The 72,089-nt window shown below is 35.0% G+C and overlaps 2 protein-coding genes and 5 long non-coding RNA genes across 8 annotated transcripts; 5 read left to right on the forward strand and 2 right to left on the reverse strand.

Annotated features, from left to right (window-relative positions):
• Nucleotides 1-4,058: 4,058 nt before the first annotated feature.
• LOC112703060 (S-adenosyl-L-methionine-dependent uroporphyrinogen III methyltransferase, chloroplastic) lies at nt 4,059-9,566 on the reverse strand. The gene is made up of 6 exons (XM_025754367.3): nt 9,237-9,566; nt 7,864-8,820; nt 7,196-7,273; nt 7,008-7,077; nt 6,228-6,505; nt 4,059-4,718 (listed from the first exon to the last, which is right to left on the reverse strand). The coding sequence occupies exons 2-6, from the start codon at nt 8,419-8,421 to the stop codon at nt 4,572-4,574; spliced, it is 1,131 nt and encodes a 376-aa protein (XP_025610152.1). The 5' UTR covers nt 8,422-8,820; nt 9,237-9,566; the 3' UTR covers nt 4,059-4,571.
• Nucleotides 9,567-11,198: 1,632 nt separating this feature from the next.
• Nucleotides 11,199-13,345, forward strand: LOC140174231 (uncharacterized). 2 transcript variants are annotated; one of them, XR_011863486.1, is made up of 3 exons: nt 11,199-11,367; nt 11,459-11,513; nt 13,070-13,345. It is a non-coding gene; the product is annotated as an uncharacterized lncRNA (long non-coding RNA). The 2 variants fall into 2 exon arrangements; XR_011863487.1 differs by lacking the exon at nt 13,070-13,345 and adding an exon at nt 11,602-12,637 and having other exon boundaries at nt 11,217-11,367.
• Nucleotides 13,346-18,578: 5,233 nt separating this feature from the next.
• Nucleotides 18,579-20,780, forward strand: LOC140174232 (uncharacterized). The gene is made up of 2 exons (XR_011863488.1): nt 18,579-18,740; nt 20,511-20,780. It is a non-coding gene; the product is annotated as an uncharacterized lncRNA (long non-coding RNA).
• Nucleotides 20,781-21,462: 682 nt separating this feature from the next.
• Nucleotides 21,463-22,366, forward strand: LOC112701464 (1-aminocyclopropane-1-carboxylate oxidase homolog 12-like). The gene is made up of 2 exons (XM_025752214.2): nt 21,463-22,001; nt 22,354-22,366. The coding sequence occupies exons 1-2, from the start codon at nt 21,463-21,465 to the stop codon at nt 22,364-22,366; spliced, it is 552 nt and encodes a 183-aa protein (XP_025607999.2).
• A 5,361-nt stretch (nt 22,367-27,727) lies between these two features.
• LOC112703061 (uncharacterized) lies at nt 27,728-30,512 on the forward strand. Its single transcript, XR_003154456.3, has 3 exons — nt 27,728-28,345; nt 28,428-28,564; nt 30,315-30,512. It is a non-coding gene; the product is annotated as an uncharacterized lncRNA (long non-coding RNA).
• Nucleotides 30,513-31,019: 507 nt separating this feature from the next.
• Nucleotides 31,020-33,066, reverse strand: LOC140174488 (uncharacterized). The gene is made up of 2 exons (XR_011864010.1): nt 32,756-33,066; nt 31,020-31,198 (listed from the first exon to the last, which is right to left on the reverse strand). It is a non-coding gene; the product is annotated as an uncharacterized lncRNA (long non-coding RNA).
• A 2,099-nt stretch (nt 33,067-35,165) lies between these two features.
• Nucleotides 35,166-41,519, forward strand: LOC140174489 (uncharacterized). Its single transcript, XR_011864011.1, has 3 exons — nt 35,166-35,457; nt 35,542-35,599; nt 40,907-41,519. It is a non-coding gene; the product is annotated as an uncharacterized lncRNA (long non-coding RNA).
• Nucleotides 41,520-72,089: the final 30,570 nt, after the last annotated feature.

A 72,089-nucleotide genomic window follows, 5' to 3' on the forward strand; every position in this document is an offset into this window, starting at 1 on the left:
GTTCAATACTAAGCGGGTAGTAAATTAGTCGTACTAAATTTACTAATCAAGGTTGGCGTCTAGCAACACTGCTCAACGACTCGATAGTATAAAGTAATATATTTTTACTAAGAACCTTAGAAGAACAAAGTATAATTCCTTCCATCTTTCTTACTCTTGGTTAACCCTTAGAGTATGGTTTAATTGTCAAACTCTAACTTGTTACCATTATTATAATGAACTGTGAATGACCTAAGAAACTCATTTCTTCATTTATTCAATCTCCTCAGCCAAGGTTTTATTCATCTCAGTCATTATAATCAAAGAACTCAAACTCTTTACCGAGAGTTGACGGATTCCTTATTGGCTAATCATTAATTCTACAAGTATTTAAATCTTACCCAATATTCATTCAACTAGCATCCTAGGGTATTAGGTGTCCGGAATCAAAGTATAATAAATACATTGTTAATTACTATGACAGTCCCAGATCAAAGGAAATTCTATTACTATGTTCATCTTGAGAATATCCTATTGACAAATATACGATAATTATAACCATTAGGAATTCTCAAAGTGAGTCAGTTCAATGGTCATAATATCTCTATATGCGTCATCTATATATATAATTTAATAAATAAGATCTATTAATCTTCATCCAATGAAGACCATTATATATATATATATATTGATCTTTCCGGATTATTAATGTCCTTTTTAATAATCCTATGACCAAGAACAATTTAGATTAAATTATAAAAGATTTATCTCTCAATATTATGATCACTATCACAATGATAAATCTCTAAATTTAATCAAGGACCTTATTATATTAATATTTTAATATAATAATAATAACAAATTATTTGACACATGATTGATTGGATTGTGGTTATACTCCTTATTCCCAACAATCTCCCACTTGCCCGAGAGCCAATCATGATAGATTGAATCTTGAGCATACTATTATCTCAATAATCTCCCACTTGTACTAGAGCCAATCAATCATGTGTATAATTTTTAATACACATTTGTATTTATCAAAACTCTTTTGTCTTTAAACACCTTTGCTTTTGAGCATATTTGCTTGACCTTTTGTAAAATACACCTAGTGCATAATAAATAACACGTTTTCTCAAAACATGAAATCTCCCACTATAATAGTGCATAATTTTATTTTAAGTACAATCCTTATTGAACATGATTATAAAGAACCTAAGTAACCATTAGATCTATCTTTATAGAATTGTATCATTATACAAATAGGCTACTTTTGAAAAAGTTAGTTTGACGATCAAACCTTTTATACTCTCAAGAGAAAGTATATCCTCTATTGAGTGGTATACAATTTTAATAAAAGTAATTGTACTTCCATTCTTTCTTTAAGAGGAATCTCTTTTCTAAAAAATAGTTTAACCTCTTATCACAGACACTTTGTCATAAGAAGAGTGATAAAAATAATCTCATTATTTCTTTAGGATAACCAATAAATCTCATTTATCGAACCTGATATCAATTCTATTGTTGTGCAATCTCTTAATACATATAAGACATCTCCAAACTCTAATGTTCTTGAGTTTCACCTTATGCCTTTTCCATATCTCATATGGGTAAAAAATTGATTTAGTGAGAAATTTGTTAATTTAATATTTCTAAAATATAGTCCAAATATTTAACAAACAGTGATACTCAACTAAATCAAATTTCATGTCTCTTAAGAACAATTTTGATGCGCATCCTCAATACTCATATTGAGCTTTTCCAAAAAGATCACAAACCTTAATCATATTAGGGCCAATTGTAAATTGTTTGTAACAAAATAAATCTCTAAAAATACTTGCAAGAATAATTCTCGCTAAAGCCATTTGGCTAATGGCATTCCAACTTCTAAAGTTGTTTAATTCAAAATATATTGCCCAATACTCCCACTAGTTTAAATAAAATCTTTGATAGTCATACTATCTTACTTTGGACACTATACATCTTTTCAAGATGTTCAGTAATAAATAGTAGGTATATGCTTTTAAAATTAGAACTCATGATTGTCAAAACAACCCATATTGTAGTAAAATAATATTTTAGATACTTTATAAGTATTGACTATTTCATCACCAATTTTATTGGACAATATTATTTCAATAGGATTATCATGTCCATGAAACTCTTTTATACATAAGAATAATTCTCAATGTATAGCCAATTTATCACTTTCAAGTATGCCATACGAAAAATGGACATGTTTAAAAATTTAAAATATGAAAGTAAATCAAGAAATCTATATTTCTAGCAAAATTATTTAGAATCGTGAATGAGTACATTGGTTGTCAAGTTGTTACTCATACCTATTCCAAATAAACATGATTAAATTGTATCCCATACAATTATAATTCTTAATAATTATCTGGTTGTCAGACAGTTATTTAACTGAATTATATTTTATACTTCTAGGTAGTCTAGGTTCAAGTATAAAATTAATTCTCCTTATACATCGTCATATGCATAAATAAATTCTATCTTTGAGTACAAGTCTCCTGGTTGTCAGGTTGCTCCTTGTAAACAAGAGATAAATTTATTTTTTTGGCAAACTCCTAACTTTTAGGATTATCTCTATTGTTAGAGAATTTTTTTTATCAGTATTCATGGATTAAATTTTATACTCCCACGTTATCTAGGTAAAATATAAAATTAAATCCTTAATATATCAAATGTATATACTGATTATTATTTTCAAAATAAAACTCCTAGTTGTCAGGCCGCTCTTTATAATCAAGAACATTAGAAACCCTAATTTCTAAAATTAACTCTTGGTTAACCCTTAGAGTATGATTTAATTGTCAAACTCTAACTTGTTACCATTATTATAATGAACTGTGAATGACCTAAGAAACTCATTTCTTCATTCATTCAATCTCCTTGGCCAAGGTTTTATTCATCTCAGTCATTATAATCATAGAACTCAAACTCTTTACTGAGAGTTGACGGATTCCTTATTGACTAATAATTAATTTTACAAGTATTTAAATCATACCAAATATCCATTCAACTAGCACCCTAGGGTATTAGGTGTCTAGAATCAAAATATAATAAATACATTGTTAATTACTATCACAGTCCTAGGTCAAAGAAAACTCTATTACTATGTTCATCTTGAGAATATCCTATTGACAAATATACGATAATTATAACCATTAGGAATTCTCAAAGTGAGTCAGTTCAATGGTCATAATATCTCTATATGCACCATCTATATATATAATTTAATAAATGAGATCTATTAATCTTCATCCAATAAAGACCATTATATATATATATATATATATTGATCTTTCCGGATTATTAATGTCCTTTTTAATAATCCTATGATCAAGAACAATTTAGATTAAATTATAAAAGATTTATCTCTCAATATTATGATCACTATCACAATGATAAATCTTTAGATTTAATCAAGGACCTTATTACATTAATATTTTAATATAATAATAATAACAAATTATTTGACACATGATTAATTGGATTGTGGTCATACTCCTAATTCCCAACAGAGATTAAAAAGGAAAGATGAAAGAAAAGGATTAGTGAGGTAAAGATAAAATGATCAAAAATTTGATTTTGAAAATAATTTTAACCTTGAGAACTATTTTAAATAATAAAAAAAAGTAAAAATAATTTCTATTTTAACTTCAAACTTTAAGAATTAAAACAGTAGTTGTCTCTACTTTTAAACTAATCCGTACAAATTTTACGCTTGAATTTAGTAGGTTCTTTTTTTGTTTTTTTTTTTAAATCCACTTGATACTCAATATTGTCTTCATGTAACAACTAGTAGTTAAAGACTTACAAGTAGTTATTTTCATGTAAAGTTAATCACTGAAAATCGTTAGATCATTTAACAAATTTAATTAAATTAAAATATAACAACTTTTAACTATCAATGCTATATGAATACTAGTACGTATAAACTTTCACCACCAAATTAATCCATGCAGAAACTTCTGATCATGGAAGTGTGTCATAATGTTAACTGCTTTGTAATTGTACTCCCAATACAAATATCTACGTTAATTGTGACAATATAATAACAAAACCAAATCAATGATCTCATAGAAGCTTCAAGTTACATAATGAAGGCAAATATGGCTAACTAGTAAGTTAAAATTTACAACAAAAAATGTTCTGATTGGCAATAACAAAATTGAACAATCAAATTACAGTTTTATGTTTACATGATTCTCCATGTTCCTCCTTCAAAGAATGAAGCTTAATAGCTTATCATACAAAATTTTACCTAGCAAACATTAAAAAAAATCTTGATAGAAATAAATGACACTGCAGAAAACCTGCATTCTTATTCTCCACAAAAATTGGGTGAAATGCGTGCATTTTTCGTTGTTTCAATCCCTGTCCAGATTCTGAAATATGTATAACCCAAACTTGTTCTGAAACAGTTCTTCCCAACTAAATCAGGCAAGAGCATCTGCATCGCCAAAAATATCGCTTTGCTTACTTCATGGCTGATCATCAAGCCGATCCTTGCGAAAGCAATGCTGCATCTCGCCGAGCTTTTTCAGCATCATTCCCAACACCATCCATCATGCCTGCATTAAACATGATTCTTCTTTTGTAGACATTGGCCAAAACGGAGATAGCTCCACCACTTTTCCTATTATAATCAGTGTTGGTGACACCAAACCAGCGGATGTAATATTCTCGGAAAGTTCCTTCAGTTTTGCGAACACCTACACGATTTCAAATAATATGCATGATCAGAAGAACCTAGTAGCTTTGATTATGCAAAAACAAATAACAATGGTGACTTCGTAGATAAGTTGGATGCAACATCTAAACAAAAAACAAACACAAAAACAAAAACAATTATAATGACTTGGCCTGTAGACTGTAGTCCCAGATGCAACTTCTTAAGAACTTTCAAATTGGTTCTTTTATCGAGTACTTTGTAACAATTATTTTTTCAAGATTGATAACAATGAAAGGCATCGTTTCTTACAAAAACAAGAAGGTCAAATTTAGAGAGGGACAGACACAAGTAACTCCAATACTGCACTAGGAAGAATAGTGGATCCTGTGCAGGAGCCTTATATACACATTCAGTAAAACTAATAGCTTCAATTTTTTATGTAAAAAGATGAAATGAATCATAACAATAAATAAGCGGAACAAGGGACACAAAGTTGTGTTGCAAGAGTATAAGCCTTATCATGAATTGCAAAGTTATTCTTGGGGAAAGCATGACTAAACAACCAAGTGTTTTGGCTGTGTACATGCGAATTATGAGGAGAGTGAATGATAAAGGAAATGATCAATAAAAAGACTTCAAATATAACAAGAAAAATAAACTTTTGAAGAAGGATTTTGAAAGAGGCAAGTTTGAGAGGCATTCAGGATATGCTAACAAATTGTAGGACTAGATGGCTAAACGGATTAAGTGGATAATAAATGTTGAGACATGGGAAATAAATGCAGACATAAAGCATAGGATTCAACCTAGATGGACAAATTGAAGAAGAGTCATTCAAGTATTAATTTTTTATGATAATAACATTGTTTTATTTATTTATTTATTTTGTATTCACAACTATAAGATCAGAATGTTGTATAGAACTGAAAATTTGGCAATAAGATTGAACTAGTAATGAACGCATCGAAAAGAAAGTTGGGATAGAAAGAAACAATTTGTGATAAAGATGATAAATATCCTCTAGAGAAGGCCTTTAGTAGCTCTCTCAAGTAGAATACGTAAACTGATGGTAGTTTAATAGCTAGCTAGAGATAAAGGGAGAATTATTGGTAAGACAATCAAGAGGATTAGATTTTAATGGTTTGAGTTAAAAGGTGATTGATGACAAGACACTATGGTTTAATACATGTAATTACCACCATCCAGTGGGGCAAGACTTAACTATTACTATCACTATATAGATGTGTACATATTTTCCAACTAAGGCTCAATATCATAGGTTTGTTGCATAATAAGAATTTCACGAGTTTTAAGATAGCGCATTAATAATTTATTAATTTTCAATATGATACTAAAGCAACTCCAACAGCAAAAATGTTACTAGTGAGGTAAAAGAGAGATGGTTAATTCCATGGTAAGTCATAGCCCTCTTAATTTAATAGTGTCATTGTCAATGATGACTATAAATGAATGCAATGAGACAAACAAATAACTAGTTAATCAATTTGATATATTGAGAACGTGAAAAGGAAGATATAGTTATGCTTACTGTGCGCTGTTGAGGTGTTGTCCCTCGCTCAATGGCTGCAGCTGGAGTCTCGGGGGACAAACCATGACACATTAATTTCTGTGCAAGTGAAGGGAGGGTTGACAAGCCCATATAAACCACCAATGTAGAATCAGGATCGGCTGCATTTTCTGCTACAAATAGAGGATCAGTTCCACCTTTCCTTGAATGCCCCGTGAGGAACCTCACGCTATTTGCAATACCACGATGAGTTAACGGAATCCCCAGCTCTGCTGCTATTCCAGATGCTGCAGTTATGCCTGCAAGGAATGAGAATAACTGATTATGGTAAAATCACAAACCAAACATGATCAACTAAAAAGGGGAAAAAAACCTAAAAGAATAAGTGGTAACATGAACACCAATCATCTTCCCTGTCAAATTGCCAATTCAACAAGGCACTTTGTGCTTTGCGATGTAGAGTAACCAGTGAGTGTATCTAATTCTAATGAAAAGTGCCACTTTAAGTTGGATTAACCATAAACTTGCTTAGAAAGCAATGAATACACAAGGAAAATACTCGGTCACTATTATATAAAGTATAAGACATGCCTGATTGATCCACAGATACCTGTTTCAAGATTAAATAACAAACTATTTTCCGTAATGACTATTGACTCAATTTGGCAAAAACCGATTTTTATCCGTGGCAACTATATAACACAATGGAGCATTGGTGCCATCAACATTATGATTTATTAGGATCCAAAATCTTTGTAGTGTCAAATTCGTCTTAGTAAGATAAAGACACCAGAAGCATACCTGGAATAACTTTCACTTGGATACCTTGTTGCTGCAAAAAATCCATTTCCTCTCCACCCCTCCCAAACACCTACATATACCAAATGAAGAAGTGAAAAAAAAACATAAAATAGCATACAGTCCATCATCCATGACAATGCAATGCATCAAATTGCTTCACCAACGGACAACCCCAAATGGAAACTTACCAATGGATCACCCCCTTTAAGTCTCACAACAGTGGCCCCGGCTTCTGCAAAACTCAGAAGAAGCTCATGTATTTCCTCCTGCCACAATCCAACCCAAAAAAAAAAAAAATCCATTTTTATCAATATAAAAGGGGGTCTAAAACACCAAATCCTAACTAACTCAAGCAAGAACTCTTCATAAAGGGATCAAAACATAGTCACAACAAAACCCGATATGGGTATAGGAAACCCGGTATGTCTCACCACGCAATTCGCTACATTTTGTTATAAAATTACTAGTATTCCTTTAGAGAGATCTCGGTCATTCAGTACACGATACACAAGTGAAAGAGAGAATTCATTAGGGAAAACAAACACAAACTACAAAAAAAAAAAAAAAAAAAACAGTACACATATAAAATCAGAAAAAAATTTGAAAAGTTCAAATTGAGCCATAACCCATCATAAAAAAATTTAAAAGAAACCAAAACCAACGTGTAAACAACAAACATCAATGCATATTATCAACACAAACAGTCAATACTTTAATTTCAGCAATAACCATTCAGAAAAGGATAAAAAAAAAACTCTACTACAACAAAACATAGTCCAGATATATAAAATGGGAAAAATTCCCAATTCAGCAATAAAGACCGATCAGAAAAATTGAAAAGAAACCGAAACAGTACCTGAGTTCTGCTATGGTAGCCAGCAGTTTTTCCCACATAGAGAAGCCTAGCATGAGGAGCAACCAAATCTAAGACATCATTAGAGACCAACCTATCATACAGCAACAAATCAGCACCTTTGATAACTCTCACAGCCTTCAATGTCAACAACTCAGGGTCCCCCGGACCAGTTCCAACCAAGAATACATTCCCCAGTACACATTTTCCTTCACTGCTACACTTCCCTTCACTCTCCCTCTTCTCCCTCAGCACCTGAAGCAACTTCTTTAGTTCTGGAAGCTGGAGAGCTATGTCATCTTCCCTTATGGAGCCCAAATTGGAAGACACTATAGGCTTATTGTTGGTGGCGGTGTTGGTGTAGAGCCATTGGTCTCTTTGGAACCTCTCTATGGAGTGCTTCTCTGTGAAGGGTGAAGAAGAAGAAGGAGAAGAAGATGAAGAAGAAGAAGAAGTAGAAGAAGTGGTGCAGCAGTTGATGGAAAAAACTCGGTGGTAGTGGGTTGTGGTGAAAGCGGAATAATGAAGAGAGGAGAAAGATGCAAATTTGTGAAGAGCCATCTGGGGTTGTTAGTACAGAGAAAGATTCGGGATGGATTGAAGTAGAGGTGTTCACAGTGAAGTTTGGATCAGTTTGAGCCAAAACCTAAGGATCCAAACACTAATATTCCTTACGGTTTGGTTAAGATTGGATAAATTTTCTACAGATAACGATCAAATTTCCAGCTGTTTGGGTTGGATTGGATGCACAGCTTTTGAATAACAATAACAAAATGAAAAGTATCTTGTCAACACCAACAATCCAATGTTACTTAAAATCATTCCTCAAAAGCACAAGGTTCATAATATGTCATAAGATTCTTTAAGAAGCTAAGAATGCTTGGAAATGAAGCTGTGATAAACATCAGTTCAAATCTTCACCAGAATCTTCTTCATCCAATTCGGGAATTCGAGCAAGATCTAAGACAAATAAAGAAATAAATAAATATTAATAAGTTGTGCGAAATATTGGTAGTGACATTCTGGTTGAATGTTGAAACCGGAATCAAAACTTCTGCTTTTAGGTTCTAAGGACAATAAAATAAATTTATCATGGAAAACAAACATAATTCAAAACAATCATTAGCTAAAAAAATTAAACAGCATCAGCAACAAGAATGTAAGAATCAAGCAACAACAGCAGCAACACTACCAACTACCAACTAAGAATAATAAATTTTAGCTCTTAGATTCTAAGGATACTGAAATAAATTTATCATCGACAACAAAGACAATTCAAAATTATCAGAGGCTACCGAAATGAAACAGCATGAGTAGTAATAAGGGTTTAAACAGAAAAAACAACAATGTAATTAAGCAGAAGTAGAAAACAGTACCAAGAGAAGCGACGAAGCTCAACGAGATGGCAATGCTCACTCTGTGCCACTGTGAGTAGAAGCGGAGGAAAAGTTGGAGACGCTAGGGCTCTGTGTCTCTGAGACGAAGAAGAAGAAGAAGAAGAGAAGGGGATACGGCAGCAAGGAGGGACTCGAAGGTAATATATAAGAACGAGAGAGAGTGTTTGAATTGGAGTTGAGTTGTGTTAATGCGTTGTGATGTGTGAGAATGATGGACTTTGGGGAGATTGAGGAGACAGCGTACTTTGCCTTTGGGCTTTGGGAGGGGCAGGGCGTCCTTGGCTCACACTCATGGTTCAGGTTATTTATTCCTCTATTATTTTCATCCGGTCCTAAATAAATTTTTATTTTTAAAATTATATATTTTTATTAGCAAAAAATGTATTTTAAAAAATTAAATATTTTTATCAAATTTTAAATATGTATAGATATTTTTTTAAAAAAATAAATTTTTTTTCTAAAAGTTAAGAATATTTTGTCTTTCTTAAATAAATAAAAGTAAAAAAGTTTTAACTATTTTCTTTACTAAAATATCATTTATAATAATTATTAATTACAATTTATACTTTTTATCCTAATTCTCCATCCATATTTATAGTTATATATATTTTATCAAGATTTTATACGCTCTCATCATTTTTTTTTTTTGGTTTTCTACGGTATCTCCCAGTCTAGCAGGAAAAGAATTAATCTGTTGCGGTACTGAGTTCCATTTAAAGGTTTGTCGTTGGCCAATACCCAATAGGTTACTGCATGCACAAGGCAGAATTTGAACTCCCGACAGCAGACTAGTAAGCTAACTATTAGACCAATCTAACTTGGTTCTCTCATCATTTCTATTTAGGGCAAAAACACTCTTTAAAATTGCCCTCCACTAGTAATACATCTCCAACATCCAGCATACTTCAAATTTATGGACTTGTTTGCTCTCTACAAGTAGAGGTGGCAATGAGTAGGGTAGGGTAGGATTTGAACCCAACCCTAATCCTACCCGCGGGTTGAGTTTTTAACTAACATTCAATCCTACCCTACCCGCGCTCAACCTGCGGATATCCGATCCTAACTGCGGGTTGACAAAAAGAAACATTATAATGACACAGGTATCTCATAAATAATACAAGTATCTCATACACAACAAATGATCAAATAAATGAATGAAATTTATAAGTTTATAAGTTTATTTCAGTGGCTAGAAACTTTTTGCACATGCTTAAAGTCCTTGGTTCAACTCCTATATATAACATTTTTAAACATATATAACACATATTATGGAGGGTGCAGGTAGGGTTGAGACTCTACCCGCTCCGCGCCTAACTCTACCCGCAGCGGGTCGGGTTGGCAACCCTATCCGACCAGATTGAGTCGAGTTGGATACCCGCAGATAGGGTCCATGCTGTCAGGCCTATCTACAAGAAGAATAGACTTAAATAAAATTAATATATCCTTGAGCAATTTGAAAATATTTTAGAGGCAAAAAACATTGAAAGAGATGATAATGATGATAAAAAAATTATAGATCAATTATCATCACTAATGTATTATTAATTACACACGCTCACTAAAAAAACTTTTGTAAGTAAAATATAGTTAAGAAAATTTTCCTCAAGTAAAATGGACTAAAAATTTTTCTTAAAGATTAGTTATATAACGTCTGCTCTAATATAAAATATACTAAAACACTTTTTCTTAAGCAATATTGTAAACCCCGGTTAAATTAGTAGATAATTAGTCAATAAATTAATTTTTAATAAAGAGGATTAGAAATGTGAATATTATATCAAAATAGGGTAGAGCTCATCGAAACGAGAATTTTGACACTAATTTCGAAAAAATCGGTTCAAAATTGGACCGAACGGACCGAACCGGTTGAACCGGGTCCAAACCGGGCCGTGGACCCAACCGGACCAGCCCTTTAAGTGAACCCACGTTCTTCTTCTCCCCATTTTTGGCAGCGTCGAAGAGCATCAGGGAGAGGAAAGAAAGAACGTCAAATTGTTACGGTAAACTTCCGATCCCCGTAACTTCTCCGTCCGAACTCCAATCGCCGTACCATTTGCGGCCACGCATTTACCGCGTCGAGCTTTACATTTCTACCGGAACAATTTTATAGGTGACTCATTATTTTACACTCAGCCTTCATTTCCCCCAATTTTCGAATTTTAAGTAGGAATGTTAAATTTCTTTGATTTCTGATGTTTTAGGATCCAATTAGCTTGAGAGAAACGTTTACTCTTGCTTATGTGAAGCTTGGGTAAGGTGAGGATACGATAATTCTATTTTATTTTCTTTGAATTTGAGCTTTGAGTATTAAATTGGATATATATGTGTTATAAATGTGTATTAGGTTGTGAATAAATAATTGGAACTTGAAATTGTGAATATTGGAACTTGGAGGAAGCTGATTAGTTGAATTTTTAAGGGGCTGCCTTGGTTTTAAATAATTTGCTTTGGTCGTTACGTGGAAATCGGTCAAGGTATGGTTTAGGTTTCTTGCATTTAATATATAATGTTCCGTGAAAACTTAGGTTAGATGCCATAGGATAAGTTGGAATGCAGGTGTATGTTTAATGTTTAGTAATTTATCAATGAATATATTTGGTTGAAGTTTATTGAATAATTAGTTATTAATTGGTTGGTTTGGTGCTTGTTGATTAACTAATAATTTGGTGAATTATTGATTTGAGGTATTTTGTGTTAGAAGCCTAGGATTAGTGAACTATGATCCTTAGTTGAATTTTGGTTGTTGGATTTGAATATTATATGAGTATAATGGTTGATCTGAGGTAGATTTATTGTGGTGACTGTTATGATGATGAGAAAGGGTGTGTTGAATTGAAAAGAAAGCAGGTTTGGACCCGAAAAGGGTGGCAAAGTCTGAGTTTTAGAGAAGATGCTGCCGAAATTTTATAAAAAAAATTAGAGATTTTGTTTATATGATTATTTAAAAAGATTTAGATTCAAGGGTTATATGATTTGATTTAGAGTTATTAAGAAAATGAGCATGTTTTAAGTTTGATTTATTTAGAAAAGAATGAATTATGTTTTGAATTGGAACTATTGATGGACGGAATGGGAGGCGCGATAATGAAGGATAAGGATTGAATATGATTGACGTATAATGATGAATGAAATGCGATTGAGAATGATGTGGATGTTGATGAATTATAATTGAATTATTTATATGGCTTATGAATTTGAATAATCTGAGATACGAGATTCCCTGGATCAAATATCGTGGCTTGCCACCACGTGTACCAGGTTAAAAACTCAATACTCTGTTGACCCTACGACGTAAGTGTGACCGGGCACTATATAAATTCCCAGGAATGTACCCCCATTGAGCAATATTTATTATTTGAGAAAAAGCTATGCATAGGACAGATGAGCCTCATCAGCCATAGGACAGGCATGCATCATATGCATATTACTTGAATTACTTGCTTGTGTATTAATTGGGTGTGCCTAAATGTACTTGCCATGTTAAATGTATATTTGTTATTTACAGTACTTATAACATTCTTGTGCTTGCCTTTGTCTGTTTAGTTGTCTGTGAAAATGCTTGATGGAGTTGGAGGTAAGGAGGAATGGCAGAATGTGATTTAGATTTAAGGTTAAGTTAAGTAAGTAGGTTTAAATATCCTTAGTAAACAACCCTTTATGGCTTCTGTTTAATACTTTAAGCTCTATAATCTGAGTGTCGGCGTTCTAGGATTGCCTTTGGCATTCCCAGGACCTTATATATTATGTGTGTGGTACCTTTATCATACTGAGAACCTCCGGTTCTCATTCCATACTATGTTGTTGTTTTTCAGATGCAGGTCGAGAGGCATCTCATTAGGCGTCTGGACCCTTGAAGCGGAGTGGTTACAGGGTTATTTTGTTATGCTATGATGTGTATATATGTACTTCGTTTTCTCTCCGTATAAGTTGTTCTTTTGATCCTCCTAGAGGTTTATAGAGAGGCAGGATTGTGTATATGTACTTTTGGGTTTTGGATATGTATGTATATATATATGTAAATATTCTCCGGCCAGTCTTGACTTCGCAGGCTGAGTTAGGAGCTTGTTATTTTGTATCTTTGGCACTATATTCCTACTTCTGTTATCATATGTTTAACAGTTACGGTTTCCTTAGCACGCAGGTTAACCCGTTCCTTGAGCGTTGCGCTTTTATTTTGCGTTTTTGTTTTCTCTTTTCTTTAAGGCTCCTAGCATATTATAATTCTTCTGCTATTATATGTACTCATTTTATTTTAGAGGTCGTAATATCACACCACCTCTGTTTTACAGCTTAAGCGTAAAGCTTAGTGTGGTAGGGTGTTACATTATGGTATCAGAGCAGTTCGTTCCTATTGAGCCTGAAAGACGGACTGATTGTACTTCTGTGCATTCTCTGTATATGTGTTTATGTGCTATTAGGATATCTGATTGATATATATGGCATAAACGTTTGTGAGCATGCATTTGGAACTTAAAGCATTAGACCTGCGATATTGAGACTGATCAACTTAATATCACTTGTTTGGTGTTTATAGGGACCAGATGTCGACTCGCAGACGCGGTCGTTGGCGAGGTAGAGGTAGGACAGGCACCGTTACTCCTGCCCCCATAGGGACTGATCCAGTAGACTTTATGGCTGCTCTAGGAAATATGGTCGCAGCTATGCAGGCAACAGCTGAGGCACTGGGTAATCAGAAAAATCAGGGTAATCATGGGAACAATAATGATGAAAATGGTCCTATGACACTTGCAACGTTTCTGAAAGTTCACCCTCCGACTTTTAGGGGATCCTCAAATCCCACTGATGCAGATAATTGGATCCAGGCTATGGAATGGGCATTACAGGCCCAACAGGTTCCTGAGGAGCAATGGGTTGAATTTGAAACTTATCAGTTGCAAGGTGAGGCTCAGTATTGGTGGCAGGGAACACGACGTATCCTGCAGCCTAATGGTGCTGCGATTCCTTGAGAAATTTTCCGGACAGAATTATATAAGAAATACTTTCCTAATTCAGCCAGAAATGCCAAGCAACTTGAATTAATGCAGTTAAAACAGGGATAGATGACTGTTGCTGAGTATACTAGTAAGTTTGAGGAGTTGTGTCGCTTTTCTCGTATCTGTCAAGGGGCACCAGAAGATTTTGCCGAATAGAAGTGTATTAAGTATGAGGGAGGCCTTCAGATTGATATTCTGAGTTTTGTTGCCCCAATGGAGATCAGGGTGTTTTTTGAATTGGTGAATAAGAGTAGAGTGGCTGAAGATTGTGTGAGGAAGGCAGCAGCAGAGAAAGAAAGTTTGAGGGTGCCTTTTCAGAGACCTTCAGGAAGGAACTTTGCTCCGAGAGGTAGGAATTTCAAGCGTAGAGGCTTTGTTCCACAGCAGACTCAGGGTCAAGGTAATTACAGAAGGCTGAATACCAATGTTAATCAGGGAAGAAGGTTTGGGAAGCAGCCACAGCAGGATCTGAATTGTCAGAAGTGCGAAAAGTATCATCCTAGAGTTTCGTGCAGATTAGGACTTGGAGTATGTTATTCCTGTGGACAGCCCGGGCATATAGCCAGTAATTGCCCGGAGAAGAAGAAGTATGAGACTGGTAGGGTGCAGCAGCCAGGGAGAGTATACACCACTTCTACCATAGGTGCTGAGGGATCTGAGACACTGATTAGAGGTAATTGTGAAATGGCTGGTAAAATCTTAAATGCTTTATTTGATTCAGGAGCAAGTCATTCATTTATTGCATTTGAAAAGGCCCATGAATTAGGATTGAGAATGATGGTTTTAGGTTATGATTTGAAAGTATATAATGCTACTCATGAAGCTATGGTGACTAGGATAGGATGTCCACGAGTTCCCTTTCGAGTACGGCAACGTGAATTTGTGCATGATTTGATTTCTTTGCCTATGACTGGTCTTGATCTCATTTTAGGATTGGATTGGTTATCCAAGAATCATGTTTTGCTTGATTGTTCTGAGAAGTCAGTACAGTTTATGCCGGAAGGGTCAGAAGCACCGGTTGTGGTGAATAGTTACTATTTGAATTCTATGATAGTAAACTGTTCAGGAACTGAATGTCAGGGTATTATGTTATTAACTGCGGGAGTATCAGGTGATGATCAGAGTTTAGAGCAGATTTCGGTTGTATGTGAATTTCCAGATGTGTTTCCGGATGATATTAATGAATTCCCACCTAATCGAGAGGTTGAATTTGCAATCGAGTTGGTGCCTGGAGCCGGTCCGATTTTGATTACTCCTTATAGGATGTCACCTTTAGAAATGGCTGAACTGAAGGCTCAACTGGAAGATCTGTTGGGTAAGAATTTCATCCGACCAAGTGTTTCTCCGGGGGGGAGCGCCAGTGTTACTGGTAAAGAAGAAGGATTGGAGTATGCGGCTGTGTGTCGATTATCGGCAATTGAATAAAATCACTGTGAAGAATAAATATCCGTTGCCTAGAATCGATGATCTAATGGATCAGTTATAGGGTGCCGGTGTGTTTTCTAAGATTGATCTGCGATCCGATTATCATCAGATAAGGGTTAGAGACGAGGATATTCCGAAAACCGCTTTCAGGACCCGTTATGGTCATTATGAGTATACAGTGATGTCTTTCGGGTTAACTAATGCCCCTACAGTATTTATGGATTATATGAACAGGATTTTCCGACCGTATCTGGACAAGTTTGTTATTGTCTTTATTGATGACATTCTTGTTTATTCTAAGTCTGAAGAGGAACATGCTGAACACTTGCGAACTGTGCTGCAAACTCTGAGAGACAGGAAGTTGTACGCTAAGTTATCTAAATGCGAGTTCTGGAAGAGTGAGGTGAAGTTTCTCGGCCACATGGTGAGTAAGCAGGGAATAGCTGTGGATCCTGCTAAGGTGGAAGCAATGATGAATTGGGAGCGACCAACTTCTGTAACAGAGATCAGGAGTTTCCTAGGTTTGGCGGGGTATTATCGCAGATTCATTAAGAAATTTTCACAGCTCGCCTTACTTTTAACTAAGTTGACTAGGAAGGATACGCCTTTTATCTGGACTCCGGAGTGTGAAGAGAGCTTCCAAGCATTGAAGCACAGATTGACTACTGCACCCGTGTTAGTATTGCCTGAACCAAGTGAACCGTTTGAAGTGTACTGTGATGCATCTCTGAAGGGTTTGGGGTGCGTTCTGATGCAATACCAGAATGTTGTAGCATATGCCTCACGGCAGTTAAAGCCGCATGAGATGAACTACCCGACACATGATTTGGAACTTGCTGCTGTTGTGTTTGCTTTAAAGATTTGGAGGCACTATCTCTATGGCGTTAAGTTTCATATCTTCTCAAACCATAAGAGTTTGAAGTATCTTTTTGAGCAGAAAGAGTTAAATATGCGTCAAAGGAGGTGGATGAAGCTTCTGAAAGATTATGATTTTGAATTGAATTATCATCCAGGAAAAGCGAACATTGTGGCGGATGCCTTGAGTCAGAAATCTTTATATGCAACTTGGATGATGCTACAGGAGGAAGAGTTACTGAAGGCATTTCAAGGTTTGAATTTGGGAATTAGAGAAGAATCTGGAATTTTGTGTTTGAGTCAGTTGCAGATTTCAAGTGATTTTAAATCAGAAGTTCTGAAGGCTCATTGAGACAGTGAAGCGTTACGTAAGGTATTACCAGCAGTTGAACAGGGAAAACAGTGGAGAGTGTCAGAAGGTCAGGATGGTTTATGGAGGTTCAAGAATCGGATTATTGTGCCTAATGTTGGAGACCTGCGACAAAGTATCTTGAAGGAAGCTCATAAGAGTGGGTTCTCAATTCATCCAGGGAGTATTAAAATGTATTAGGATCTGAAAACGATGTTCTGGTGGCCAGGTATGAAGAATGATGTGACATTGCATATATCTAAATGTTTAACGTGTCAGAAGGTTAAGATTGAGCGTCAGAGACCATCAGGGACCCTTCAGCCTTTAGAGATTCCACAATAGAAATGGAAAGTATCGCAATGGATTTTGTGATAGGTTTGTTTAGAACCCGATCTGGTTATGACGCTATCTGGGTGGTTGTGGATCGACTGACGAAATCAGCTCATTTTCTTCCTATCCGAATAAGTTCCACAATGGAGGAATTGGCTCGAATGTATATCAAAGAGATTGTCAGGTTACATGGTGTGCCCTCTACTATTATATCTGACAGGGATCCTCGCTTTACATCAAGATTCTGGGGAGCTTTTCAGCGTGCATTTGGGACTCAATTAAGTTTGAGTACTGCGTATCACCCTTAGACAAATGGTCAGTCAGAGAGAACTATTCAGACCTTGGAGGATATGCTAAGGGCTTGTGTTTTGGACCAGCCAGCGAGCTGGGATCGGTATATGCCATTAATAGAATTTGCTTATAATAATAGCTATCATGCGAGCATTGGAATGGCTCCATATGAGGCTCAGTATGGCAGGAAATGTCAATCTCTATTGTGTTGGTATGAAACTGGAGAAAAAAGTTTGTTAGGGCCTGAGATGATAGCTGAAACTACTGAACAGATAAAGAAGATTCGTAGTCGAATGCTTATAGCCCAAAGCCGCCAGAAGAGGTATGCTGATCAAAGGCGAAAGCCTTTGGAATTCGAAGAAGGAGAACATGTCTTTCTGAAAGTTACACCAACCACTGGAGTGGGAAGATCTATTAAGACTAAGAAACTAAATCCCCGTTATATTGGACCCTTTGAGATTCTGAAGAGGATTGGGCCAGTGGCTTATAGAATTGCCTTACCGTCATATCTCTCGAATTTGCATGATGTGTTTCATGTATCACAGCTTTGGAAGTATACTCCTGACGCAAGTCATGTTCTAGAACCAGAACCAATGCAAGTAAGAGAAGATCTAACACTTCCAGTAATTCCAGTGAGAATTGATGATACTAATATTAAACGATTACAAGGAAAGAAAGTATCATTGGTAAAAGTAGTTTGGAGTCGAGCTGGTATCGAGGAACATACCTGGGAGCTCGAATCAGATATGCGAAAGGACTATCTACATCTCTTTTCAAGTAACTAGATTTGAATTTTGAGGGCAAAATTCTTTGTTAGGTGGATAGGATGTAAACCCTGGTTAAATTAGTAGATAATTAGTCAATAAATTAGTTTTTAATAAGGAGGATTATAAATGTGAATATTATATCAAAATAGGGTAGAGCTTATCGAAACGAGAATTTTGACACTAATTTCGAAGAAATCGGTCCAAAATTAGACCAAACGGGCCGAACCGGTTGAACCGGGCCCAAACCGGGCCGTGGGCCCGACCGGACCAGCCCTTTAAGTGAACCCACGTTCTTCTTCTCCCCATTTTTGGCAGCGTCGAAGAGCATCAGGGAGAGGAAAGAAAGAACGTCAAATTGTTACGGTAAACTCCGATCCCCGTAACTTTTCCGTCCGAGCTCCAATCGCCGCACCGTTTGCGGCCACGCGTTCACCGCGTCGAGCTCTACATTTTTAATGGAACAATTTTATAGGTAAATCATTATTTTACACTCAGCCTTCATTTCCCCCAATTTTCGAATTTTAAGTGGGAATGTTGAATTTCTTTGATTTCTGATGTTTTATGATCCAATTAGCTTGAGAGAAACGTTTATTCTTGCTTATGTGAAGCTTGGGTAAGATGAGGATACGATAATTCTATTTTATTTTCTTTGAATTTGAGCTTTGAGTATTAAATTGGATATATATGTGTTATAAATGTGTATTAGGTTCTGAATAAATAATTGGAACTTGAAATTGTGAATATTGGAACTTGGAGGAAGCTGATTAGTTGAATTTTGAAGGGGCTGCCTTGGTTTTAAATAATTTGCTTTGGTCGTTCCGTTGAAATCGGCCAAGGTATGGTTTATGTTTCTTGCATTTAATATATAATGTTCTGTGAAAACTTAGACTAGATGACCATATGATAAGTTAGAATGCAGATGTATGTTTAATGTTTAGTAATTTGTTGATGAATATATTTGGTTGAAGTTTATTGAATAATTAGTTATTAATTGGTTGGTTTGGTGCTTGTTGATTAACTAATAATTTGGTGAATTATTGATTTGAGGTATTTTGTGTTAGAAGCCTAGGATTAGTGAACTATGATCCTTAGTTGAATTTTGGTTGTTGGATTTGAATATTATATGAGTATAATTGTTGATCTGAGGTAGATTTATTGTGGTGACTGTTATGATGATGAGGAAGGGTGTGTTGAATTGAAAAGAAAGCAGGTTTGGATCCGAAAAGGGTGGCAAAGTCCAAGTTTTAGAGGAGATGCTGGCGAAATTTTATAAAAAAAAATTAGAGATTTTGTTTATATGATTATTTAAAAAGATTTAGATTCAAGGGTTATATGATTTGATTTAGAGTTATTAAGAAAATCAGCATGTTCTAAGTTTGATTTATTTAGAAAAGAATGAATTATGTTTTGAATTGGAACTATTGATGGACAGAATGGGAGGCGCAATAATGAAGGATAAGGATTGAATATGATTGACGTATAATGATGAATGAAATGCAATTGAGAATGATGTGGATGTTGATGAATTATAATTGAATTATTTATATGGCTTATGAATTTGAATAATCTGAGATACGAGATTCTCTGGATCAAATGTCGTGGCTTGCCACCACGTGTACCAGGTTGAAAACTCGATACTCTGTTGACCCTACGACGTAAGTGTGACCGAGCACTATATAAATTCCCGAGAATGTTAACCCCATTGAGCAATATTGATTATTTGAGAAAAAGCTATGCATAGACTCTTGGAGATGCACGTCGGGAGACAGTCTAAGGACAATTCAGACTTGTCGGGTTGGCTGGATAACCGACAGATGAGTCTCATCAGCCATAGGACAGGCATGCATCATATGCATATTACTTGAATTACTTGCTTGTGTATTAACTGGGTGTGCCTAAATGTACTTGCCATGTTAAATGTATATTTGTTATCTGCAGTACTTGTAACCGTCTTGTGCTTGCCTTTGTCTGTTTAGTTGTCTGTGAAAATGCATGATGGAGTTGGAGGTAAGGAGGAATGGCAGAATGGGATTTAGATTTAAGGTTAAGTTAAGTTAGGTTTAAATATCCTTAGTAAACCACCCTTTATGGCTTCTGTTTAATACTTTAAGCTCTATAATCTGAGTGTCGGCGTTCTAGGATTGCTTTTGGCATTCCCAGGACCTTATATATTATGTGTGTGGTACCTTTACCATATTGAGAACCTCCAGTTCTCATTCCATACTATGTTGTTGTTTTTCAGATGCAGGTCGAGAGGCATCTCGTTAGGCGTCTGGACCCTTGAAGCAGAGTGGCTACAGGGTTATTTTGTTATGCTATGATGTGTATATATGTACTTGGTTTCTCTCCGCATAACTTGTTCTTTTGATCCTCCTAGAGGTTTATGGAGAGGCAGGATTGTGTATATGTACTTTTGGGTTTTGGATATGTATGTATATATATATATATATGTAAATATTCTCCGGCTAGTCTTGACTTCGCAGGCTGAGTTAGGAGTTTGTTATTTTGTATTTTTGGCACTCTATTCCTACTTCTGTTATCATATGTTTAACAGTTACAGTTTCCTTAGCACGCAGGTTAACCCGTTCCTTGAGCGTTGCGCTTTTATTTTGTGATTTTGTTTTCTCTTTTCTTGAAGGCTCCTAGCATATTGTAATTCTTCTGCTATTATATGTACTCATTTTATTTTAGAGGTCATAATACCACACCACCTCTATTTTACGGCTTAAGCGTAAAGCTTAGTGTGGTAGGGTGTTACAAATATAAATAAGTATGTGTCTTCTGAATTTGAAAAAAATTAAAATATTAAGAAATATAACATTAGAAGTTTTGTTGAGTAAATAACACCATCTCAGGTATACTTTAATAACCTCCGAGACACAGCAAACCTCAGCAATATGATTATCTCATTCTCAGCTGCAAAACTGCCGAAGATGTGAAATTGTTCATCTTAAAAAGCCATTAATAAATGATGTATTTTGACCCCCCAGTATTTAAATTTGAGTATCATCAACATGTCAAACCGCTTGAACAAACTTTCTATAGCCATTACACTCGGTTGTTGAAAGCCTCTAAGCGCCAGGTCCATCACACAGTATATACTGCTCATTCTTCTCTTAATTTCTTTTGTAGGATATTATAGTTTATAGTTTATACTCTATAAGGAGAGTAAGGAAACACTAATTAGAGTATCCATGGAGGTTTCTTGCACTGATCAAGAAGTTGAAGTAGAAACAGTGAAACTCAGTTCTAACAGACTCAACGACCTCAAAGCATTCGATGAAACAAAAACCGGCGGCAAGGGTCTTGTTGACAAAGGCCTTACAAAGATTCCATTGCTGTTCCATCACCAACCCGATAATAATAAGAAATCTCACTCAGAACACACAATTCCAGTTATAGATCTTGAAGATGTTGTTAGCAAGGATCGAAGCAAACGCCAAGGAGTTGTTTCAAGAATAAGGGAAGCATGTGAGACATGGGGTTTCTTCCAAGTGGTGAATCATGGGATCCATGAGTGTGTTCTTGAGGAGATGAAAGATGGAGTTAGAAGGTTCTTCGAGCAAGATGATGAGGTGAAGAAAGAGTTTTATACATGTGACCAAAATAGGACGTTCATTTATAACAGTAATTTTGATATGTATAGTTCACCAGCACTTAATTGGAGAGATACATTTGTGTGCTATCTTGCTCCTAATCCTCCTAAGCCAGAAGAATTACCAGTCGTATGCAGGTATCTTCTTATTACACTAACTAACTTTCAATTAAATTACTAAATTAATCACCACTTCCTTAATTTGTTCTATTTGGCTTAGTTTCAAGAAGTTGTTCTAATTACACTAACTCTGTCTCATCATATCTTCTTTTTTTTTTCCTTTATCTTTATTTCAGTGTTATCAAACATTTTTTTTTTCATATTTTTGTATTTTTGTATTGAAAAACAAAAATATAATGTGTACATTAAAATTAATTAGAGTAAAGTATCGCTCAACGTTTAAGCTAAATTCTAAAGTTGTCCCTAATGCTTAAATTGTCCTATTTAAGTTTTACCGTTTTAAAATTGGCTAAATGTTATCTGTTAACAGAATTGACGGCTGAACAAACTGAGACGATTTTAAAACATTATTAGGAATTTAAATAGGATGAAAATATTGAGGACAAAAACGAAGATAGAAATAAATTTTAATTTTATCCTTCAATAATATCAATTTTTTACCGTACATAGTTATTCAATTATTTTTTAATCACATCCAAGTAAATTATACCTAGTCACATTACTTTCATTCGAAATAAATTTATTTTTTTATAATTTTACTCTTAAAAATTTTTACTCATCATAAAATATTTGTAGAATGATAAGTAAAATTAAAAAAAATAAATATTTGTAGAATGACTAATAAAAAATAAATATTATTTTTTAGTAAAAATTAAAAAATATTTATTTTTTATTAGTCATTCTACAAATATTTTATGATGACTAAAAATCTTTAAGAGTAAAATTATAAAAAAAATAAATTTATTTAGAATGAAAGTAATGTGATTAAGCGTAATTTACTTAGATGTAATTAAAAAATAATTGAGTAACTATATACCGTAAAAAATGATATTATTGAAGGATAAAATTAAAATTTATTTATATGTATCGTTTTTCTCCCAACGTTTTCGTCTTATTTAAGTCTCTAACGTTTCAAAATCGTCTCAATTTCGTCTTCCGTCAATTCTGTTAATAGATCCCTAATAGCAGGATAACATTGAGCTAATTTTAAAACGTTAGGGAATTAAATAAGACAATTTAAACATTAAGAATAACTTTGAGACTTACCGTAAATATGAGAGATAAAAATAATATTTTACTCAATTAATTATTATATATTTGTGTATAAATAAATATGTTCTTTAACTTATTTTTAATATATATTTTATACTAATAAATAATTTTAGTGTATATCTAATATGGCTGATTAAAAAATATTATGTATGTAAATAAAAAAAATAGTTATCAAATCAATTACAATGTACTACATATAAATATATGTGACATTTAATTCATTTTTAATGAATATTTTACAATGTACTACATATAAATATATGTGACATTTAATTCATTTTTAATGAATATTTTATATTTTAATATGTATTTTAAATAAATAATTAATTTTTAACAAAATTTTTATTTACACATAATATGTTTATTATGTATTTATGCTTTTAAAACACTCTTAACGAGACAGTCTTTATTTTGGTGGTAAGTCTTCTTTTTGAAGAAGTTAGAATCTGTTTGGTTCATTTATTTATGTTTTTTATTTTTAGTTTTTTAAATTTTTATTTTAAAAATTTTGTAAATAAAAAATAATTGAAATAATAAAATTTTATTTTTTATTGTCACCTTCTTTTACAAAATTTTTAAAATAAAAAATTCTAAAAATAAAAATATAAATCAAACATAATCTTAATGTTTTAATTTTGTTTGTTGGGAGTGTTTGACTATTTATTAGCCTTATATTTTACAAGGTGATTACTCAGATAAAGACGCATATTTCATCTTTTTTTAAAAATATTTTCATGTTATGTTTTAATTTGTTTTTGTATAATTTATTCGGTGTTTCTCATCACATATTATTAAATTCCTCAAAAGATTTTCTTTTCAAAAAAAATAAAAAACATTTAATTTAGACTAAAATAAAAAAGGTAACAGATTAACTATTAGATTTTTTTAATTCTTTATATAAAAAAATATATCACATTCATCAAAATATATATATAACAAGCTCTTAAAATTTTTATAAATAAAAAAATAATTAATTTATATTCGTACAATATATAAAATAATTACTATATTATTATATTATAGATTAAAATTCACTAATTTAAATTTTGTTTTTATTTTTAATATAAGTATTAGAAATAAATATTTTTTTTATAACAAGATGTAGTGTAATAAAATATATATAATATTAATTAATTTTTAAAAAATTCTAAAAATATGATTTTTCTAATAAAGTGTTATTAGAAAATTAACATTATAAAAGGTAATTTCAACCAATATAATATAGTAAGTTATTAAATATACAAAACACATGGAATATAAATTTTTATTGAATTTAAATTTTAAATAATTTTTAATTAAATTTCGAATATTTTTATTTTAAAGAGTTAGAATATTTTAACATCATCTTTTTCGTATTTTTTTAATTGAGTCTTTAATTTTTTAAATTATAAACTTTATTTATAATTAAGAGTAATATTTTAACACCACTAATTAGTCACACATATAAAAATACCAGAACAATTCTATTGTCATAATTATAATCTAACTTTATAAGTAATACAACGCAATGAAACTATATATAAGTAATATAACCAAATTTAATCTACATTTATAGTCACATTTCATAAATAATATAATCAAATTATATTTATGTTTATAGTTAAAATATGAATAAAAATACAAAAAATTATCATGATAGTTTATTTTTTTTCGTTCATAATTTTTTTATTATTTTTAAAAGAAGATAATTTAATAACACAAAAAAGTCTTATTAAAAGTAATTTATTTATATATGATTAAAAAATAATTAAATAATTATATATGATAAAAAATTAATATTATTAAAAATAAAAATAAAATTTATTTTAAAATTAAAAATAAAATTTATTTAAAAATAAAATTAAAAATTATACTTTTTTTCTAAAATTTATCTACAAGTAATTCTATAAATATTTTATAATAAATAAAAATATTAAATTCGTACTAATTAAACTTTATACGAATTTTCGCCACAAAAGACTTGTTCTAGTTTTCTCCTTTTGTAATTTTACTTCATTCCGATCCATTAAAAATATGCAAAAGACTCTATGAATTTTTCTTTGAACAAGTTCTTATGCAAATTAGAATGTGGTTATTTGGAAAGAGAAATTCTATTGTGTAGATTGGTATAAAATATTTAGACCAATAAATCGTAGCTGTGTGAGTTATTTGTGTAACACGTGGGTCAAAATAGTGCATGATAGGGATAGATTCAGAATTTCAGATGATGGAACAAGTGGATTGACAGTATTAGTAGTTCAATAGTAAGTTTGTCTCATGCAATTATGATTAAAATGTTAATGAGTCATGCTTAATAGCCTAATACAATTGTTAGTTTAATTTATTTTTGGCAAATGGACTTGCGGGTAAAATAGATTATTTTGGCTTGATAGGTTTTAGCAATTTTAGTTTGATAGTGTGGGTTTTGTTTTAATTCATATTGTTTTATTGAATTACAAATTAAAAATTATAAATTAGTATTTTGTAGGTATTTTAATTTCTATAGAAACTCAACTTTTGAAATTTTGTAATATTATTGTAAAACTCAACTATAAGTTTTTCATGTGTTATTGTATTGTTCTGTGTTTATGGTATTATTTTGGGTTCTTAATCGTATAATTAAATTGATCTGAGGGGCTCTAAGTTTGATAAAAAAAAAAAAAAGAAAGTATAATTTACTTAGTGATATTGGAAAAAACCATTAAAATCTACTATGCCCAAATATTACAAGTTGCCCATTTGCCAAAAATAAATTAAACTAACAACTGTATTAGCTAGATCTCATTAACATTGTAATCATCCTTAAATGAGACAATCCTATAACGAAGCCATTGTTGCTATCAGGCTAATTTGTTCCATCACCTGATTCTATCTAAATGTATTTTCTATAACATGCCAACAATGGAGTTGCACACACAAGATTTATTAGTGTGGATGCTTTATGCCATCCTCCATACCATAAACATGCCCATTTGAAAATCGATAATTCTACAATGTTTATTTTCTTGAAATGCAGCTTATAACAAATGATAAATTTAATAGTGTTTAACACAGAGTGCTGGCAAATTTTATTGGTCCAAGAATATCTGTTGCAAGTTTTTTCTGCTCAGGTGTCAAATCATCGTCAAAACTTTAAGACCCTATAAAAGAATTGTTATCAGAAATCACGATTGAGGAATATGTAAAATACTATAATGCCAAAGGCCTTGATGGAACCACTTCTCTTGAACATTTTAGGGTTTGACTTCAGAAATTTGGAATTAGGGTTGGTTTAATAATCACATGATGGTATTGACATTATTTATCAAATAAAACTTAAGGTATATCTCATATTCACAAAGTTTGTAATTGTAATTGAGGTATCTTATAAAAAAACGAACATTTTGTTGAGTTTATGTCTGTGTATCGAACACATTTTAGACACAATATTTATCGAGATTCGTCGGACATGCGTATTTAGTGTATTTAAGCATGTCATAAAAGATAAAAAAAAATTTCTCTAAACATGGTTAGACATATATCTAAATACCATTACGTGTCAACATGTCCAATTTTATTTTTAACATATATTTTTAAAATAAATTTAAAAATAGTATATATTATTATTTATTAAAACAAAAAATATTTTAAATACTTTATATAATTAAAATAAGACATTAAAATTAATTAAAAAATAATATATATTTTAATATCAATAAAATATCAAAATATCATTATGATTTATCTATAAAAATTTTATATTTTATATATATGTGTCTTCGTATCTTATAAAATTTTAAAATTTATGTGTCGATAGTCTTATATCGTGTCGTATCCTATATCCATGTTACTGTCTATACATTATAGGAGGTACTATATATAAGTTGAACATTTAGATTATTTTTTTTAAAGAATAAAAAAATAATGATAAATAGATTTGATTTGTTATATAGAAAGTAATGATCGTACATAATAAGAAAATCTTGATTAGAGGATTTTTACAAATTACTATATATCACGTTATATGAATGACAGATTCATCAATAGAACTCTGTACAATCTTTTTTTTTTTCTCTTTCTATTGCGCTTCTTGGGTACAATATCGAATAGAATTGTGGAGAGTAGTGTATTAAGTCGGTTTCCTTGAGATCGTGATCAACTTTTGTTACAACAATTATCGTGCTTTGGAGCTAAGTGCGGGACCACAAATCCCCATGAGGCCTTTACAACAGCTAGTCCTGAAATGAAAAGATCAACATCTACCAGAACCATAAGCTCAATAAACTTACCAAATATACAAGAGGAGTCACTAGTTATCTACAATAAAAGTAATATATGCAAGGTTTTTGAAAATTAAATAATAAATTATTTATAATTTATTATATTTTTAAAATTTTTATATTAAATTAAAATTTTTTTATTATAATTTAAAATTTTAGTAAGTAAAAAATAATAAAAAATTTATACGTTTTAATTTGAATAGTTAAATTTTAAATTTTATTTTATGAATAAAAAAAATTAATTTGATTATCTCTAATTTTTAGATTAGAATATTTATTTAAAAATAATTTATAAATTAATAAATAAATAATATTTTTATATATAATTATTATTGAATTAAAATTAGTTTTCAAGTCAGTACTATATTATTCCTATTTTTATTTGAAATTACTGACCTATCCTTACGACCTTACCCCTTTTTTCCTAAATCAAAACCTAACCCTAATACACCCACACACTCACCCACTCCATCTAACCTAGCACCGCACCCCACCCCGTTCTTCCCCAAAACACACATACACAACTACAGCTCATCACACACGCACACACAAGCTTACACACGCAGAGAAAGAAACCTTGACGGAGAAGATGCTACCCTACTGACAGCTTTGTCGCGCCCAGCTGTCGCCTTGCTTGTCGCCACCCTCGATTGCCGAGAGAGAGGGATTCCGACGTGGTCTAGGTATGGAGGCAGAGTGAGAACGAAGCGCGAGCTGAGGAGCTGTCTTCGCGCACCGTCGCTGTTCGTGGAGCTTGCCACTGTCACCGTTCAAGCTGTTGCTGCCGCCATCACACGCGATGCCGCCGAAGCTCCCCTCACCGCCGTCGACGTCGATCTGAGCAGAGGAGAAGAGGAAGGACGATGAAGGGGAGAGATTGATGGGAATGAGGGAAAACAGCGCCGCTGTAGTTGTTGCTACGTCGCTGTCGGAGCTCCTCACTACTGCTCTAGTCGCTGGAGTCAACCGTTGGAGCTGCGGCTACTCAGTTCTTGGTTCTTTCTTGGTATAGTAAGTCGTTTTGCTCCGAAAATCCCTCTTTGTCGCTATTCTATTATATATTACTGAGGTTTCTGCGGCGTTATTGTCATAGGGTTGAGTTTCAGTTCTTGCATGTCGCGTTTGCAGTTGCCGTTGTTGTTGTGGAAGCAATACATAGCTGTGGTTGCGAATGCTGCTATTGCGGGCTGAGAAAAATAGAGTTTGTCGCCTAGTTAAGTCGTGATCAAGGTAGGGGCTTTTATTAAATTTATTTTACTTTCAAGAATTGTTATAAGTCAATATTAATGCGAAAAATATATTTTTATGATTTTGGTAAGTCTTATGGACTGAACTGAGTTATGGACTGAACTGAGTTGCTTTGAATAAATGTAATTACTTTTCTGGTTGGTTGTTGTTGAAGTGGTCGCTTGATGGTTATATTTAGTTTCTTGATTGTGTTGGAGTCACTGAGAATTCTGATTTATTGATTTATTTTGTTAAATTGGTAGTTGCTGAAATGTTTTGAAATAAGAAAATGATTTGATTTTTGAATTGGTTTTATTTTGAAATGGTTTAACATTGAAAATGATTTGGTTTTGAACCCATTGGAGAAGGTTGAGAAATGGTTTAGATGAGACCCTTAAAGAGTGGCAATAGTCCGAGTTTTAGAGGAGATGTTGCCAAAAAATTTTATAATTATTTAAGTGAATTTAAATCGTTTGATTTTGATTAAACGGAAATGGACTTTTGTGTGATTAACTTGGGTTTAAGGATTATGTTTTAAAGAGTTTTAGAGGAAACAAAACTAATAGAACTGAATTGACTTTTTGAACTTAATTTGGTGAAAATAAAATGAATCTCAAAATTTTGAAAAATTTCGTAAGTTGATTAAAGAAAAGGTTGAGTCTTGGGAATGCTTGAATGTTGTTTTGAATTGTGGAATTTTTTTGGCGAGTTTTAAGTAGTAAGATTATTCAAAGTTCAAGTTAATAAGTTTTAGGTAATAAAGAAAAATAATAATATTATTCTAGTATTATAATTATTATTTATGTATTTATAAAATATTATATATTAGTAATTTGTATTATAACAAAATAAGAGAGTTAAAAAATAATTTATTTAAAAGTTGTAGAAAGACGAACCTAAGTTGAAAATCTTATGATTCATTTTTCATAAAACATCTAGGGAGAGATGAAGAAAGAATGTGAAGATAATTTATATTGTTGAATAATAAGAAAGAAAAGAAGAAGAAAGAAAAGAAAAGAAAAAGATTAAAGAGATTTTTACCACAGTAGAGTAGAAAGTAGAGACTAAAAGAATCTAAAAGAATATTTGCCACAGAGAGTAGGAAAAAGGGATACCGAAAATAATGTCTCACTGGATTGATATGAAATGAATGAATGTTGATTTGGCTTTAGTGTCAAAAGTCTGGTGGGGATGACGATACGTAACATTCACTGGAGACTGTGAGTACGATTCAGTAAGGACAGCGATACGTAATGTTTACTTGAGACCGAGGAGAAAGTTTCAAGTGAGGACGCCGATACGTAACGCTCATGTAAGGGACATTGGTTGAGATAGAGATAGCGATACGTAACACCTACTTGTGACTGGGAAGAGGGTTTCTCCATGAGGATGGCAGTATGTAACGCTCATGGAGAGAATGTTTGATGGGATAGGGACGATGATATGTAACACTTATCTCAGAACTACTATCGAGAAGCAGGCAACAAACCGACAAATGAGTTCATGGCCAGCATAGGGCTAGACATGCATTATCCTTGTTTGCACATATCTCTCTATGATGTATTTTTGTGTATATTTGTGGATGCTTTGTGTGTACTATATGATTGTTTCACTTCTGTGTTCTTTATTTATTAAGTTTAAATGTATTCTATTGCTCGTTGTTGTTGGCTATGGTAATAAAATGAACTTATCTTCTAACCCCCAATCCTACTAAGGACTCCCCAGTTTTTACCCCTCTTTCCAACCCTTTCAGCTATAGGTACGAAGGCTTATTGTGATGCTATGGAAGCATAGAAGAATTTGTGCGAGTTGAGTTGTTGCTAGAATTTATTTTTCACTCACCTTATTAGTTGAAGTTTTATTTAGAAAGATAGGTTTTGCAATTGGTTTCGTTTGTAATACTATAATGTATTATTAATATTAAGAATGTGAATATGTGTTATTTTGTTCTTGTTAAAGTTTTAACTTTTTAATAAAATTGTCGACATATTAACACGTAAAGGCTCAATATTAATTAGATAATAAAAGAATTAGGTTAGTAACACCTTACTTTTAGTACGATCATGACGTACTAGAAATTGGGTCATTATAGCTTAGACTCATTTCTTTCAATTCTTCAAACCTATGTCAAGCCGGCTTCATTTATTTTCTATCGGGTCATTAAGGCCCATATTCAGTTGGCTCAGACCCATTTCTTTCAATTTATTACTCTCATATTCAGTCTGTTTCATTTATTTTTTGTTGGGTCTTACATTCCCATATCTAGTTGACTTGACTGATTTCTTTCAATTATTCAATCCCATATCTAGGGGTGGCAGTGGGGCGGGTAGGGGCGGGTTTTTGCCCTACCTGACCCCGCCCCGCCGTCTTTGCACTCCACTACTACCCGTTCCACCCCTACCCGCGGGTAGTAGACTGTCCTACCCTAACCCGCCCCCACGGGTATCCGCTCTGCCCCTATAAAAATTTAAAATTTATAACTAAATTAAAATACAAACATAAGATTCATACAATGTTAAATAACTTGAAATTAAAAAAAGATTAATGTTTAATCACTACAAATTTAACAGCATAATAAAAAAATTGCATCAAAAGAGTCTTCAATCATTATTCTTGTTCTTCCACCATTTAACAAACCTACATTGAAAACACAGCATAAAAATTAGTTAAGTTAAGCATTATGATCAGTAAACACAGTTTTATCAAATAACTTGGCACCATTTTTGAAAAAAAGGTGAAATAATTTTTCAGAAGTAACAGCAATACCATTGAGAAGAAAGCAACACCAAATTAAAATTCCAAAGCAAAGATAAACAAAAATAGAAGCAGCTAACACTTATTTTAGAATTGAACAATTTGCATAAGTATAGTTTCCATGGTCAACAAATAAAATAACTCTAATGATGATGCAATTAAAAATTACTATATAACTATGCAGAAATAGTTACTCTAATTCTTACTTTGTAAAATAATAAATAAAAAAACCAATCTTAGTAATGCCTCATGCTAAGAAATAAGAATATATAAAAATTGAGTCCTATTAACCAATCTCACCACTCTTTACCTGTTAACCACAACTAATTAAGTGTTATCCCAGCAAAATTTTTTCAATTATATCAAAAGACCAAATGCAAACTCTACAAGCCTGGTTCCAAGTTCCAAGTTCCTAGTCAATCTTTTTAAAAGTAAAGCCAAAAACAAATTAGCACCAATGCATTATATATCACATTGTAGTCTCTTCTCTAAATACTTAAACCAGCTTGACAAGAACTAACTTTTTAAAAAATTTAAGTTTATTCAATGTTAATTCTAATAAAATTCATTGTATAAAATAAGAGTAACAAATTTACAGTCAACGGGTTAATAATTTAATAAGCAAATTTGATACAACAATGCTAAATGTAAGCTGTAACATTAGCAAGTGAATCACTCATTACCTAAATAAGTTTCATGTGTATACATAGCAAGCATGATGACTTGATGGTGTTAGATTGAAATCAATTATAACTAATCAAGCACAAATCACAAGATTGACTGACTCTGAATCAGCTCCAAAAGAATACATGGCATTATGGATAATCAGCCTTCAATTTTATAACTACCACAAGTATCTTGATTGCTAGAAAATATTAATCAGAAAAGCCATAAACAATGCTTAAACAAAAAAGCCATATGATATATATTTAACATAAAAAATAAGAAGTAATAGATAATTTCAGTTTCCAAACATACTTTGATTTTAAAAAATAAAAATACATAAGGCCAACACACATAAATTAGGCCGATTCTTACTAGTAAGTAAGAAAACTTACAGTTATTACTCAAACAAATTGCAAAGCTCATGCTTTAAAGAAGTATATAAATCAACTCAGATTAGTAAATGTTAATTTCTTTAAAAAGGAGAGGACCTTGGTAGAGCCAACAAGTTCCTGAGGGCTGAGGACATCATTCTTTATATAATTATATCGTCATTTAGGGATTTTTCAAGATCAATAATTATTGTACTCAAAGAAGTCCTCCGTCATTCATCAACAATTTACATAATATTAATGAAAAGGCAAGTTTAACTGTTCTAACATAAAAAAAATTAACTATAAAATCTACTCACAAAAAACAAATCTGGAGAAGGCAAGAAGCAAAGAGCAAGCCAGTAAGCTGTAAGTAGTGAGTAAAGGAGGAGTGCTTGCTTCTTACCAGTGAGACGACGACAGAGGAAGGAAGGACCGGAGACTGCAAATCAAAGAGACGAACGGCGAGGAGAGTGACGGCAACGAGAGAAGTGCGAGCGAAGTGAGTACGGTGAGGGAGAGCGGCGAGGTGAGCGACTGCGCGACGACGGCGGTGAGCGACTGGGCAAAGCAAGCAACAGCGGCGGTGAGCCACAGAGGTGGTGAGCAAGGTTGCTGCTGTGTGGGTTTCTGGGATCTGGGTAAGTGAGTGCTGTGTGTGTTTCTGAGATTTGGGTATGTGAGTAGGTGGGTATGAGGGAGGCAACCCTAATTGCTAAGAGAGATATATATATGAGAGAGTATATGTACACTCCGGAGCGGGTAGGGGCGGGTTTACCATGAACCCAATCCCGCCCCACCCCAATCAACACCCCGCCCCGTTCAGGACCCGCCCCGCTTCGGGTCGGGTTTAAACCCGCCCCGGTCGGGTTGGGCGGGTCGGGTACCGCGGGTTCGGGTACTCCTGCCACCCCTACCCATATCCAGTCGGCTTCATGAATATCATGTTGGATCGTTAATGCCAAGGTTGCAAGAATTGAACCAGTCAATAAATCGGTTTAGTGACTGGTTCAATGGTTCAAATAAAAATAAACTGATTTAGTGATTGGTCCAATCGAAGTCGAACGATAATAAAAGAATTAGGTTAGTAAAACCTTAATTAGATAATAAACTAATCAATGGTTCAAATAAAAATAAATTGATTTAGTGACTGGTCCAATTGAAGTCGAACCGATAATAAAAGAATTAGGTTAATAAAACCTTAATTAGATAATAAACCGATTTAGTAACTGGGCCAATTGAAGTTGAATTGTAGTTGAACCAGTTTAAATAAATTATTAATATTTTAATATATTTCAAAATACACATAATGTTTCATCTTTAAGATAAAAATTTCTAATTAACAAGCCAACGACTAAGAAATTAACTTAGACATTTCAATAGTTACATATAGTGATACAAATACATGTATTTTGAAAAACTCTTTTCATTGTTCCAGTAACAGAAAAGCTTAAGAAAAATAGAGTCTAAAACTAAACAACTATATCTGAGGTCTGAGATGTTGAATAGTCCAATCAAAAGAGTGAAATTTCAAAAATGAAAATACTTCTATTCTATCACTAGCATAAATATATTCATCAAAGCATACTCATTTAATTAAATGAAATACATCTTCGGCTACAAATTCTGTAGATTTAATAAACAAAAAATTTATCACGTATGCATTGTAGAAATTCAAAAATGGAATAAACAAAAAATATATTAATAAAAAACTTACAAAAATAAATTCAAAATCAGAAATTTAGAAAAACAGTACAAAATTAATTCTAAAATTTGACCAAAATCAATAATAATTAACTCAACAAAAATAACAATCAACAATTTTTCAATTTGGTTGACCTGGTCGAATTGGCTGGTTCGATTCAGTTTTCAAAACACTGAGTAACGCATGTATCAAGTTGGCACAGACCTATTTCTTCCAATTCATCAAGCCCATATCTACACGGCTCATTTATTTTCTATCTAGTCGTTGACGCTCAAATCCAACTATTTCAGACCTATTTCTTTCAATTCATCACACCCATACCTAATCGGATCATTATTTTTATTGGGTTGTTGGTGCCCAAATCTAGTTGACTTATACCTATTTCTTTTAATTCATCAAGCCCATATCAAATCGGCTTCATTTGTTTTCTGTCATGTCATTTATCCTTGTATACAGTTGGCTCAGGCCCATTTCTTTTAATTCATTAAGGTTATATCCAGTTGGCGTCATTTATTTTTTATCGGGTCGTTGGCACCTGTATCTAATTGGCTCAAATCCATTTCTTTCAATTCATCGAACCCATATTTAGTCGGCTTGTTTATTTTTGGTCCGGTAGTTAACGACCAAATCCAACTAGCTCAGACTCATTTCTTTCAATTCATCAAACCCATAATTAGTCGGCTTTATTTATTTTTTGTTGGGTCGTAGACATACATATCCAGTTATCTCATACCCATTTCTTCTAATTCTTTAATCCCATATCTAGCCAGCTTCATTTACTTTCTATCAGATTTTTGACACTCGTATTAAGTTGTCTCAGACCCATTTCTTCCAATTCATCAAGCCCATAATCATAAGGCTCATTTATTTTCTGTTGAGTCATTGATCCTTGGCTCAGACCCATTCTTTTAATTCATCATCTCATATCTAGTCGGCTTTATTTATTTTCTTTCATGTCATTGACACCCATATCCAGTTGGCTCAGATCCATTTCTTTCAATTCATCAAGTCCTATATCTGATGGCTTTATTTATTTTCTGTCGGGTTGCTGACACCTATATTCAGTTGGCTTAAACTCATTTCTTTTAATTCATCAACCTCATATCCAATTGGCTTCATTTCTTTTTTGTGGGGTCGTTGACCTCCATATCCAGTTGGCAGAAATCTATTTCTTTCAGTTTATCAATCCCATACCAAGTCAGATTTATTTTTTTTTTGTCGAGTCATTGATGCCCGTATGCAGTTGGCTCGGAGCCATTTCTTTCAAATCATCAAGTCCATTAAGAGAGCTTCAGGTTCGGCTAGCTCAAGAAGGATACCTCTCATCAAAATTCTAAATCGATTAAAGTGTTCTTTTCATCATCCTTTTCATCCTCATACCAATTTCTTTACGGTAAATTGAGGTATAACTCTCTTTTGAGCTTTTTTAAGATTCGTCCATTATATGTATATAGAGGAAATTTCATATTCTTGATTCTTTTGCTTAGGAAATCATCTCTAGAAGTCTCAAGGAGTAAGAAAATACCACAAATAAGTTTGAAAAAGGTGAAACACTCATGTGTTAAATGTATTTTATTATTTTAGAGTTATCTGTATTATTAATTTCTAATGAAGTTGTTGGAGTTACTTATGTTTACAACAATTTAAAGTAAACACCATATTAATTATTAGTTTATTGTTACACATTCAGTTTTAATTTTTTTTAACTAACTACTTTAATTATTTATATTATTTTTAAAAGTCATAACTCTTTTTTTGATGGTGAACTTGTTGGTAGTGGATTCAAATCTTAATGTGGGTTTATGGAAGGAGATGAAGGCTATAATATTTTTATTTTATTGACTTTGATTTGTTAATGTGCTAATTTAGGTTTTAAAAACTCATGTATGTTGCTGTTACTATTTTGTGAATGTTAATGTTTTTTAAACTTTAAGGATATAAAGTATGTCTACTATGGATATTTGGTTGTCTTTTGAATTTTGATGTTTAAAAATTCAATGTGATTTATTTTGTTTTCTTAATTTCATGATATATGTACTGTATAATTTTTTTTTCAAATTTTTTTTATTTTTATTTTTTATTTTTATTTCAAATGTAATATTCAATCGAGTAATTTGATTACCCACCCCAATCCAATTCGAAAGTATTCAGTTTGGGTTCGTTAGGATACAACACCAAAAAATGCCTTACTCGATCCAAATTGACCCGACACACATTTTAATTGGTTTAATATCATCTCTCCTTCAAACTCGACCCGACCCGACCCGATTACATCCTTATCTGATTACACTACTACCTACAGTTGTATTTGGAAAGAAAACTAAAATTGAGAGATAAAGACTGGGAGACAAATATAGAGACTTAAATAAGAAAAATTACTAAAATATTCTTATTTATTAAAAATAATAATAACTCTATTATTTTACCTTTTTCACCATCTTATTTCTTTTTATTCTTCTTACCCTCTTCAAGCGCATCAGAAAAAGCATCATCAACATCATTATCCTTGTTAACCTTTTTTTCCTCCACATTAGACCTTCTAATCTCGACGATGTTCTCAGCTTTCCTTTCTCTGCTACCATCTATTTTATTTCTACCCAAACTAACATTCAAAAAGTTTGATTTATTTGTAGGCTTAATCTTATTGTAGCTTTAGAATAATTATTTTTTATGGTTGTTTGGAAGAAGTGGATTTTCAGGGAGAAGTCTTGGACTTGGAGTGATTGAAACTTTCTTAGAAGGTCAATGCTCATATCCAGCACTATTGTCATTGTCCTATTACCCTCCCTTTCAAGTTCCAAAGAGGTACCTCTTCGCCATTCTTCCTATTTTTATCATCCTCCTCTATTACATCACCTCCGACACCACCTGCTGCTCTGTCTTTTCCTCCTCCAAATTCTCCTCCATCTACTTCAAATTTCTCTCCAACCACATCAAAGAGTCTTCATTGCAAGCCTTCTACCTCTTTTGCAAGCAGCAATTATCCCTCATTCTTTCTAATTTTTCCTTCTCCATCCTTAGAATTCAGTCTCCTGTGTTTCACTTTTTGAAGGTACTAATGGGATTGAAATTTTAGTTCTCTTCTCTAATAATCAAATATGATACTGAGTCCAAGTCCTTCAATCTTAATTCTAGTCTCTACAAATAAACACAACCTACTAGTATAGTCTCACCTTCCATTTTTTCCTTAATAATTTCACCCATGAAACATCTCACAAGTCCATGTGATATTATTAAATATACCTATTACAAACATATTAGTTTAGGAGAATAAAGTACGCAAAGCCACCAATCCCAATTAACTCCCTTTCTAATCCTTTTTATCGATCTACCCTTCCCTTCTTTCATTTCTTCTTCTTATTTCCATTTTGGTCATTCATACCTTTAATTCTCTCCCAAACACTTTCCACCTGAGCTATTTTATTTTTGAAGATTTTCACGTTTCTACACAAATCTGGAAAAAATCGGAGGTTATTTGTATTCCTCGGAAACCCCCGCCAACATCACCATTTAATATTTCTTGGCCCACTATTGGCCAAACCACTTGGGCACTAGGTCCAATGTGAGTTGGATCACTTAGCCATGCTTCATAATTGGAAAAACGAGCACCATGGAAATACATGCCACTAAGCCAAAGAAAGATGATGGAGAGTTGGCCGAAATGGGCACTAAATACTTTTCGGAAAATTCCAAATCGATCACACAATTACAAAGAACAATTTATATCATTTCTTATTTCTAATTTTTTCATCTCTTGTTGCATCTAATTTATAAACTATAACTTTGAAAGTTCTATCACCAATTGAAATATCCTTCCAAATTTTTGTATTTTGCATCACCCACACACAATTTTCACACTTAGCTTATTTATCTATATAACTTATTGCTACTTGTCAAATTTGAAATCTCTTTCTAAGACCCATTAGAGCCTTACAATTTTGCTCTTCCACCAAAACTCCCATGTCAACATTATAGCACGAACTTATGACCATCTTCCATAGTGGTTCATTCTCATCCGAAAATCTCTATTATTATTAAAAATCATAGCCACATTCTTCATTTCTAGATCCCCACATCCAAACTCCCATGCTCCTTTAGTTTTTAGATTATACTGCACTTTATTGTTGACATAAATCTCTTCTCTTTATTAGGGATGGTCAAAGAGGACTACCTACCTCGCTAAACCCCGCCGCAAAATATGATGGGCCAGTCTACCCCACCAAAGTGAAATTGAGTTAAACTTGCTACCTCTCCTCGTCAAAGGACGGACTGGAGGGTTGGCGGGCCGACCGCCTTCTTATTTTCTAAAACTCCAATAAATATAAAATTTATAAAAAGTACTATACTAAACACCTTTTAATCACAATATTAATCATAGTAAGTCTCAAATACAACAAGTCAACAACATAAATAATATAACAATATTTTTTGTAGCTTTTCTTTTTAATGTCTTTTGTAGCTTCAAATCTCTTTTCATATTCAAAATTATGTGTTAAATTTCTACTATCAACCTCTATGGAGACAGAGTTATCCATTATAGAATCCATAACTCAAATTATAAATAACATAACAATATCTAAAAGCAGTAACTAGAACAATAATAATAACTAAATATAAGGAACATAAGAACAAAATAATAGAGATCAGAATCAATAATCAGTAAGAAAAAGGTAAGAAAATAAAATAGAAATTGAAAGGTAAAGAACAACAAATAGAAGAAAAATAAAATATAAATAGAGAACAAAGAATCCCAAGCTCCCATAAACTGAATTATTATTCATCAAATATCCCTCCCACAAAGAAAAAAGAACAGAATCACCAATTAGCCCTCCCACAAAAAGAAAAATAAAAAAATTAAGCAGAAATAGAGAATATCCCTCCCACAAACAGAATCATCAAATTATCCCACACAAATAGAAAAATAAAAGAAAAATTAAGAAAAATAAACAGATAGCTTATTAAAGGATGACCTTTCTGGAGTACTTCACCGCTGTCTGCCATATACCTAAGAGAGGGACTGACAAAGCACCTTTGAGTAGTCATCACAGACCCGAGTCATCACCGCCGATGCTTTTTGAGCTCTAGGCAGCGCTACGAGAGATCTATGAGAGACGGAGAGCCGAGTCGTTGTCATCACTGGTGATTCTAGATTTTTGGTGCTTTCTGAGTGCGAGGGAGACATAGATGCGAGGGAGAGAGAGGGAATGCAAGTTGTTGCCACCGGTGCTCAATCATTGTCGTTGCGTGTTCACTGGTGGTTACAGAGAGAGAAAGAGACGGAATGCAAGAGTGAAGAAGGAATGTGAGTCGTTGCTGCTGATGCTTAATCATTGATGATGTATGTTCACTGGTGGTTCTTGAGAGTGAGTGAGAGAGAGAGAGAGAGAGAAAGAGAGAGGGGGAATGTAAGAGACAAGAGTGGAGAGGGAAGATGTAATACCCTACTACACAGATTTTTATGCCTAGATCGTAAATGAAAGGTGGTGAGGTGCTACGAGCTCTAGAAACAAAATATATACATATAAATATAGTAAGGATATTATATCTAGGAGCCTTGAAGGAAAAAGCTAAACAAAGCATAATAGAAAATCGCATCATACTCGTCCAGATAAGCATAAAACGGATAAGCAAGAATGAACGAAAAGGATAAACTATATATAAAGAACAGAGTTCCAAAAGATACAGATAATCAAGCTCCAAACTTGACCTGTAAAGCAAAGGTCGGCCAGAATATACATAAGTATATATATACATATAGACAGCTTAACAAAGTATCCCAAAATACAAAATATAACACCTATTTCTCCAAGTCAACCTCTAGGAGGGACATACACAATATATACAGTGTGGAGAATACATATACACATATACAACTAGAAACAAAATACTAAGCCCCAAGAGTATAGTTCTTTGATTGCACAGAGAATCTCCAGACGCTCAACGAGGTGCCTCTCAACCTGTATCCAAAAAATAATAGAATATGTATGGAATGAAAACTGAGAGTTATCAGTATAGTAAAAGGGCCCACATAGATAAAATATAAGGTCCCAGAAAAGGTAGAGGCATTCCTAGAACTCCGACATTTAGAATCAAACTTAAAATTTATTCTAAACCAGAAATTTTGTTAATCTATCTAAGGGAATTCTAATTCTAATCTAACTCTTCCCCTCCTATCTCCTTCAAACGTATTAATCACCAGATGAAACTACCCTCACCACGCCTCTACCAAATGAGGGGTCTCTCAGAGTCAAGCACATACGAAGAATACAAGTAATACATAATTAAAAAAACAGATACAATATTTAAGTCAGGTAGCATATAGTCATATATAAACAATTAGGCAAATCAAAATATGCATACTCAAACAAGTCATACAAATGCACATGATGCATGTCTGCCCTATGGCTGATGATATCATCTGTCGGTTATCCAGTCAAACCTGACATATCCAGTAGCGAACCCTAGACAGTCCCTCCAGCGCGAAGCTCAAAAGCATATGCACATATAAATATTCAATCATCCATCGCACAGGCCGGGTCAACGGAATCTCAAATCTCAACCTGGAACCAGTGGCAGTGAGTCACTGCGTTTGCCCAAGGAAACTAAGATCAATCATGAATACTATCCTAGAGCAAGTGAGGTGATGAATCCACATTTTACGGTATTTATTTGCTCTAATTGGGTGGATTTTATCAACTTTTCCTACACTTATTCAATGAAATAGCATAGTTTCATGATTTCTTCTTAAATTGTGCTTGAAAGTAAAAACATGCTTTTTAGGCCTTTTAATTGTTAAATTTTATTTACTTTAATCCCATTTGATGTCTTGATGTGTTTGCTAAGTGATTTCAGGTTTCCAAGACAAGTATGGATTGAAGAAGTGAGAAAAAGAGCATGCAAAAGAGAAGAAACCATAAAAAAATGGAGTTTGGAAGATTTAGCGACCCGTGCGTGCGCACAGTGATGCGTGCACGCGCACAAGTGTGAGCTTGGCGACGCGTACGCGTGGTGGGAGTGGATTTCACCGTGTGACGCGTACGCGTAACACACGCGTACGCGTGACCCACGCGTACGCGTGACCCGGGTCACTTGAGCTCACTAATTGCAAATCGCTTGGGGTGAATTTTGGGCCTCCAAAATCCAATCCAACTCATTTCTGAAGCTATTTCAACCCTAATCCAAGTGGAAGCAAGGGGGCAATTAGGTTTAGATTTTCTATGTTTTTGTCTTAGTTTTCTTGAGAGAGAAGCTCTCCCTCTCTCTAGAATTAGGTTAAGTTTAGTTAATTTCTCTTTAATTTTTATCTTTAATTCTTGTTTTAATGTAGTTTCTTCTTCTTTTCCTTGTTTAACTTCCCTTATTCTCTTAGTTCTTCTTCTTAATTTCTCATTTTTGTCATTTTTAAGTTTATGGATATTCTTGTTAATTTTAATTTCAATTAATGCAATTTAATGTTTTATGTTTATTATTATTTAATTCAGTTGTTATTATTGTTTGCTTATTTTTGGTAGTTAGATTTTATTTTTAATGTAATTTAATATTATTTTATTTTCATGCGCACCAAGTGTTTAATAAAATGCTTGGCTTAGTATTTACTTAGTTTTTCTTCACTCTTGGCTTGGAATTGAGGACTTTGGTGACCCTTGAATCATTGATGTCCATTCTTGTTTGATATATTAGAGTAGTTAGTTGATTTGGTTTCGATTGAGTCAAAGTCTTCCATTAATAGAGTTGACTAGGACTTATGGATTGAAATCAATTATGTCTATTTGACTTATCCTCGATGTAGGGTTGACTAAGTAGGATTAACTCTTCATAATCATCATTTTTTTGTGGTCAATGGCTAGGATAGGTAACCTTAGCTCTCAATCCATGCCAAGAGGTTTCTTAACATTTGAATTCCCCTTTCCTTTTAATTAATTGCCTTGCATTTAATTGCTTTCATTCAATTTCTTACATGTTAAGTTACTTTCTTGCTATACACATTACTTACAATCTTGCCACCCCATTTCCCCTCATAGCCAATAATAGAATATTTCAATTGCAACTCCTAGGGAGAACGATCCGTGGTTTCATTACTCTCGGTTTATATGTTTTGTATTTGAAATTAAACTTTGAATTGAGCATTACTTGTTGGCTCGAAACTATACTTCCAACAGAACTATATTTTTGTAAAAATTCTAAGCCGACGGTTTTGCTCTTTTAAGTTTTTAGCGCCGTTGCTGGGGAGTTGCAATGTGTGCTATTTGTTGGCTATTTGTTGGCTATTGTAAATAAGTTTTTAGCGCCGTTGTCGGGGAGTTGCTCTTCTAAGTTTTTAAGCTTTGTGGACTATGCTTGCCATGTTTTTCACTTCATGTCAATTAGGTGTTGCTTCATTATCCAATTCGCAAGTGCCTAATTCTTGCTTGAATGCTTGAATGCTTCTTTATTGCTTGTTTGTTTATCTTGGCATATAAGTTTCTTTTTAAATATCTCAAGCACACTAGAATGAGTGAAGTGCATGCTTATTTTGTCTAATTGTGACATAGCTTTCTTTGCTAGTGTGTGTGTTCTAAACCGCGCAACTTAGAATTCACACACTTGTTTTCTTCGTGTCACAAACCTATTCACTCACATCATTCTAGTGAATATCACCTCATTCCAGCAATCCATACTTCCTTATTTTTGTATTTACTTGTATTGCCATCCTATTTTCCACGTTTTCAAATTATAAATGTAATTTTTTAATTTCTTTGAATCATAATTAATTTATTAATTTACCGGATTTCACAGAAGAGGGAGACTCTATGTTTTACAATTGTGTAAGTTTGAAATGAAACCCTAATTCTTCATAAAATTTTCTATTTATATAATGGTATGAAATAACGAATATATCCTAAAAAAAAAGATTGTCAGTCCGCCAGACCAGTCCGCACTGTCAAAGCCTGCGAGTTTGGCGATACGGGTTTGGTGAACTTTTAAAAACTGACAGGTCCAAAGTCTCATCTCGGCCTCTCATTTTTTTGGTGATTTTGGCGTTTTGATCCAGCAAATTTAACATGTTTTACCATCCTTATTTTTTATTGTTGGCATAGGCCTCTTCTCATTTTTTAGTACATAAAGTATTTAAATCTCATAATAAGTATAATTTTTTTTACGATTTTGACATTTTAAAGGTGAAATGATGAGTTTTAATATTTTTTTTTACATTTTATTTTTTCGAATTCATAACTAAGATATTCACATTAGAGTATGATAACTATTTTTTCGTTACCTTAAAAAGACATTCCAATAAATGAAATAGTAAGATATGAGTTTTAATGATTTTTTAACATTTTTCTCTTTTTCTTAAATATTATCACTAATAGAGACATTAATTAATTGCAATAAGTATCTAACTATAGCTTTGCTAGATATTATTTATACATTTATTGATTAATAAATAAGTTAACAAATAATGTTAGTAATGGTTTCATTTTATTAAGAGAATAAATTAAGAATAATCAATGGAAATAAATTTATTTTGATAAATTATTTATAACCATTTTACAATAAACTATTAATAGAAGATATAATGTGAATACCTATTATATTAAATTTTTATTGGTTAATTATTCAAAAAGATGAAAGAAAATCATAATCCCATTCTTAACAGAATAATTGAGGTTAAGTTTGCCTTATTTTTCCATAAGTTTAAACTCCAAACGACTTTTTAGTTAGAAAAATAAGACAAAAGTTACATAAATAAACACAAAACTTGACAATATATATGTGTTCAAAGTATAGAAACTTGGTGGATGTTACAATACTCCCTTGATGTTTGGAGTTCTAAAACTCCATATAATTTTAACAAAAAAAACATTATTAAAATTTAAAATTTAATTTACTTTGCGTTGATTTAGATTAATATTTAATGCATACCAATGAAATCAATAAACAATTAATACTTTTTTTTTGAAAAACTACAAACATATTAATTACAACTTATAAAATATATTTTTAATAAATAATAATTATAATTATTATTAGAAATTTAATATGCTCTATTAGTATATAAGTTATTTAATGAGTTAATAAAATCTAATTAATTAATAATTTTATATTTTATTTATTTTAATTATTTATTTAAAATTATAATTTATTTCATAAAGTTTATTTAATATATTATCTTTTTTTGTTCATTGAAAATAATGAATTTGTTCACTGACAAACTTATTCCTATTTCTATACAATTTGAATCGTATTCGTATATTTTTATTTTTTTATTAATCTAATTTTATTCACATATTTTAATTTTAAATTTTTAAAATTTTTTATTTAAAATTTAGATAGATATAATTTAAATTAATAATTTAATTTAATAAAAATAAATATATTCGTATTATTTTTATTATCTTAAGCAAAAAATATCTCTAACTATATTTTTTAGGTAAGATTTATTAATCTTTTCAGATATTATGTATTTATATATACACTCTAATATTATTAATTTGAAAGATTACATATATCTATCTCTTTTGTTGAAATATTTAAAAATCATGTTTAATCATTTAAAAAAAATAATACGAGAACATTTATTTAAAATAAAATGAATATATTTATTTAAAATTTAAAAATTTTAAATAAATTTATTCATATTAATTTTAAAATAATATGAATATGTTTGTTTAAATAAAAAAATTTTAGAATAATAAGAGTATTATATCTTTTTAATTCTTTTAAATTTTTATTTTTATCATAATTTTATAATAATTTAATATCAATTTAAAAATAAAATAAATTTAAATTAAAACGAAAAATTTAACCTAAATAAAATTTAATGTTAATTTTTTCTCTTTCCTTAATAATTAAATGATGATTCTTCTCTCTCTTCTTAATTAAGGAATACTAAAACTCCAAATACGTTAACTTTTGTTTAACTCTTTAAGAAGAGTTTTAATACTCTAAACCTTCTAGGAGTATTGGATCAGGCACCTAGAAACTTTTAATGATTTCGTACACTTGTTTAATTGCGAATAGAGGCTATAAAAAGATATAGATCTTAATTTTTTTTAGTGAGAGGATAAAATGTGATTTTACATTAATTTTATAGGTAAAATTAAAAAAAAAATGAAAGTAAAATTAAAAGAAAACATAAAAAAATTAAAGAATTAAAAATGATATTTTATTCCTTTCAATTGAAAAAAAAATGAAAAAATTCATTTTGGACTGTCAAAAAATATAAAGATGATTAGAATTTATTATTTTTTATCTTCATTTAGTTATCAATTCACTTTTTTTAGTTTAATTTTTTTAGTCTAATAATTTAACAACATACTTTATCTTATATTTAGCATTATATTAAGTACTAAAAAAATATCTAAATGGTCAGTAATTTTATTAAATTCTGACCAGCATGTAATCAATAAAAAAAATAAATAATCTCACACCATTAAAATCATCATTAATAACTATTTAATAGCTATAAATTACAAAAATTACTAATACCTAATACTCCTACAAAATAAATTCTAAACTCCTCAAAAATAAATTCTAATAACCATCTAAAGTTTCAACTAAACAAAACTTTAGGCGTCTTTCCCGTTTGTTGTCCCTGTACCTCAAAGTTGGCCTCACCGTACCATGATCAATGGTCTTGTATAAATCCACCATTGGTGTCACAAATACATGCAAAACAAAAGTTTTTCAATTACAAGCGGGAAGGTTGAGAGTTCACTGGAAAATACGAAACAACAATAGGAGCTGAAGATGGCTTCGGATCTTTTTCGGGTTTTCTTGATAAAGAACCAGCTTCCACAGCAACCATGGAGCCTTTATCTTCCTTGGACTTGGCCTTAAAGCAGGAGAGTAACGCTGAGAATAGACTCATCGTTTTCAAGTGAGGAACTTGTTACTGCTCTGGACTTTTGAGAAATTTCAGGAAAAGAAAGAAAGTGAACGAGTTAGGTAGTGGAATTTGGGAAAGAGATTCTTATATATAATTTATAATTGCTGTTGCCTTAGCTTGCTCAAGAAGCGTTTGAATAATTTGGCTTTCTCAGCAAGGAAATTAGACCCAAATTGCAACGTTGACTTGGCTACTCCAATTGTACCCACAGAATTACAGAAGTATTATTATTTGTGTATCATATCAAATATCCGAGACTCGGAAGTCTTTATTTATTCTTCATGTCAAATCACAGGAAATGCATTTATGTTTTTTTTTTTGTTTATTTAATACTATTTATGCATTTATGCTTTTAAGTATGTTCGTTGAAGTTGGAAGGAACGTTACCTTAGTTTTCAGGTTTATTATAACAAATGATATAATACTACACATCTAAGTCTTTTTGTTAATTAAGTCTAACGAACTAAATTAATCTAACAATAAAAATCGATTACAATTAGTATTATTTTGTTCCGGCCAAGCTCAATAGAAACTAAAGACCCGGATCCGAACATCAAGCCGACCCAACGGTTTACCAAACTCGAACCGGGAGGTGACCCAAACGTCACCTCGCCTCCTACGCGGATCTGGATAGCTGGTAGAAGCTTCCAAATGTGTGGGCCTAGCCACCAGGGGTCAATGATAAACCCATATTTTATGATATATATTGTGCTTAAATTGAATGATTTATTTAACCCTTCACCTACTTATTCATATAAATTGCATGGTTTTACTTTTCCTTTTCTATTATATGATATATGTGAATTACATGTTTTCTATGCTTTAAAAATAATTATTTTAAATACCCTTTATTACCATTCGATGGCGTAATTTGTGTGTTGAGTAGTTGCAGAACTTTTAGGGCAAGAATGACTTAAAGGATGGAAGGGAAACATACAAAAATGGAAGGAAAGCACAAATTGGAGTTTTGGAGCAACTGGCAGTGACGCGTCCGCATGTACGATGCGAACGCATGGTTCGCACAAAAAGGAATTGACGCGAGCGCATGGATGAGGCGAACGCGTGACTTGCGAAATACAACTGACGCAGGCGCATGACTGATGCGACCGCGTGGAAGAGCGACACTCCAGATGACGCGACCGCGTGACCCACGCGGACGCGTGACGTGCGCGATCTGCAGAATTTGCAGAAGTCGTCCTCAGCGATTTCTGGGCCCTTTTTGGCCCAGATCCAAACCCAGAGAACACAAATTGAAGGATTATAAATGGATGAATCCACCCATTCATGAGGAGATAGAGAGAATATACGCTTTTTAGGATTTATATGTAGTTTTTAGTGAGAAAAGTTCCCTCATCTCTCTTAGGATTAGGATTAGGATTTTTAGAACTTAGGAATATTTTTATCTCACCTTTCTATCAGGTTCAATATCTTTTTATTTCGACTTCTCTTAATTGTTGATTATATATGTTGCCAATTTGGCTTAATGACATTCATGTTATGATTTTCTTAATTAATATAATCTGAGGTATTTCAGACTTATGATTGTTTTCTCTAATTTATGTTATTGATGCTTGGGATCTATCCAAATTATTTTCATTCAAGTAGATTTTATTCCATTTTGGCTTTGGTTGATTAATTGTTAACTCTTGAGTTGTCAAACTCAGCAGTGGTGAAAATTGGCAGATTCTAATTGATCTAGATCGCTCTAAATCTAGTCTTCCCACAGGGATTGACTAGGACTTAAGGATCAAACTAATTAGTCCACTTGACTTTCCTTTGCTTTAGTAAAGGTTAACTAAGTGGGATTAAAAATCCAATTCTCATCACAATTGATAAGGATAACTGGGATAGGACTTCCAGTTTTCATACATTGCCAAGAATTTTATTAGTTATTAATTTATTAGTTCTTGCAATCTATTTCTCTTGCCTAAAACCTTTTTAAAACCCAAACACTATTTTTCCATAACCAATACTAAATCATACTTCCTTGCAATTCCTTGAGAAGACGACCCGAGGTTTGAATACTTCGGTTTATAAATTTATTGGGTTTTGTTACTTGTGACAACCAAAACGTTTGTACGAAGGGATTTTCTATTGGTTTAGAATCTATACTCACAACGCGACTATATTTTTACAAAATTCTTTACTAGCAAAAATCCTAACGTCAAATGGCGCCGTTGCTGGGGAATTGCAAACGTGTGCCTTATTATTGGTTATTGTAAATATTTTTCTTTTACTTGTTTACTTGTTTCTTCTCTTCCCTCCTCATTTTTGATAACTACTATGAATTCTCACCCCTCTTGCTTTGAGTTTGGTTCTAATTTTGTTGCAAGGAATGGAAGCTATAACAGGACTATGCATCAAGATCTGAGCAATCAAAGATGGATGGAGCCAAGAGGATCTGATCACTCCTTTAGGCAACAACACCCTCCTAGATATCATGGACAGAGACCGTTCTACAATGCATACCCAACTAATAAATTTGGTGGACCGCCTTGTAGCTACCAACAAGCTCCACCCTATGCTCAGAGACCATCCTTTCAACACAACCTCAACCCACCATACTCACAAGCTTCTTTTCACCATTCGCCACCCTATGATCCTTATCCGTCCCAACGCCAATCCAATTACTCCCAAGAACCACCACTCTCCTACACACCATGTCCATATCCATCAAGCCAAGAATCACAGGTTCGCTTCGAAGAATCAGTAAACCAATTCAATGCAACCCTTCATCAACTGGAGCAAGCAATAAATCAATTATCTTCCAGATGTTCGGACACTCAACAGACTCCCATGGCTTCATGTGGAGAATCTAATAAAGAATGTATTTTGAAGAAGACACGAGAAGCTCCAGTGGATAGCATAGAGCATAACTTCATACTGGAACAAGTAGAGGACGCTGTCATTGTAGAAGAAGAAGAGTTGGTTGAAGATTTAGGAGATGCTGAACCTCCACAGGAATCCAGAGTTGTGGAGAATTCCGTCGAGGACGTTACAATTAATGCTAAGGAGGATAGTGCACAACCCTCAAGGCAGGTATCTTATGAGGAACTGGATGGAATGACCCAAGACTCAAGTTTTCTTGATGATGATAGTCACCACTCAAGTTCTCTTAGTAATGCTCTTGCATCCGCAAGTAAATTCTTTGAGACAGAAGAATCTTCCCCAAGTGAATACGAAGATGATGCAGAGGTCGACTTTTCTCAACCTCCCAATTATGACTCGAGTGATGAAGAAGATATCGGTGACCTTGATCAGGACATGGTTGAAGTGGAAGAAATTTGCCAAGAAGTGGAGGAATTCACAGAAGACCACAAGGGAGTAGAGCTTGCAGAACCACTGAAAACACTGATCCCAAGGCCACTACCACCCAACACAAACTTCAAGTGGGTAAAATCCTTGACCTTTATCTTCAATTTTCCACTTGAATATGGTTTGCTTGAGACAGATGGCCAGCTTAGAGCTCTTTGCGGCTTTAAGAGAAAAAGGGAAAGGACTCGCACTCAGCGTTGGTATGCAAGATTCAATGAGGTTTCACACTTCAATTTGAGGTGCAGGAATTGGTGTCAAGCTCAATTGGAAGGATCTCGGAAGCTGTTTGGTCATTGCAGTGAGAATTCGGACTACTCACCACCCGACTAGAAAAATGCAGATCAAGATAAAGATGGGTGTAAAAGTAGAATTTGGGATCCTGGAATCTATTCTGACATTCAACACTCCGGGAGCCTTGAAGCCTTCTTGAACTCACCTAAGGGCTTTACGTACCTTGTTTGGAACCCCGGAGGATGTTGGCATTCCAAACACTGGTGGAGATTTCTGGACGAATTCAAGCACAAGCCACCGTAGCAGGAAGCTCATCAAATGTCCAACTTAAGGATTTTAACTAAACGTGCTAGGTGGGAGACAACCCACCATGGTATGATTGTCCCTCTTTAGTTTTAATTCTAGTCTATTTTGTTTGTTTTTGAGTTTTGATTGAACCTGGAATCATGTATGACATTCATATTAGCATTGCATTCTGCATACTGCAAAAAAAAAAAAAAGAGAGAGAGAGCACGCGACGCAGCAGCGTCGCTGACGCGTCCGCGTCACAAGTGCAGTAAAAGAAAAGGAAAGTGAACAGAGAGTTATGTTGAAGCAAGGCTGGAGGTATGCCTTTGGCTCAAATTGTTCCACGCGATCGCATCATTTGCGGAAAATACCTCCCACGCGTGAGTAAAAACGCATGATCTGGATATCGGCGTAAAGATCCAACGCCCAGAAAGTTGGGCTGGAATCATACGGCTAGTGTGCGTTTCGCACAACACAACCCATGCGGTCGCGTCCTTGACGTGATCGCGTCACTTGCACAACACCAATCCCACGCGATAGCGTGAGCGATGTGATCGTGTCGCGTGGATCGCACACAACCCCAAAGAAGACAGAGAGTTGCACGGAACCGACGCTAGAATTGTGCGTTTCGCTCGATTTCCAGCGACGCGATCGCATGCCTCACGCGATTGCGTCTTTCATTATCTAATCATTCCATGCGATCGCGTCACCCACGCGATCGCACCAACCCCATTCCACACCAGCCACGCGACCGCGTACCCCACGCGATCGCGTGGATTGCAAATTATCAACCCCCTGTGACGCGTACCCTACCCATCGCGCCCCCAACCCCTTTCTTCTTCCTCTTCCCTGCAACCACCCCCTCTATCTCTGCCCTTCGTCGTCGCACCACCGACGACCACCCAGACCCCACCGCAACGCCTCCTTCTCTCTTTTCCCTCTCTTTCTTCTTCTCCCCTCCACCACTCCTGTTCTGCCCCCCTCCGCGACCACCACACCCACCGCGCCGCCCTCAACCGCCGCGTCAGCCACCACCACCACCCCCCAGCCATCTCTCTACCCCACTTTCTTTCCTACGCCTACCAGGTTTTGCCGAAGGCCACCCTTCTTTCAATTCCTAGTTAATTACATATTTTTCTGTTTATGTTCATCATTAGGTTAGATAGAGATGCATGTTTGTAGTGGATTCTAGGTGGTTAGGTAGCTAGGATCTGGATAGTGGATTTAGGCCTGATAATTGCACTGTTCCTGTTATCTGTTTATCTATTCTGCAATTTATTCTGGTTATGATGTTGATCCTGTTCATATGTTGCTCTTAACTGTTACATGCTGCTGTTACACTGCTCTTTCTTATTCTTGCTATTTGTGCAGCCTTATTTCAATACATATGAACTATTCTTGTTATTTGTTTTCCGGGAACATCCAATTTTAGCCGGAATGCTGCCCAATTTTTTGCAAATTACTTTTCCTTCTACATTCAAGTATTGGTTTTGGCAATTCTCATTTTTGAACTGCTCCACGCATACCAAACCTATTCTTGAATGCACGGGTCGGCATTCTTATTACTTTTGATCTCTTGGTTAATAAATTGATGTATTGATGGTTTGATTTTACTTTTTACTACTTCTATATCTATCTGAATCATCATCAATACCCTGTTTTTTTCCTGCTTGAATATGAGTTGACTGTTGCTTCAAATTGTGAAATTCTTATTACTTAGGAACCAATCATCATGCCACTTACTCTGACTTCCTTTTTACTAACTCACTGATTTTCGCTTTCTAACCACTTTTTCAATTTTAACCACTTTTAACTTTCTAACTTCCCACTTCCCCTTTTCACTACTTCTTTAAATTAATTTCACTCATGGCATGATAATTGTTTTTCCTAATTAACAGACTTTCCATTTCTAACACATTTTGGAATGTGATTTCTCATCTCCGCTTTTCAACTCCAACACAATCCGAAATATACATTTACTTAACTCATTTCATTTTTCTACTGCTCCTTTGCCACTTCATGCTTACCTTGTTATTTGTCTACTTGTTTTCCTGCTTTTATTCCTCAATTATATCTTGAAAATTCTGTTTTTTTCAGGATGTCTGACTCTCAAGGCAGGGGTAAGGGCAAAGCAACAACTGGCAAACGGAAAAGAGGTGAATCCTCTGGTTCCATCCTTGGCATCTTACATGATGATTCCTGGCGGGAGAAGAACTTTACCCAGCAGGAAAAGGCTGATCAGTTGGTACCTTCAGTTGACCCGGTAAAATTTGCAAACAAATACTGTGAGCTGAAATACCCAACCTTTGCCACCGCCAGGAACCTACACATGGAAAGGACCCTTAAAATTCTAGAAGAACTCCAGCAGCACACCTCAGATAAGATCAAACAGAGAGGCTGGTTCTTCCTGGAGAGGAACCTAAGTGAGGTCAACTCATCCTGGGTTAGAAAATTCTACTGTAACTACTTTCTCTCTTCCCTAGATGCAGTACAGCTCAGAGGCAAGCAGATTCTGGTTACTGTTGAAGAAATTCTCCATCTTCCACCTAAATCAGATTAGCCGGATGGTTACCAGAAAGCTGAGGAAGATATGAGATTTATGAGGTTTGATTGGGATGCAGTAAAGAAGGACATCACTCTTGATCCTACTGTTCCTTGGGTCATGGGAACTAGCACATTGGTACCCAATGGAATCAGGCTTATATATCTGAATGACGAGGCTCGGCTATGGCAACAGATTCTAAGCAACTATGTGATGCCGAGCACTCATGAGACGGAGGTGCCAGCTGCTATGATTACCCTCATCTGGTGTGTGATGATGGGTAAGGACCTTTATCTACCTCGCTTCATCCGGCATTACATTGCCAGGGTCCATGTTAGAGGCACCCTCTCTTTTCCTTACCTGATTACTCAGTTGGGTCGCCGAGCTGAGGTCCATTGGGAGGCTGTTGATGAAAAGCCCCCGCAGTAGAGTGCCGAAAGATCATCCCTCACAGTTGAAAGTTCTTGGCTTTCGGCTACCGCCCTCCATTTCTCACTGACACTACTGAGGCATCCACCTCTTCAGCTACCCCTTCTGCTTCCACTGGCCCAGCACCACCCACTGCACCCCCACCTGCTCTTGATCCCGTCTACCGTCTGGTGCACCGACTCTTTGATCGCCTAGATCAGATGGAGCGCCATCACGAGCAGCAGTTTGAGAGAGTTTACCGTCGCACCAGGCGACTTTTTGATAGGTCTGAGCGTCGCCACAAGCGACGCTATGAGCACCTCAAGCTGATGATCCACTCTGGTGGTGACATTTCCTCCGATTCCGACACGCCCTCCGACACATCTGAGGAGGAGGTGAGCGTTCACGAGGAGGAGGCACCTACCCAGGCTGAGCAGAGAGGTCCCGGCCACACTGCACCACATCATGAGGAGCACCACTAGCTACAGACCGTAGATCCGGAGGTTCCTCTACGGACAGAGCCCCGCTGCATCAGACCACTTCTCCGATCCTCACATCGACTGCAGATCCTCAGCCTACCATCGAGACACCAGCAGCCCATCCTTCCGGAGATGACACTTCGTCACACCCTGCTTGAGTGAGCATCAAGGACGATGCTATTATTTAAGTGTGGGGAGGTCTCCATCTCTGGCATCTATTCATTTTGGTGAACTACTACAGACTCTCTTCTTATTTTGTCTATTTTCTGTATTTTTGCACATTTCTCTCTTTTGCTTTTATTGTATTTTTTTTGCATTATGCACTTTGGGCTGTATATACATCTTGGATATTTTAGCTTGATTTGCACCTTAGTTTACTAGTTATATATTAAGTGGATTAATTAGTATAGTTTACCCTTTTTAGCATATGATAGTTGATTTGATTGAAAATAAAAAGGAAGTAAGCTAGAGACTTTAAACAGAATCAATCCACACCCCTTGTATATATAGCATTACATGTTAGTTAGTTAACAACATTTTATCAAGGAGGAACACTAAAACTTTAAAGCCATCCAATATATTTTACATTGAGAATAATGGAAACTCTTAATTTCTACTTGCATGACATACATAATTGATATATGATTTATGAGCTTGAGAACACACAACTTGTGAGTTTTGAGCTTAATTGTATGGTTACATTCAACCATAAATTTTATTCCTGTGTGTTTTGCCCTTCTTTTTATTTTATTCTGATGTTCTTTACTTTGCTTTAATCTATATGTCCAATATAGAATATAGATACATACCAAGATAGGATTGAGGCCATTTTTGATTATTAACTCACTTATCCCAAATAAAGCCTACCTTTTATGCCATCCTTGTTAGCCCCCTTGAGCTTTTTAACCCCATTCTGTTTTATAACCACATTACTAGCCTTAAGCAGAAAAACAAAATAAAAAATCCCAAGCTGAATCCTTGGTTAGCTTAAGATAGAAATTGTGTATAATTTAAGTGTGGAGAATTTTATGAGAACATAGGATGATAGAAAAAGTAGGAAATTAAATTGAAAAAGTTATGTAAAAATTTGGGGAGCATGCTCATGTGAAATCAAAATAATCAAATTACCATGTGCATTAAAAAAAATTAATTTTTTTTATTTTCAATAAGGGAACACAAAGAAATTCCCTAGTTACAAAATAAAAAGAGTCAATGCACATGGGACAAAGTTGAATTTAATGCATGAGTTTGCAACATAAAGTGGGAAAGTTTGGGCAAATAGGTTAAGAAACTTTGATTTATGTAAAAATATGTATGTTAAGTGAGATTTTAGACTTATCAAGGATTCACTTATTAGCTCACTTAGCCTTATACATATACTCTTACCTCTACCTTGGCCCCATTACAACCCTAAAAAGACCTCATGATATTTGTATGTCTGTATTCTATAATTGTTGATTGGTTAGATGAAGAACAAATTTATAGAAAGTAAGAATAAAAAGAAGATTAGAGTGATTAACCCAATAAACACTGAGTGACTAGAGAATAAACACAAAATCCAGTGAGGGTTCAATAGCTCATCACCATATATCTCTGTCTCAATTGTTAATTGTCTTGCAAGTTTGAAAAAATATTTTTATCCATCTCAATTGTAAAAGTGCTTTAACATTGTCTAAGGTTGGCTATGCATATATATATTTCCTTGAGAATGTGAATTAATTTAACTACATGCAAGTTTTATATACAAGTGAACAATAACTAGTTTAGCATGACTCATTTAGGTAGTTGTATCTAGGATAGATTGCATTGCATGAGATCCCACCATTTCACCTTCACTCTTTTCTCTTGGATTTAGCATGAGGACATGCTATTGTTTAAGTGTGGGGAGGTTGATAAACCCATATTTTATGATATATATTGTGCTTAAATTGAATGATTTATTTAACCCTTCACCTACTTATTCATATAAATTGCATGGTTTTACTTTCTCTTCCCTATTATATGATATATGTGAATTACATGTTTCCTATGCTTTAAAAATAATTATTTTAATTACCCTTTATTACCATTCGATGCCGTAATTTGTGTGTTGAGTAGTTGCAGAACTTCTAGGGCAGGAATGACTTAAAGGATGGAAAGGAAACATACAAAAATGGAAGGAAAGCATAAATTGGAGTTTTGGAGCAACTTGCAGTGACGCGTCCGCATGGACGACGCGAATGCATGGTTCACACAAAAAGGAATTGACGTGAGCGCATGGATGAGGCGAACGCGTGACTTGCAAAATACAACTGACGCGGGCGCATGACTGACGCGACCGCATGGAAGAGCGACACTCCAGATGACGCGACCGCGTGACCCACGCAGACGCGTGACGTGCGCGATCTGCAGAATTTGCAGAAGTCATCCTTAGCGATTTCTGGGCCCTTTTTGGCCCAAATCCAAACCCAGAGAACACAGATTGAAGGATTATAAATGGAGGAATCAACCCATTCATGAGGAGATAGAGAGAATACACGCTTTTTAGGATTTAGATGTAGTTTTTAGTGAGAGAGGTTCCCTCCTCTCTCTTAGGATTAGGATTAGGATTTTTAGAACTTAGGAATATTTTTATCTCACCTTTCTATCAAGTTCAATATCTTTTTATTTCGACTTCTCTTAATTATTGATTATATATGTTGCCAATTTGGCTTAATGACATTCATGTTATGATTTTCTTAATTAATATAATTTGAGGTATTTCAGACTTATGATTGTTTTCTCTAATTTATGTTATTGATGCTTGGGCTTTATCCAAATTATTTTCATTCAAGTAGATTTTATTCCATTTTGGCTTTGTTGATTAATTGGTAACTCTTGAGTTGTCAAACTCAGCAGTGGTAAAAATTGGCAGATTCTAATTGATCTAGATCGCTCTAAATCTAGTCTTCCCACAGGGATTGACTAGGACTTGAGGATCAAACTAATTAGTCCACTTGACTTTCCTTTGCTTTAGTAAAAGTTAACTAAGTGGGATTAAAAATCCAATTCTCATCACAATTGATAAGGATAACTGGGATAGGACTTCCAGTTTTCATACATTGCCATGAATTTTATTAGTTATTAATTTATTAGTTCTTGCAATCTATTTCTCTTGCCTAAAACCTTTTTCAAACCCAAACACTATTTTTCCATAACCAATAATAAATCATACTTCCCTGCAATTCCTTGAGAAGACGACCCGATGTTTGAATACTTCGGTTTATAAATTTATTGGGTTTTGTTACTTGTGACAACCAAAATGTTTGTACGAAGGAATTTTCTGTTGGTTTAGAATCTATACTCATAACGCGACTATATTTTTACAAAATTCTTTACTAGCAAAAATCCTAACGTCAAATGGCGCCATTGCCGGGGAACATCCGCATACAAACGGTCAGGTGGAAGCAGCAAACAAGGTCATCCTCCAAGGCCTCAGGAAGCGACTTGACCAGAAGAAGGGGTCCTGGACAGACGAACTTGCTTCGGTCCTATGGTCCTACAGGACGACGTCACAATCCTTCACCGGGGAGACACCTTTCTGGTTTTCCTATAGGGTCGATGCGATGATCCATGTGAAAGTTGGGGAGCCGAGTCCGTGGCTGCTCCTCGGTGGAGTCGAGGAAGCAGAAGAGAAGGACCTGATCGATGAGGTTAGGGAGATGGCTCATTTATCAGAAACAACACTGAAGCAGAGAATAGCTCTAAGGTACAATGTCAGGGTACTAAAGAGGAGTTTTGAACTAAATGACTTAGTTCTACGATGCAATGATATAGGATTACCAACCCTTGGAGAGGGAAAACTGGCAGCCAACTGGAAAGGCCCGTACAGAATAAAAGAGGTAGTCAGCAAAGAAGCTTACAAGTTAGAACTGTTGGACGGAAGAAAGGTACCCAGAACTTGGAATGCGACAAACCTAAAAAGGTTCTACTCTTAAAGGAAAGCGCAGGACCAAACGACCCGGAAGGCTTCCGACCTAGTAACGCTTTGTTTCTTTAGCTTTTATGCCATTTTGATTCTGTTGTTGGTTGAAATTCTTACTTTTACTTGTCCTCTTGTTTGCTTCCGACATGCCATTTTTAACGTACGTTCAATTGTTGATATTTTACTTCTACCCTTTATATTATTCTACTCAATTACAACCTCACGGTATCCCAAGACTAATCACCCCGGGAGCCAATGAAATTGCAAAAATTAGTCAACGGCTATTGAAGCAAAGGCCATGTGATATAAACGGTTAAGAGTAAAACCCTCAAGTTGGCTCGATAATTAATCATTCGATAAACAAAATGGTAAACAGTTTACTCCTAAAACTATCGACATGTCCGAAACATACAATACAAAGCCACAACGGCCCAAAAGTACAAAATATTCACTAGTTACTCTCTCGGGAGGTCGACAACCTTGCCATCCTTGATGGTCTTGAAAGCACCAACAGTGGAGATGTCGAAATTGGGGACTAGCAGCTTCACCTATGCCTTAATCGCTTCCTCGGTAGCCCTAACGGTGTTCCGAGCATTCTTTACGGTCTCCCTTTTTTCTTCTTCAAATTGGCGACCTCAGCCTTAGCACTATCTACTGATGAGATGGCCTCAGCAAGTTTCTTTTCTAGGTCTTCCGCTCGGCCCCGGGAAGCGTTGAGATGGCTCTTCAAAGTGAGCTCCCGCTCAATGAGCCGAGCAATCGTCTCGTTAGAGACCTTTATCTTCTCCTCAAATGCAGCTAATTGGGTCTTCACTAACTCCACCTCAGCTTTTATCTTGTCCACAGACCGGAAAGCTGCACTTGCCTTCTATGGTCTGTGCACCCGCCAGGACGGGCTTCGCCTTCCTTGCAATTACGGCGTCTCGGAGCAGGGTATGGTGGACACACTTGGCCTGGGAAGCGAGGTCCTCACCGTGGTAGAACTCCTTAGTGCCCAGGACGAGTTGGGTGTCAATAAAGGTCCCAGCGTCAAAGTTCCTCTCCATCAAAGTAAGGGCACCTTCCGAGCAAGAGACAGATTTTCTTTTCCTAGGGTTCTCGAGGATAGTAACCTCGGGACCCAACTCTTCCTCAGGAATTCCCCAGAATAAGCGGCTGTGACTGAACTTCTGGAATCGGAGAAGACGGGGCACCGGCAGTGGGAATGGAAAAACTGTCCTCGCTGTTCCCTGGGAGGAACTGGGCCATCAAAATCTCAAGTCTAACTTGCTCTGCAGCCATGGCACTGAAATAAGAAGATAAATAAGTTAGAAATCGAATAAATAAGTTAATAAGCTAAGCACATGTAAAGAACGAAGAGATAATGACCAACCGACAACTTACCTATATAGCTTCTGCCCATTTCACGATCCCCCATTAGGAGGTGAGGGTTGACATTGTTTTTGCCAAAAAGAGCCAACAACACATTGGCTATGTTCTTATTCTGCTGGTGGTTCGGTATTTTATAACCCATAAACTAACTGGCAAGTGCACCGAGTCGTACTAAGTAATACCTTACGTGAGTAAGGGTCGATCCCACGAGGATTGATTGACTAAGCAACAATGGTTAAGTGATTGGCTTAGTTAGACAAACAGAAAAGAGTGTTTTAGTATTCAAAGAGCACTAAACAGTAAATTAAGAATTTCAGAAAGCAAGCAGCAATGAGTTGGGAATAAAATATGGAGAAAACAGTTAAGGCTTCAGAGTTATCTATTTTTCCGGATTGATTTTTCTTACTAACTATTTTAATCATGCAATATTTAATTCATGGCAAACTATATGTGACTAGACCCTAATTCCTTAGACCTTCCTAGTCTCCTCTAAAATTCATTAACTGCCAATTCCTTGGTCAATTAATTCTAATTAGAAGGTGATGATCAAATTCCAGTTTGTATGCCACAAGAATCCTAATTATCCAAAAATAAGGGGATTATATGTCACGTATCCCATTAAATACAAACAATTAGAAATTCAGGATAATATGTTTTCAAGCTGTTGTTTCAAGTATAGAGCTTTTCCAAGTTATACAAGAACTCAATTAAAACATGGGTCATACTTCCGTTCCACCCAAATTCATAAAATAAAGAACGAAAATAATTATTGAAATATAAACCAAAACATGAATTAAATTAGAAAGAGCAAACGAATCAATCCATACAAATAGACAGAGCTCCTAACCTTAACAATGAAGGATTAGTTGCTCATGGTTCACAGAAGAAAACTAGAATTGTAAATTGGAATAGAATAAATGTTGTGTTGGAATAACCTTGTTGGCCTTCCTTTTATAATTAATCCTAATTAATTTAAAATCTATCTAAAACTAAAATAATATCTTTTCCTAAAAAATAAGATTTTGAATTTAAATTCGAATTAATTTACAAGTCAACGTGGGGACCACTTGATTTGTCCATTCTGTAGCTTCTAATCTGTGTGTTTCTGGGTTGGAAACTGGGTCAAAACAGCCCAGAAATTGCCCCCAGCGTTTTTCTGCACGTGGCACATGTCACGCGAATGCGTCAGTCATGCGTACGCGTCGATGGTCTTTTTCGCAAGTCACGCAGACGCGTCGATCACGCAGACACGTCGCTGAGCAGATCTTCAAATCACGTGTACGCGTCAGTCACGCGCACGCGTCGCCATGGAAGGCTCCAAATCACGCGTACGCGTCAGTCACGTGTACGCGTTGCTCCTCGCTGCGATCTCCTTTGATTCTTGTACTGTAGAAACTCCATCAAATCCAGCCGAATGCTACCTAAAATAAACAAAATTGCAAAAGACTCAAAGTAGCATCCATATTGGCTAAAATATAATTAATTCTTTATTAAACTCAACAAATTAGATGCAAATTCACTAGGAAAAGATAGGAAAGATGTTCACGCATCACAACACCAAACTTGAACTGTTGTTTGTCCTCAACCAACTAAAACTAATATAAGCTTAGGATGTGAATTTGCATGAGAATGAGAGTTCGATTAAGCTCATGTCTCTTTTTATAGTGGGGTTTATAACTGTAATCCTGAATAGGTTTGGCATCTCACTCTCCTTTGAATAAGGAGGATGTCATTGTCATTCGGAATTAGAATCCGGATAATATTATGAATTCTATGATCTTTTATATTTCAGTTTAATCCTTGAACACAACAAAATTTACTTTAATTTATTTTTCTTTGGTGCTTTGCACCTTGAGCCTAGCCGTAACTTTAAATGTTTTGTCTCAAGGATTACTTGACACAGAAACACCACAAGCACTTAACTGGGGGACTCACTTTGAGTCCTGATTTTTCTTTCAGTTACTCCCAGACAGTGGTGCTCAAAGCCTTTGGCATACTCTATTAAATGCACTTGGTCTCGACTCTAAGTGTTCTGTCTCAAGGATTACTTGACACAATCACACCACAAGCATATGACTAGGAAAATAACTCTTTGAGCTTTCAATCATGTCTGACTTCCCTAGTCATTGATGCTCAGAGCCTTGGACCTTGCTTTTATTGTTATTTATTTATTTATTTATATATATATAATTTTTTTTTGCTGTTTCTTTTGCTTCAAGGATTAAATTTTTGTTTATTTCAGAGAAGTCATAATAATTCTCTAAATTCCTGTTCCTTGTACATCAACATCCCTTGATTCAAATTCAAATATGCACTGTTCATATCATGCATTCAAAAATCACAGAAAAGACCACCACCTTTAAGTAAATAAGACTACTTTTAAAATAAACTCAATTTTTCATGCAATACATCACTTCTGTATTTTTTTTTATTTGAATTCAAGTTCAGTGAGTAATACATGAGACATCTTTTTAGAATTAAAGCAATTAGGAGAAAATTAAACTAGTCTTAGGATTCTAATTAATAAAGGATCATGCAACAAACAAAGAAAAATAAAAGGAAATCGGAACATAACATAGAAAAAGAGGGAAGGAATATAAAATGAAAGGAACTCAACCACCTTAGTTATCCTAGTGATCGCTTTATTCTTCAGGTTGTGCTCCTCCGTGAAGATAATTCGCATCCCTTTTGTGCCAGAAAACCCATAAGCGCAACGTCAACACCAAACTTAAAGGTTTGCTTGTCCTCAAGCAAAGAAGAACTGGAAATAAAAAACAAATAGTGAGAGAAAAGAAGAATATAAAGATAAAAGAATAAGAGAGAATTAGGATTGGGAGAGAGAGAAAAAAAGTGAAAACTGTGCGGCGAATAAGTGTAGTTGTGCGACGAAGGCGACGCGTACGCGTGTAACACGCGTACGCATGGGTTGCGAATTTTTAACGCATCAGGCACGCGTCCGCGTGCTATGGGTTTTGTGTGATTCGCGCGATGCCAGCCGTGTGCACACACAACTCTCTGTTCGCGTGGCTAGGGAACCAATATTGGCATATGACGCGTTCGCGTCATGCACGCGCACGTGTGGATGACTGTTTGGTCAAATGACGCGCACGCGTCATGGTTGCGTCCGCGTGACAAAATTTGTGCGTCTATCATACTTCCTGCTCCAAGCCAGCATAACTCTCTGTCCAAATACTCTTTTATGTCTATTTTTCAGGTCACGCGTACGCGTCAATGACGCGCACGTGTGGATGGCGATAATTGCAAACGATGCGCATGCGTGGGGTACGCATACGCGCGGTCATGTTTGTGCGCCAAGCATGGGTCTAGCACCACTCCCGCATAACTCTCTGTCAAATCTTGTTTTTCACGCATACATGATTGACGCATTCGTGTCAGCGACACTTGCGCGTTATGTGCTCTTTTTTAGCTTGAGGTGTTCGGTTCCTAGAATACATAGCTGCATGATTAGAGAAACAGTAAAAACTCAATAAAAATAAAAAAAGAAAACTACTACTATGAAAATTAGCTAAGGATACGAAATTATCGGGTTGCCTCCCGACAAGTGCTTCTTTATCGTCACAAGCTTGACGGTCAGTTCTGCTAGTTCAGCAGATGAGTAGACCTCTGGCGATCAATCTCGCCTCCAAGATAGTGATTCAACCTCTGGCCATTCACTGTAAATTTCCTGTCAGAATTCTTCTCCTGTATTTCCGCATGACCATATGGTGAAGCTCTGGTAACCACAAACGGTCCTGACCATCGGGATTTCAGCTTCCCGGGAAAGAATTTGAGCCTTAAATTATATAGAAGCACTCTTTGTCCTGACTCAAAGACTCTGATGGCAATCTTTTTGTCATGCAGTAGCTTGGTTCTCTCCTTATAGAGCTTGGCATTCTCATAGGCTGAATATCTGAATTCATCAAGCTCATTCAACTAAAGCATTCGCTTGATTCCTATAGCTTCTGAATCAAGGTTTAGATACCTGATTGCCCAGTAAGCTTTATGCTCCAGCTCAACTGGCAAGTGATAGGCTTTGCCATAGACCAACTGATAAAGGGACATACCAATGGGAGTCTTGTACGCTGTCCGGTATGCCCAAAGAGCATCATCAAGCTTCCTAGACCAGTCCTTTCTTGAAACACTGACGGTCTTCTCTAGAATCCTCTTAAGTTTCCTATTAGAAACTTCAACCTGTCTACTTATCTGAGGATGATAGGGGGTTGCCATTTTATGACGGACTCCATATCTCTGCAGAAGAGAGTCCAGCTGTCTGTTACAGAAGTGGCTTCCACCATCACTAATAAGTGTCCTTGGGACACCAAACCGGCTGAAGATATATCTCTGAAGGAAGCTCATTACCACTTTGGCATCATTGGTTGGCAAAGCCACAGCTTCCACCCACTTGGACACATAGTCAACTGCCACTAGAATATAGTTGTTTGAATGTGAGGGTGGGAAAGGTCCCATGAAATCAATACCCCACACATCAAACAACTCAACCTCAAGAATCCCCTGCTGTGGCATTTTATGGTTGGCAGGAAGATTCGTGGCTTTTTCACATCTGTCATAGTACTTTACAAATGTTCTTGAGTCCCTGAAGAGAGTCGGCCAGTAAAACTCGGTCTAAAGGACCTTTGTAGCTGTCCTTTCACCACCAAAGTGGCCTCCATACTCAGAACCATGACAGTGCCAAAGAATCTTCTGTTTTTCTTCATCTGGGACACATCTTCGGATGATTCCATCTGAAGACCTTTTAAAAAGGTATGGTTCCTCCCAAATGTAGTACTTTGCATCAGTCAATTAATTTCTTGGTCAATTAATTTCAATTAGAAGGTGATGATCAAATTCCAGTTTATATGCCACAAGAATCCTAATTATCCAAAAATAAGGGGATTATATGTCACATATCCCATTAAATACAAACAATTAGAAATTTAAGATAATATGTTTTCAAGCTGTTGTTTCAAGTATAGAGCTTTTCCAAGTTATACAAGAACTCAATTAAAACATGGGTCATACTTCCGTTCCACCCAAATTCATAAAATAAAGAACGAAAATAATTATTGAAATATAAACCAAAATGTGGAATCCTCTATGTCACAGTATAGAATGTTTTTGTCTTTGCTCCTGCTCATAAGAAAGAGAAGGGAACAAGAAAATGTGGAATCCTCTATGTCACAGTATAGAGATTCCTTTAGGTGTCAGAGGAAGAAAAGTAGAAGACAGAAATTCGAACTTATCAAAGAGGATGGAGTTCGAATTTTGCATTAAGGTATAGTGTTAGTTCATAAATAGAAGGATGTGAGAAGGAGGGAAGTGATTTTCGAAAATTAAGTAAAAAAATTTTGAAAACATTTTTGAAAAACATTACTTAATTTTCGAAAATGAAAGTGGGAAAGAAATAAAGTGATTTTTGAAAAAGATTTTGAAATTAGAAATCAAAAAGATTTGATTGAAAACTATTTTGAAAAAGATGTGGTTAAGAAAATATGATTAGTTTTAAAAAGATGTGATTGAGAAGATATGATTTGAAAAACATTTTAAAAATATTTGATTTTGAAAATTAAAAACTTGACTAACAAGAAAAGATATGATTCAAACATTAAACCTTTCTCAACAGAAAAGGCAACATACTTGAAATGTTGAATCAAATCATTAATTGGTAGCAAGTATCTTTGAAAATGGAAAGAAATTGATTTTGAAAACACATGATTGAAAAGATATGCTTTGAAAAAGATTTGATTTTGAAAAACTTTGAAAACTTGAAAAAATCTGATTTTGAAAACAAAATCTTCCCCCTTGTGCCATCCTGGCGTTAAACGCCTAGAATGGTGCACATTCTGGCGTTTAACGCCCAAAACTATACCCTTTTGGGCGTTAAACGCCCAACCAGGTACCCTGGCTGGCGTTTAAACGCCAGTCTGTCCTTCTTCACTGGGCATTTTGAACGCCCAGCTTTTTCTGTGTAATTCCTCTGCTGTATGTTCTGAATCTTCAATTCTCTGTATCATTGACTTGAGAAGACACAAATAAAAAATATTTTTGGATTTTTAGTAATAAGAACAAATCAAAATGCAACAAGAATTAAATAACAATGCATGCAAGACACCAAACTTAGCAGTTTGTATACTACTGACACTAACAAAATGAAAGTGCATATGAGACACACAAAACACTCAAGTCAATTGAATTCAAAGATCAGAGCACGAAAATTATCAAGAATTACTTGGAAATCCTTAATACACATGAATGAATGCATGCAATTGACACCAAACTTAAGATGAGACACTAGACTCAAACAAGAAATTTTTGGATTTTATGATTTTTTTGTGCTTTTCGAAAATTAAGTGAAAAAAAAATATCAAAATTCTTAATGAGAATTCCAGGAATCAGTGCAATGCTAGTCTAAGACTCCGGTCCAGGAATTAGACATGGCTTCACAGCCAGCCAAGCTTTCAAAGAAAGCTTCGGTCCAAAACACTAGACATGGCCAAAGGCCAGCCAAGCCTTAGCAGATCACTGCTCCAAAAGCAAGATTGATAGAAATCAACAAGCTCTTGTGATGATAAGTTGAAACCTCGGTCCAATGAGATTAGACATGGCTTCTCAGCCAGCCAGATTTCAACAAATCATCATGAAACTCTAGAATTCCTCTTCAAGAATTTCGAAAAAAAATACCTAATCTAAGCAACAAGATGAACCGTCAGTTGTCCAAACTGAACAATCCCCGGCAACGGCGCCAAAAACTTGGTGCGCGAAATTGTGAACAATACTTTTTCACAACTCTCATAATCCCCGGTCATGAGCCCCAAAAACTTGGTAGCTCAATACCATGGCATTACACAACTTCGCACAACTAACCAGCAAGTGCACTGGGTCGTCCAAGTAATAAACCTTACGCGAGTAAGGGTCGATCCCACGGAGATTGTTAGTATGAAGCAAGCTATGGTCATCTTGTAAATCTTAGTCAGGCAAACTCAAATGGATATGATGATGAACGAAATAAACATAAAGATAAAGATAGAGGTACTTATGTAATTCATTGGTAGGAACTTCAGATAAGTGCATGAAGATGCCTTCCCTTCCGTCTCTCTGCTTTCCTACTGTCTTCATCCAATCCTTCTTACTCCTTTCCATGGCAAGCTCATGTAGGGTTTCACCGTTGTCAGTGGCTACCTCCCATCCTCTCAGTGAAAACGTTGCCTATGCTCTATCACAGCATGGGTAATCATCTGTCGGTTCTCGGTCAGGCCGGAATAGAATCCATCGATTCTTTTGCGTCTGTCACTAACGCCCCGCCTGCTAGGAGTTTGAAGCACGTCACAGTCATTCAATCATTGAATCCTACTCAGAATACCACAGACAAGGTTAGACCTTCCGGATTCTCTTGAATGCCGCCATCAGTTCTAGCCTATACCACGAAGATTCTGATCTCACGGAATGGTTGGCTCGGTTGTCAGGCAAGCACTCGGTTGTCAGGCGGTCAACCATGCATCGTGCAATCAGGAATCCAAGAGATATTCACCCAATCGAAGGTAGAACGGAGGTGGTTGTCAGTCACACGTTCATAGGTGAGAATGATGATGAGTGTCACAGATCATCACATTCATCAAGTTGAAGAACAAGTGATATCTTAGAACAAGAACAAGCGGAATTGAATGGAAGAACAATAGTAATTGCATTAATACTCGAGGTACAGCAGAGCTCCACACCTTAATCTATGGTGTGTAGAAGCTCCACCGTTGAAAATACATAAGAACAAGGTCTAGGCATGGCCGAATGGCCAGCCTCCCAATGAGGGTTCAATCATCAAAACATGATCAAAAGCTCTCTAATACAATAGTAAAAGGTCCTACTTATAGAAAACTAGTAGCCTAAGGTTTACAGAAATGAGTAAATGACATAAAAATCCACTTCCGGGCCCACTTGGTGTGTGCTTGGGCTGAGCAATGAAGCATTTTCGTGTAGAGACTCTTCTTGGAGTTAAACGCCAGCTTTAGTGCCAGTTTGGGCGTTTAACTCCCATTTTGGTGCCAGTTCCGGCGTTTAACGCTGGAATTCCTGAGGGTGACTTTGAACGCCGGTTTGGGCCATCAAATATTGAGCAAAGTATGGACTATCATATATTGCTGGAAAGCCCAGGATGTCTACTTTCCAACGCCGTTGAGAGCGCGCCAATTGGGCTTCTGTAGCTTTAGAAAATCCACTTCGAGTGCAGGGAGGTCAGAATCCAACAGCATCTGCAGTCCTTTTTAGTCTCTGAATCAGATTTTTGCTCAGGTCCCTCAATTTCAGCCAGAAAATACCTGAAATCACAGAAAAACACACAAACTCATAGTAAAGTCCAGAAAAGTGAATTTTAACTAAAAACTAATAAAAATATACCAAAAACTAACTAGATCATACTAAAAACATACTAAAAACAATGCCAAAAAGCGTACAAATTATCCGCTCATCAAACAACTTGAAGATCCATCTACCTTGGGCAGCCCGGAAAGACATATACCCCCTTTTTATATCTTCCTTCCTTTGAAGGGTTGGTTAAGAGGAAGAACCATAAGAAAACTTCCATTGAGACTGACAACTCCAGGTATTCGCATACCATCTCAAAGCACTAGATGGAAGCCCAGCTGTTCGGGTGCAATTGTGATGGTGCCACATCTCACCGGTTTAGAAGTGCCATCACAAAAATGGAACTAACACTACAACCTATTGTGCACTAATCTACGGTTAAAGGTTAATCAAAAGCAAACGATGCACCTAATGGTAACCTCCCCCTAAAATCTACCTAGCAGCAGTTATACACAACCTAAGCAGTTAAAGAACAAAGTAATAACATCGAAAAGTAGGACCAATCCATTGAAAATAAAGGGAATCGGTGCTTACCAGGAAGTAGCAGCTAAGGAGTGATGAATTCCAAGGAAACGTAGTAGAACAAGAATGAATTGGAGTGTCAGAATCAGGTGGGATTAGGAAAGAAAATGAGAAAGGAAACAACGGAGAATGCAGGAATAATATGAAATTATGGGAGTTTGAAACGTGGAAAGGAAGAAGAAGCATGAAAACTAAAAGGTAACGAACATTGAGGAGTGGTGCACGAAATTGAAACTCACAATTCTTCTCAACCTCGCACAACTAACCAGCAAGTGCACTGGGTCGTCCAAGTAATACCTTACGTGAGTAAGGGTCGAATCCCACGGAGATTGTTGGTTTGAAGCAAGCTATGGTTATCTTATTATTCTTAGTCAGGATGCCAACAACAATGTTTTTAAAGTTTAATTGTAAAAAGTAAAAGGGCATAAAATAAATACTTATTGTGCAATAATGGAGAATATGTTGGAGTTTTGGAGATGCTTTGTCATCTGAATTTCAGCTTTTCTCTTATACTCCTCTTCACACATGCAAGGCTCCTCCTATGGCAAGCTGTATGTAGGGTGTCACTGTTATCAATGGCTACTTCCCATCCTCTCAGTGAAAATGGTCCAAATGCTCTGTCACAGCACGGCTAATCATCTGTTGGTTCTCGATCATGTCGGAATAAGATCCATTGATCCTTTTGCGTCAGGCACTACACCCAACACTCGCGAGTTTGAAGTTCATCACAGTCATCCAATCTCAGAATCCTACTCGGAATACCACAGACAAGGTTTAGACTTTCTGAATCCTCATGAATGCCGCCAACAATTCTAGCTTATACCACGAAGATTCTGATTAAGGAATCTAAGAGATACTAATTCAATCTAATGTAGAACGGAGGTGGTTGTCAGGCACACGTTCATGGATTGAGGAAGGTGATGAGTGTCACGGATCATCACCTTCTTCATAGTGAAGCGCGAATGAATATCTTAGATAGGAACAAGCATGTTTGAATGGAAAACAGAAATAATTGCATTAATTCATCGAGACGCTGCAGAGCTCCTCACCCCCAACAATGGAGTTTAGAGAATCATGCCGTCAAAGAGTATAAAATTCAGATCTAAAAATGTCATGAGATACAAAATAAGTCTCTAAAAGTTGTTTAAATACTAAACTAGTAACATAGGTTTACAGAAAATGAGTAAACTAGGATGGATAGTGCAGAAATCCACTTCTAGGGCCCACTTGGGGCTGAGACTTAAGCTTCTCACGTGCCTGGGCTGTTTCTCGAGTTGAACGCCAGGTTGTAACCTGTTTCTGGCGTTGAACTCCAACTTACAACCTGTTTCTGGTGCTGAACGCCAAACTGCGAAATCAACGCCAGTTTATGTCGTCTATCTTCATGCAAAGTATGGACTATTATATATTGTTGGAAAGCCCTGGATGTCTACTTTCCAACCCAATTGAGAGCGCGCCAATTGGACTTCTGTAGCTCCAAAAAATCCATTCCGAGTGCAGGGAGGTTAGAATCCAACAACATCAGCAATCCTTTTTCAGCCCGAATCAGATTTTAACTCAACTCCTTCAATTTCAGCCAGAAAATACCTGAAATCACAGAAAAATACAAAAACTCATAGTAAACTCCAGAAATATGAATTTTGCTCAAAAACTAATAAAAATATATTAAAAACTAACTAAAACACACTAAAATCTACATGAAATTACCCCCAAAAAGCGTATAAAATATCCGCTCATCACAACACCAAACTTAAAATGTTACTTGTCCTCAAGCAACTAGATAAATAAAATAGGATAAAAAGAAATTAAGAAACAATAATATCTCCGAGTTTCAAGTGAAGCTCAGATTCTAATTAGATGAGCGGGGCTTAGTAGCTTTTTGCTTCTGAACAGTTTTGGCATCTCACTTTATCCTTTGAAGTTCAGAATGATTGGCATCCATAGAAACTCAGAATTCAGATAGTATTATTGATTCTCCTAGTTTAGTATGTTGATTCTTGAACACAGTTACTTTATGAGTCTTGGTTGTTGCCCTAAGCACTTTGTTTTCCAGTATTACCACCGGATACATAAATGCCACAAACACATAACTGGGTGAACCTTTTCAGATTGTGACTTAGCTTTGCTAGAGTCCCCAATTAGAGGTGTCCAGAGTTCTTAAGCATACTCTTTTGCTTTGGATCACGACTTTAACCACTCAGTCTCAAGCTTTTCACTTGGACATGCATGCCACAAGCACATGGTTAGGGACAACTTGATTTAGCCGCTTAGGCCTGGATTTATTTCCTTGGGCCCTCCTATCCATTGATGCTCAAAGCCTTGGATCCTTTTCACCCTTGCCTTTTGGTTTAAAGGGCTATTGGCTTTTTCTACCTCTTTTCCTTTTTTTTTGCAAAATATTTTTTTCATTTTTTTTGCAAGCTTGTTTTTCACTGCTTTTTCTTGCTTCAAGAATCAATTTCATGATTTTTTAGATCATCAATAACATTTCTCTTGTTCATCATTCTTTTAGGAGCCAACAATTTTAACATTTATAAAATTCAATATAAAAAATATGCACTATTCAGGCATTCATTCAAAAGACAAAAAGTATTGCCACCACATATAAATAATTAGAATTTTTCTTATTAAGAACTCAAAAAAATATTGCCTCTTTATTCTAAAAATCTACTATTTTATTCATGTTTGATGATGATGAGAAAAATAAATCATAGCTTAATTGGAGATAAAATCAAAATAGATATACTAATTACTGCTACTCATATATAACTTTTAAGGTAAATTCCTATAAGAACAACTATCACAGGGTTAAGTTTAAGATTAGGACTCAACAACCTTTGGTTTGGGAGATGATGGGTGCTCCTTCAACTTGTGGGGTGCTTGGTCCTTCAAGAGACAGCTTCTGGCACTTCAGCTCCTATATCTCCAGATATTCGTCTTCTTTCAGATCGAATTTAACTTCCGGGATCACTGATCTCAGATCCATTATTTTGTGGTACTGGTCTGCATGTTCTTTGGTTAAGAACTTCTCTTGATTCCAAAGTGGTTTTGGAATATTCTCTTTCTTGCCTCTTAAAGTGGTTTATTTTCCCTTAGGTGCCATGATCTTGATGAGTTTTAGCTCATTGATCACGGAAAAACACACCAAACTTAGAGGTTTTCTTGTCCTCAAGCAAAAGAAAGGAAAGGAGAGGAATAGAAGGAGAGGCAATTTCGAAAATTCAAAAGATAAGATGAGATTTTGAAAAAGATTTGAGAAGAAATTAAAAAGATTTAAAAAGAATTCAAAAAGATAATTGAGTTTTGAAAAAGGTTTAAAAAAATATTGAAGAAAAATTAAGAAACATGTTTAGAATTAAAAATTTTTGGAATTGAAGTTGAAAGATGAGAGTTTGTAATATATTTATGCAAGAAATCATGAATTGAAACAGGAAAAATGGAAAAAATTTGAAGTTCGAATTTATCTCCTCCCCACAATCCTGGCGTTAAACGCCCAACCACTACATGTTTTAGGCGTTTAACGCCCAATTGTAGCTTCTCCTGGGTGTTCAACGCCCAGCTGTTGCTTCTAGCTGGCGTTGAACGCCAGAAACTCCTTTGTCGCTGGGCGTTTTTCTGAACACCCAGGATGCTGTAAATCTGGCGTTAAACACCCAGAGGATGCTTATTTCTGGCGTTTAATGCCCAGATGGCTATCTCGACTGGCGTTGAACACCCAGTGAGTGCTTTTTTTGGGCTTTCAGCGCCCAAAACAGCTCTTACTGGCTTTTTTTTCGCACCAGTGAGCTTCTTTTTGCTGTTTTATCCTCTGAATCCTTCTGTAACTCTGTGTGCTCAAGCAATTGCTATTTTACCTTGAAGATAATTGACATAAACCTGTAAAAATCAATTAATTAACAAATAAGCCTTGTAAATGGCTGGGTTGCCTCCCAGCAAGCGCTTCTTTATTGTCTTTAGCTGGACTATTACTAAGCTTTTAATCAAGTCTCAATTTTGAGCATTCTTGCTCAAAATTGCTTTCAAGATAATGTTTGACTCTTTGTCCATTAACAATGAACTTTTTGTTAGAATCATTATCCTGAAGCTCCATGTATCCATATGGTGACACACTTATAATCACATATGGACCTCGCCACCGGGATTTCAATTTCCCGGGGAATAATTTGAGCCTAAAATTAAATAGCAGAACTTTCTGCCCTGGCTCAAAGACTCTGGATGATAGTTTCTTATCATGCCATCTTTTTGCTTTCTCTTTGTAAATTTTTGCATTTTCGAAAGCATTGAGTCTGAATTCCTCTAGCTCATTTAACTGGAGCAATCATTTTTCTCCAGCTAACTTGGCATCAAGGTTTAGGAATCTGGTTGTCCAATAGGCCTTATGTTCCAGTTCCACTGGCAAGTGACAGGCTTTTCCATACACCAGCTGGTATGGAGAAGTTCCTATAGGTGTCTTGAATGCTGTTCTATATGCCCACAGAGCATTATCCAAGCTTCTTGCCCAATCCCTTCTACGGTTAATCACAGTTCATTCCAGGATTCTTTTAAGTTCTCTATTAGAGACTTCAGCTTGCCCATTTGTCTGTGGATGATATGGAGTAGCTACCCTGTGGCTAACTCCATATCAAACCAAAGCAGAGTAAAGCTGTTTATTGCAGAAATGAGTGCCCCCATCACTGATTAGTACTCTAGGGATACCAAATCTGCTGAAGATGTAT

Source organism: Arachis hypogaea, chromosome 7 (genome assembly GCF_003086295.3).
Source record: "Arachis hypogaea cultivar Tifrunner chromosome 7, arahy.Tifrunner.gnm2.J5K5, whole genome shotgun sequence".
Lineage (NCBI taxonomy): Eukaryota > Viridiplantae > Streptophyta > Magnoliopsida > Fabales > Fabaceae > Arachis > Arachis hypogaea.

Bases quoted from the DNA above. Each gene is read 5' to 3' on its own strand.
- LOC112703060 (XM_025754367.3), bottom strand. From the start codon at position 8,421: ATGGCTCTTCACAAATTTGCATCTTTCTCCTCTCTTCATTATTCCGCT. The intron at 7,078-7,195 runs GTAAGTTTCCAT...TGGTATATGTAG, and splicing joins TTAAAGGGGGTGATCCATTG to GTGTTTGGGAGGGGTGGAGA. The intron at 6,506-7,007 runs GTATGCTTCTGG...CATTCCTTGCAG, and splicing joins CCAAGTGAAAGTTATTCCAG to GCATAACTGCAGCATCTGGA.
- LOC112701464 (XM_025752214.2), top strand. From the start codon at position 21,463: ATGGAGGTTTCTTGCACTGATCAAGAAGTTGAAGTAGAAACAGTGAAA.